At 39.1% G+C, this 72,089-nt stretch overlaps 3 protein-coding genes across 4 annotated transcripts; 2 read left to right on the forward strand and 1 right to left on the reverse strand.

The window, feature by feature from the left end:
• Nucleotides 1–5,403: 5,403 nt before the first annotated feature.
• slc1a2a (solute carrier family 1 member 2a) lies at nucleotides 5,404–16,368 on the forward strand. 2 transcript variants are annotated; one of them, XM_077229381.1, is made up of 12 exons: nucleotides 5,404–5,726; nucleotides 8,420–8,559; nucleotides 9,342–9,494; nucleotides 10,085–10,335; nucleotides 10,484–10,619; nucleotides 10,721–10,847; nucleotides 11,577–11,810; nucleotides 11,972–12,166; nucleotides 12,977–13,111; nucleotides 13,329–13,545; nucleotides 14,223–14,276; nucleotides 14,428–16,368. In XM_077229381.1, exons 2-11 carry the CDS (start codon nucleotides 8,430–8,432, stop codon nucleotides 14,238–14,240), a joined length of 1,596 nt encoding a protein of 531 aa, XP_077085496.1. In that variant the 5' UTR covers nucleotides 5,404–5,726; nucleotides 8,420–8,429; the 3' UTR covers nucleotides 14,241–14,276; nucleotides 14,428–16,368. The 2 variants fall into 2 exon arrangements, with proteins under 2 accessions (XP_077085496.1, XP_077085495.1); XM_077229380.1 differs by lacking the exon at nucleotides 14,223–14,276.
• A 150-nt stretch (nucleotides 16,369–16,518) lies between these two features.
• cd44a (CD44 molecule (IN blood group) a) lies at nucleotides 16,519–21,762 on the reverse strand. Its single transcript, XM_077229382.1, has 8 exons — nucleotides 21,020–21,762; nucleotides 19,468–19,633; nucleotides 19,195–19,334; nucleotides 19,046–19,111; nucleotides 18,162–18,539; nucleotides 17,531–17,584; nucleotides 17,362–17,440; nucleotides 16,519–17,260 (listed from the first exon to the last, which is right to left on the reverse strand). Exons 1-8 carry the CDS (start codon nucleotides 21,087–21,089, stop codon nucleotides 17,065–17,067), a joined length of 1,149 nt encoding a protein of 382 aa, XP_077085497.1. The 5' UTR covers nucleotides 21,090–21,762; the 3' UTR covers nucleotides 16,519–17,064.
• A 1,757-nt stretch (nucleotides 21,763–23,519) lies between these two features.
• Nucleotides 23,520–26,735, forward strand: apip (APAF1 interacting protein). The gene is made up of 7 exons (XM_077229384.1): nucleotides 23,520–23,700; nucleotides 23,794–23,894; nucleotides 24,511–24,559; nucleotides 24,666–24,783; nucleotides 24,857–24,992; nucleotides 25,188–25,355; nucleotides 25,439–26,735. Exons 1-7 carry the CDS (start codon nucleotides 23,647–23,649, stop codon nucleotides 25,536–25,538), a joined length of 726 nt encoding a protein of 241 aa, XP_077085499.1. The 5' UTR covers nucleotides 23,520–23,646; the 3' UTR covers nucleotides 25,539–26,735.
• The last annotated feature ends 45,354 nt before the right edge of the window (nucleotides 26,736–72,089 follow it).

The raw sequence follows: 72,089 nt of genomic DNA on the forward strand, positions 1-72,089 counted from the left end.
ACATTTTAAATTCAATATAGCCTATAAATCAATAGTCAATCAATGTCAAATTGTCAATACATTGCTTTCTATCTTGCATAATTAGTGCAGTTGTTTAGAGTTTTTAACTACACTGAGACTAGATCATCAGTTTCTTGTTTTATAAATGTGACTTTGATTGGGAGTGCCATCATTCACGTGCATGTATTGTACAGTATGTCTGGTCTCCACATATTTCTGCTTGAAAAATGCGAGTTTCATTTCGTGCACGCGCATATGAACGCACGATAACACACGCGACGCGGTTATGTTTTCCGAGCTGCAGTAAACAAACACCGTTGCACTTTGTCGTTTATCAAAAACAAACGTAATATTTTTTTTTATTTTACTCTCACTTTTGTCAGGCACAAAGTGATGCAAGAGATGCACTGCCTGCCCAGCTAGGTTAGCAAGACCGAAAAACATCAAACTTTGCTGACATCAAACTTAGAGAGGAGAGAACACAAGTTTACCTGATTGTTGTTCCCGCAATTCACTCTCATGGGTTTTTTCTTCTTCCTCTTTTCGTGACCAGAAGGATAGTTTCGCTTCATTTTGTCATGGATGTTGTACACATTAATTGACACGCTATGACACGAGATGGAGGCGGGGCCTTAAGTAATTTGTGGGGTCTTACGCACCGGTCGCGTGCAGCGCTACAGCCACGTAAACAGTTTGCCCTTCCCTTACTGACTTTCACTTTCGGTGCACGAATGGAAGTGAATGAGGCTTTGCGATTTAAAAAAAATAAAATAAAAAATGTATCTAGGCCTATGTGAAATTCTGCAGCCATTGTACGATTTTTTTTTTCTCGGAAGGGCAACTTGAGTCGAGAAGGGCATATGGGCAGTTGCCCGGGCAACCTGAGCAACCCCCCTGTGCACGTCCCTGGTCTTGTATACTTACTCAAAACCTTTTATTGCAGCATTTCGCTTTACAGTGAAGAGGGCTTCATTAGCCACTCTCCACTCAATCAGAACACGCGTGTGTTCATCAGCCCCTGCAACATCAACACAGGATTTAACATTAGTGATGAACCATGGTCAATCTATTAATGTTACATGGACAAGCTGAGGTACACTTGTTAACAGTAACTTAGCTTGCTATGTACAGTTACCCAACAAATATTTCATAATAACAACACAGGTAAAGGAGAAATAAGATCGTTGTAAAATAAAAAATAAAAGTTTTGTAACTATTTAGTGTTAAACAAAAAGTGTTTATAGTACTTACACTTGTAAACTCCCGCGTCTCCGGTTTCCGCCATTTTCAAATATAACGGCAACAACTCCTCTCCCGTGGCATCATGGGATAGTAAAGTGTCCATCGTATGCGCACTTCAGAATCTCGCCGGAAGTAGTAGGTCATCCGGGTACTTTTCGCCTACTATTTTTCGAATTCTATGAATTCGGACATACTACTCTGCTCGCGTACTGTTTTTCGCATACTATATAGAAGGGAAGTACGCGATTTCGGACGCAGCCTATGTCTCCATAGAAAGAACCAAGCAGTCTGCATTAATGTATAACAGTTTTGCCAGGGTCATGCAAATAACAACACATACAACCAAATAAATTGTTTCATTGTTTCATATAGTTAGGATCTCATTTACAGATTTTGCTGAATCTATTTTGCATAAACGTAGCTGGGGTGCTGGAGTACACTTTACAGAGTGTTTGACTCTTGCATTGTCAATACAAGATCTTGACCAAAAATGTATAGACCTCTTGATGGAAATAACATCACAACATTTATTTCCATCAAGAGGTCCATCTATTTTTTGTCAAGATCTTGTATGGACAGTTCCGAGCACTTTGTAAAGTCTTCTCATCTCCAGCACATCCCATCGACTTTCAAAGAATTTAAGGTCTGGACTCAAAGGTGCTAATTCATGTTCGAAAATGATTCTTCACTCTCCCTCCCAACCATTCTTTCACAATTTGAGCCTGATGAATCTTGACATTGTCATCTTGGAATATGGCCACGATATGTCTTACATTGTTGTTGTTTAAGAAATGAAAAGCTACACACTCCATCAATTAGGGTTAGAAGAACTGTTTTCAAACATATAACATGCTAGAAACACTATAATCACAGCAAAAATTATCATAAACTTAAATCCAAACAGACCTCTTTTTTTTTTCTTTTCTTTTTTGGCCGGGCAGTGAATAACACACTGGGAATATTCCACTGTGTGGTTCCTTTGGGTCTCAGATAGACTTTAACAATTCAATAATTTTGTGTACAATGCAAAGGTGTAGCATCATGATACTGGGCATCCCTGGGAGTTGTTCTCTGTTTTCCACACTCTTCTGTAATGTTGTGCATCTGAAAATAGAAATTGTAGAAGCTTGCTAATCTGTTACTACCTATAACCTGCAGGGAAGGATCCTGACCTTATGCTTGTGTGTGTGTGTGTGTGTGTGTGTGTGTGTGTGTGTGTGTGTGTGTGTGTGTGTGTGTGTGTGTGTGTGTGTGTGTGTGTGTGTGTGTGTGTGTGTGTGTGTGTGTGTGTGTGTGTGTGTGTGTGTGTGTGTGTGTGTGTGTGAGTGAGTGAGTGAGTGAGTGAGTGTGAGAGAGAGAGTTAGAGTGAAATGGGGGTTATAAAGCTGGGCAAGTCCAGGCAGAGCTATATGTTTATGTCTATGGTTTCTAGGTTTGTCTGTTTATCTAACATCTTTATTTCTAAAGATAATCTGAGGAACAATGAGGGTGATATTCTCCCTCATCCAAATATTCGACTTGAAAGTCTTTTATCTCCTTTGAAAGTGTGTGCCCCATACTTTTATGTACTTAGTTGACTCATACTTAGCAAATAGTATTTAAAAGCATTTGCTAAGAATTGTGAAAATGTGTGTTAAAGTTTTAAAGCCTTCCTCTCAGTAATGACAAACATTGCAGAATTTATTTACTCTGACTAAGAATCACATATGAAACTATTGCATAGTGGAAGGTTGTGGGAGTGGTTTTAATTAAATCCTACAAAAATGTGTTTAAGCTGAAAGACACCGAAATAAATAAATACAAGTATGGTCTCAAAAATAAACATTTTAAATGAATGACAAAGTCATTTACAATGAAAAATGTGTGCATAAGGCACTATAGGCAATGCTCAACAATTCTCCAATTATGGGTAGTTGTACTTCTCTCTCTCAGACTCTTTAATCATTTAGTGTGCTTAAACCCTGCCACTGCAAGCTTGTGTTCATTTGAAAATTCCACATCTCAAAAGCTATTCAACAACCAATACATATTACACAAGTCTCCACCCTACATTTTATTTCTTCTTCGATAATCATTTACATTCAGACACACAGCACAATAGGGAAGAAACAATCTGTCATGGCTTCTGTTTCATTGCAACTTTTTGAAATAGTCCTGTGGTGTCACAAAATTGTTGAAATTTTTTATTAAAATAGTATTCAGAGAAACATAGGATATCCAGGTGTGCCGTAATTGGGGGAAGATTAGCACGATCCTAAGGGCTCTGGTCAGACAGGCCCGTTCCTCAGCACCCAACAGCCCCAAAAGAGAAAAAATACGCTCCACAAAATACGCTGACTTGGAAGTCTGTCCGAAATCAGTATTGTAAGATACTTTCTGTGCAAATGCTGCCTGCAAAGTCATTGCCTGATAGAGCAGTGAGGCAACAAGTCAGCTGACGTTTTCGGACGCAGCCAGAATGTCAGCTACACCTGCACACACCCATATACTCCTGTAGCACTTGATCAGCTTTGAACTCCTTATAACATGTTTGGTACTTGTTCAATTATGTGAATTTATCTTGTAATTTACTTTGTGATTCATTCTCACTGTTGCATGATGCATGAGCAACACAGACCACTGACCTCAATGACGCTGGCAAGGCTGGTATGGGCCTGTCTGTTTTTCTTATGTGATCCACAATTTGCTCACATGTTGTAAGTGAGAAAAGGCGCATTTTAAGGTGGGTTCTGTATGTTTTGTTATACCTTCAAATATCCACATCAGGTGGACAGACGTCACACGTGTGATGCACCACATGCTTGTGTTACTTAATCCAGCTACATGACCATTGGGAACCATAGTAATTGTATAGTTAAACTTTACTGTTGAGCAGTGCCACTTGATCACTTCAAATAAAAAATTTAGGAAAAATCTGATTTTGGAAATCTGAAATTTGTCAATCATGTTCTAGATCAATTTCAGGTTCCTAGAGATGCATGCCACTGCACACCAGCACAAGACCACATAATCAAGGTCATTTAAAGTGTTAGATTTCCATAGCAATGTCATGTATAGGAATGTAAAATGTATGTTTGAAATAACACATGAGAGGCTTGTGTACATGCAGTACTTTCACCTGAGAATGTATGTGCGTGTGTGTGTGTGAACCATGTCTATGTATGAGGGATTACAGAGGTTTGGAACAGATTAGTTAATTATAGACACCTGTCTGCTAAGCATGGAGACTGGAGTCAGGTGGATGAGCTTGAAAAGTGTGCTGGACTGCATTCAGCATGGTGTAGCACAGGTGGGGGGTAGACCGCAGATGTGAGACCATGTGCCTGTGCACTTTCCTTGCATGTGGCCACACTCCAGAAAACAAGTGTTTCATCTGGTGGGACAGTAGGTAACCTGCAGATTCACTACAGACAGATAAAGCAGTGTCAGTATGTTTAACAAGGACAATATTTTAATATTTTCTGTATTTAGTCATCATTTTGTGACTGAAAAGGCAGGCCAGTTTTTGAGTATTTATAAGAATATTTATAAAAGCGTAAGGTTGCATTTTAATGTAATTAAAATGGAGCTTTTAATGATTTTAAACCTGAAATATCACTGAGAAGACCTCTGTTCTCATGCACTACTAATTGTTTGATTTTGTTAGGTGGATTTGACGGCGTCCTGCTTAGAGATCATGAGATGCCCCTGCCAATTTCTGTCATGTTAGGCCAGAGTCTGCACAACTGAAAGGTCATCACAGGTCAAGATTGGGATTTCCTAAAATAATGCAAAGTTAAGGTCATTATGTCCCCCTAGAAAGAACCAAACAGTCTGTATAAATGTATAACACAGTTTTGCCCTGGTTATATGCAAATAATCACACATACAACCAATTAACTTTTCGTTATCAGAGTCAGAATCTAGTTCACAGATTTTGAATGGCTTTATTTTGCAAATGTTATTGCCTGACAGCTCGCCTGAATCTGTATTTCTGCCATGTATCACTCTTTGATTCCGTTCATTCATTTCAGAGCTCATTAGAGAAGATCAGACCTGGGGAGTGAGATGGAGGGGTTGAAACGATGAGAGAGAGGACGAAGAGTCTCAAGCATATTACCTGCTACTTACACATAATCTGGGTGTTAGACTCCTCCTCCAAGTTGCCCCACGGAGCCCTGAGCAGCACCTCTTAGCCCATTTCACTAGTACTAATGGTGGGATAAGATCGATTCAAAGACAGAGGATTGTGCATGGAATCTCCTATCCGTCAATTTGATTGATCTTGAAAGGAAGAGTTGCTGATTGCATCAGAGCTATCACTTATTGCACTGCTATCCACCTGTTGCTTCGAGTTTTTGATTGACATTTCTAATGACCTGGACCGGATTTCCTGATGGATAAATTGTAGATTGCAGTATTTCATTCAAAGGAATTTGTATAGCCCATGGCTGTCTAGCAAACTGCTGCGAAACTCTTCCCTTTTAGTAACTGCACCACAACAGGTAAGATGGATGATGAAAAGTCTCTCGGGATCATCTTGCTTGTCCTTGCAATGTTGTTATTTTTATTTTACAACTTTTGAATAGCTTTACCCTGGTGAATTTTTGCTTAATGGTTACGGTCAGTCTGAAAAGCTTTTTTTTTTTTGCTAATCTTTTATAAGATTGTGTATGTTTCCAGCAAATAAAAATTAACAAAGTCAACAACGTCTGTAGGAAAAGCATGTACTATATATGCCTTGTTGCTATTGCCTTAAATTAACTGATTTCTAAAAAGATCCAAATGACAATCACTTAATCTCTAAATAACCTACAGACAAACTCTTTTTGTCGCTCACCTCAGACTTCATGTCAGTGAGAACCAGTGTTGGGGAAAGTTACTTTTAAAAGTAATGCATTACAATATTGCGTTACTCACCAAAAAAGTAACTAAGTACGTTACTTAGTTACTTTTTATGGAACGTAATGCGTTACATTACTTTTGCGTTACTTTTTCTCACCTGCATAGGCTTGTTTGTTTGTTTTTTAATAACAGCAAAAACAATCTATTTTTGCCAATTGTTAAGGCCCTTTCACATCAAAAGTTAAATGAATAAGCCTAAGGCTGAAGGAAATGCATATTTACTACTGTACAGTAGAGGGCGCCGCTCAAACAAACCTTTCAGCTGCTGCTGTTCTTGATTAAAAAACAATAGGATACAGGAGAAGGAAGTTCAACACTCTTATTTCTAAACCTAATCTAAAGTCATTTTTGCTTATTAGTATGGTTGAATTAGATCATTGTAGGTCAGCAGCAAAGACATTGGTTAATAAAGTGAGATTAAATACATAAAGTGTATTTGTGTAATTTAACATAGTTAATTATAAAACATTTGCACAAAATTCTGAGATTGCATTTGACTGTTTTTATTCATTTTGAGGAATACTGAATGTTTTTGTGCAAGTGAGATGAGTAAATGCATGTTCAATGCAAATGCACACAACACCTCACTTTATTTCTCTCAACATGGGGACAGGAGAGCTGTCAGTCAATAAATGTGAAAAAGTAACTAGCGTTACTTATTTGAAAAAGTAACTCATATATTTTGTTGTAAATTGAAAAAGTAATGCGTTACTTTACTTTTTACTTGAAAAAGTAATCTGATTACGTAACTCAAGTTACTTGTAATAAGTTACCCCCAACACTGGTGAGAACTAATATAGACACACACACACACACACACACACACACACACACACACACACACACACACACACACACACACACACACACACACACACACACACACACACACACACACACACACACACACACACACACACACACACACACACACACATATCCTTTACACACACAGTATGTTTTTTTGTTTGTTTTGTTGAATGCTATTCTCAGCACTAACAATTACCAATCAAATCTTTTGGAATTTTTTGAATAATTTAATCAATTTAAAGTAGTCAAATGCTATTATTTACAGTGTGAAACCAAAACTCACTCACGCATTGACTTTTGCTACATACTCTCAACTGTTGTGCAACGCAATTATTGCTGTGCTCGAATGGCTAAAATGAACCATTCTCCAGGCTTCTATCTCATTAGGACTGGAGCTGTGTGTATCAGACAGTCTTTGATTTCTTTGGCATCATTCAGTTTTTTAATCGTGTTCAGATGAGCCGGATTCCAGCTACTTTGAGAGTTCACAATGTACACAAACAGTAGAAGACATTTTATGTCATTAGAGTAGCTGTGTTTCTTTTCTGATTTGGTAGATGTTTTTTTTTGTTGCATGTGTATTAACAATTTTTCTTTGCATTTCCTTAAATCTTTCCATGCAGGTAATGATCATTGAATAGTACTGGTCCAAAGATAGCCTTTGAGATACATAACATATAGGACTGTCAATGGTCATCCTGTTGCAATATACTGTTGTTGCATGCATGCGCTTAAGTACTGCAAGCCTATGGTTATGTAACCAAACAAGGTTATCTCTGTTGGAGAGGAGAGCTGACTTCTTAAAGCCTTTTAATCCAGACCAGAGTAAAGCTAAACATCTCTCGTGACATGTGACATGACATGACCACCTGTAGTAGTTGGTATTCAGCTGGTAGACAACAGTAAAGGTGATGAAAGAATGACAGGCATGTTAGTCATATTCCTAGAAAACCCAGTACTGCTGATGTGATACCCTCACTTCCCAAAATCTTCAAATTCTCAAATTCCCCAAATCAGTGAAAAATGCCAATTATATAATTGTCCAAAATATGTCATAGTGCTTTTTTTATTACATTTTATTAGTGTGGTTATGGTTTTATATCAAACATTACCTGGACAGATAACATTACATTTGTATTTGCATTCCACTCTGTGGTTCATGGACATCGATTGGATCTGTACAATACGTGCAGTTGTAAGCTGTACAAAATGGAATGTAAGATACAAACGCAAGATATTACACAGCATTGCCATTCTGTGTCAATGTGTCTGCAGCACATGTCATACACAAACATATTTTGGTCCCACAAACTGACACCAACAACAATCTGTATCTATGACAATGAATACATTTTGCTTCAAGTGATAATTTCATGAAGGACTTGATTTCACAAGTTTAGCTCATACTGTGTACTAGAGCTTCTTGATTAGATCATTTATATTGACATACTTTACTGTCTGCTCCACTTCTTCCGTCTACCAGTGCCAACAAAATGCAGAAACAAGTGGAGATCAGAATGCATGAGAATCATTTGGACTCTCCTACAACACCTGAAGAGCCCATGTGTGGAGGCTTCTGTGACAAACTCATGAAGAACATGCTACTTACGCTCACAATCCTTGGCAAGTTACTTTAGCATTTTTGTTACTTTGACAATTTGCTAATGGAATAACACTTGTTACTATTTGTGGTCAAATATGCATGGATATGATCATTATAATTACCGGAAAGCTTTCACATGCAATATGGCCATGCAGCCATCCGTTTATTAGACTCAGTTTTTTTAATTAAAGCACTATGTTAAAACAATATTACTCCACGATACTAGTCAGACAATATTTTTAATAGATTATACTGAGTAATATTAAGCAACTACATGTACTTACTATAGGGTAAGGGTAGGATTAAGATTTGGTTGAGGGTTAGTTGCATGTACCTGTAATTATGCATAATTTACTGTTATTACTATGGTAAGTACATGTAACATATGTAACAAGAACACTGTAAAATAAAGTGTTACCTATTTCATTTATTGTTTGCTGTGCACACTCAATGTGTGTTAATTAAGGATTACAGACATCAATGTTTTAAAATGTAAACTATACAGCTATTCAAGCTATATATGTTACAGTTAGTATAATACATTATTCATTTAATTATTTTACATGTACTTTCTGATCATGGTCGAGCTTATTAATACTAACTTTGCCATGGTTTTGTTGTTGTTTGCATGTGACATGCATGTATCAAAGTGCACTCACTAATATAGTTGGCTGAGTGGGTTATCTAGGATAAATGAAATCTCAGAATCCTATTCAATGGTACTTTTATCAGAGTTATTTCTCATTGAAATGTCTAATTTCTGTACGCTGATGTTCACTGAGTTTCTCTGTGTCTACCTCAGGTGTGATAGCAGGTTCAGTAGCTGGTATGCTCCTGCGGTACATATCACCACTCCCCGCTGATGTCATTATGGTCATTGCCTTCCCGGGTGACATTCTCATGAGGATGTTAAAAATGGTGATTTTGCCTCTGATCATCTCAAGTTTGATCACAGGTACTGTTTGCTAAACACCTCCAACAATGGTATCATTGTAAAAAATAATACCTTTTTTTATTGCTATGTATATGCTGGTAAACCAGCATAAATATAGCTGCATCCACAATGCGATATTGATATATTGACCAATAATATGCGTATGGATCTCAAAGACCATCAGCAATGAATTCAGACACAGAAATAACCTGCATGCAATGACTTTGAAGTCAAAGTAATAACCACAATGTTACAGCTTTTATGATAGCTTTTACAATTTTAAATGGAATAGCTACAGAAATTGTGATTTTGAAATGGCTAAGCCATTTTTTGTCTTTTCAACTATTCCTTGGTAATTCAGTAAAAGATCAAATAAAAAAGCATGCCTATTAAATTTAGGGCAGATCAGTTTCAGTGGTTTATGAGTAGAACATGTTTAAACATGTTAGCAACAACAAAAAAAGTAAATAATAAATTCAAAACATTCCAAATTTGTTACTCATTCACTATTCACATAGAGAATGATTATAAAACTTAATCTGATAAACTTTTGCCTTTAACTTTTAGTATCAGTAGTATTTACTTTTTATTATTTATTATTTATTTTTTAGGATTAGCAGGGTTGGATGCCAAGTCCAGTGGGCGTTTGGGCACAAGGGCCATGGTGTACTACATGTCTACCACCGTCATCGCAGCCGTGCTTGGGGTGATCTTGGTGCTCCTCATCCACCCCGGTAACCCCAAACTGAAGGCAAACCTGGGCGAAGGGAAAAAGAATGATGAAGTGTCCAGTTTAGATGCCTTGTTTGATCTCATCAGAAATCTGTTTCCAGAAAATCTTGTTCAGGCTTGTTTCCAGCAGGTGTGTGCATCCAATGTGCTTTTGACTTCATATAATTTTACTTTTTTTAATACTATTTTTGTCAATCTTTCATCTTCTCATTAGTCTTTCATTAATATACAGTGACAGAATTATTAATAATAAACAGTTCTTCAATCTCTTTATGTAGATCCAGACTGTTACTAACAAAGTAGAAGTAGCTCCTCCTCCAGTTCCAACTCGATTTGGGCGAAATTCTACCAAGGGTGCAGCAAAATATGTGATCAAGAAGTCTCTTCAATTCAAGAGCGGCATGAATGTGTTAGGTATTAGATGGCTTTGATTCCGTGATATTGGCATGAAAGTGTCGTTTGTATATATAGTCATGTACTTCACATTAACATGGTGGCATTGTGTGTTTCTCTAGGTATCATTGGGTTCTTTGTGGCATTCGGCATTTGTATGGGAAAGATGGGAGAAAAAGCCAAGCTGATGCTCGATTTTTTCAACGTTCTCAACGAGATCGTTATGAAGCTTGTCGGCATGATCATGTGGTCAGCTTTTATGATTGTTAATGAGTAAAGTTTACATGATGTCCATTTTCTACCTTTAGTAGTCCATTTGTTGACTGATTTATTAACTGACATATATACATTTTATGCTCACCAAGGGTGCATTTATAGGATAAAAAAATACAGTAAAACAGTCATATTGTGAAACATTATTACAATTTAAAAGAACTGTTTTCTATTTTAATATATTTTAAAATGTAATTTATTGCTGTTATGGTAAAGCTGAATTTACAGCATTACTCCAGTCTTCAGTGTCACATGATCCTTCAGAAATCATTCTAATATGCTGCTCAAAACACATTTCTTATTATAATCAATGTCAAAAACAGTTGCTTAATATTTTTGTGGAAACCGTGATGCATTATTTAAAAAGATTGTTTGATTAAAAGAAAGTTAAAAACAGCATTTATTTGAAGCAGAATTGTTTTGCAACATAAAATAAATGTCTTTCATGCCACATTTGTTCAATAGTGCTTTAATAGTGTTTATTTTAATGCGTCCTTGCTGAATAAAAGTATTCATTTATTTTTGAGAAATCTTACTGACCATAAACCTTTGAACAGTAGTGTTAATGGTGGTGATTGAAACTGTTTAACTGCCTTTAACTCTATTGAACTGACTTTCTGTCTCAGTTTGTTTCCTGCCATTGTATTACTGATTAATCTGTTATGTAGGATCTTGACTTAGCTGCACGTCTCTGTCTTGTAACAGGTATTCCCCTGTTGGTATTGCGTGTCTGATCTGTGGGAAGATTATTTCAATTAATGATCTGGAGATGGTGGCCAGGCAGCTTGGAATGTACATGGTCACTGTCATCGTTGGACTTATCATTCACGGAGCAATTTTCCTTCCCTTAATATATTTTGTTATTGTTCGGAAAAACCCATATACATTCTTCATGGGAATTTTCCAGGCTTGGGTCACCGCTTTAGGAACAGCTTCTAGGTAAATTATATAACTTTTCCTCTAGTTGTGCCATGGTTTTACCTTTGAGAATTTTTAGACACATCGAGTTAAAGAAAGGGAAGGCTATTGTTTCATTTGGCATCTTCAGAAATTGAATATTGTACGAGTAAATCGGAAATCTTGATATGCCTCTCTTGTAGTGCTGGGACATTACCTGTCACTTTCCGCTGTCTGGAGGAAAATCTGGGCATTGACAAGAGAGTCACTCGATTTGTATTACCTGTTGGAGCAACGATCAACATGGACGGTACAGCACTTTATGAGGCAGTAGCGGCCATCTTTATTGCCCAGATGAATGGAATAGAACTTGATCCTGGTCAGATAGTGACAGTCAGGTAAGAACAAAAAACGTCTAGGCATGTAAATATGTGCTTTACACTAATATTCTTCACTGGTGGCTACATAAAATTAAATAAAAATTCAATCATGGTTTTCTCATCCTCATGTTGTTCCAAACCTGCTTACCGCCTTTTTGTCTGTGGAACAAAAACAGAAGATTCTTGCCATACAACATTCTTAGTGATCACGTCTGCAAGCTCTTAAAATTACAGAAGAATTATAAAGGTTGTCCATGTTATGTTACTTATATTATTTGGGTACATTCACATCATTAAGAATAATAGAACAATCTGATTTGTGAAACCAAGCAACTGGTTCATTGAAAAGAATCAGCTCAAAATAGTGATTCCTTTTATGAGTTGGACTGATCCGGTTCTCGAGAACTCTTTCTGGTCCTCTTTCTGAGAACTCGATCTGGTAACAGCGATTATCAGTAAATGAAGACTTAAATTTCAGTGTGTCTGTCATATAAAGCTATCATAGTGTTTTAGAAGGCTTGGGAATATGTACTGTAGTATGTTTTATAGCTTTACAGATGTGGTCACTATGACCTGTTGCTATATGAACAATAGCTGTTTGAAGATTCTTTGAACGTTCTCTTGAGTTCCACAGAAAAGAAAAATCACATGCAGAGTATCAGTTTGGATTGACATGATGGTGAATAAATATTGACAGAATTTTACTTTTTAGGAGAATTGTTCCTTTAGTGGTCTGCATTCTACTTGTTTGAAACAAATTAGAGCCAAGGGATGTATTATTCTTAAAGTTTGCAAATAATCAAATGAAAATGTATGTTTTGTTTGTAGCCTTACAGCGACTCTCGCTAGCGTAGGAGCAGCCAGTATTCCCAGTGCTGGTCTGGTGACGATGCTTCTTATCTTGACAGCCGTGGGACTACCGACTCAAGACATCAGTTTACTGGTAGCAGTCGACTGGTTACTGTAAGTTAAATCAATCTCTTTCCCTGCTGATTAAGTGGAACACAAATTTTAGCTCAAGGATTAGTTGTCAATCAAAAATGATCTCCAGTTCAATTTAGTGTCATGGCATGTTTAACCATTTGCTTTGCATGTTGATACAAGCCCTACTGGCATTTGGAGTGGTTTAACCTTGAGAGATGTGGTACCTTTCTTTGTTTCCCCCTGCTTTATCAAACAGGGATCGTTTCCGAACATCAGTCAATGTCGTTGGTGACTCGTACGGGGCGGGAATTGTGTACCACCTCTCCAAAGATGAGCTTGACCTATTTGATGCGCAGCAAAGGCCAGATGACTTTGAGATGGCCAAGACACAATCTTTTTTTGAGAATAACACTAACCACGGTGTATATACATCTCACAACTCCTATCAGCCGGTCCAGATAGATGACTGCAAGGTACATTTCACTCTCACAGACATAGAAACCTGTATGTAGATGCTTTTATTTCTTTCCCCGACATTGTATGTATCATTGTGAAATTTTTTTTTACACTTTTGTATTTTTTGATCATTCCTGATGTGAAGGCATAAGAAATGAAACAAAACAAAGGAATAAATAAATATGGTTTATTTATTTGTTCTGGTACTCAGTGAAATAGCAGTTTTTGTGCAGGCTTTGTATATCCTTATCAGTATTTGGATATGATCTATTTTGGCAATTATATAAGTGTGTACAGTTATGCATTTACATTTTTGTATTGTAATAATGCCAAGCTGCCTTTGGGGGTTCTCAACAAAAAATGAAAGTGATACAAAGCATTAATGCGCACCTCATTTTTACTATCTACATTTTGAGATGACAAAGGCTGCTATTTCATTCTTTCAAGCTGAATGTTTTTAAGCTTGACAGAAAAGTGATTGATTTCCATCAGTAAGAAAACTGCAGTGTTTGCCTCTTTTTCACAGTAGAAATTTTAACCCTGTGTTTCAAAAATGCATAGGTCTGTGTGGTAGCACACGTGGCACTTTTAGAAGATTAGCTTTGGGCAGAGATTCACTGCAATAAGGAAAACAATGCAAAGTTTGTATATACAAATTATTGTATTTCAAATGATTTTCTCTATCTGTATTCAGTCTTTCAGCATTCTGTAAGGAATCCTGCTGCAGCTAATTATTATCTGTCTTGTGGTGGGTACATTTCTGTGAATTTGGATATAAATTATACTGTTAAAATATCAGACTCTCTGCTCCAAACCATAAACAGTTTAGTTAGCACCGGTTAATGCATTTTGACTGTGCCTTGGTCCAACAGTTAGTTGTCCCTGATAATTGCTTTCAGGTAACCTTGGCCTCAAATGGTTCCCCTGCGGAGTTCTCACTTGTTGAGGAGGAACCATGGATACGCGAGTAACACAGCACACAGATCCAGCTCCGCCTTATCCTGAGTCCCACAAGTTTATCCTTTCTGATGAAAACCAAATGCTAATTTTATACATATACATAAACAATCAGAAGTTACCACAGAACTTTACATATGCACAAGCGTTGACTTTTGTATGACAATCTCAGTTAATTTGATTCACAAAGGGAAGAGAATGTAGCTCGAAAGTAGCTGGTGCTCGTAGTGGTTTAGCTGGTTCAGCCTCATACATTATTATTCACACTCAAGGATTTTGATAGTTCTAGGCCTTGGGTTTGGCGATCGATCTGAAACCTGCTGCCTTAAGGCTACCCCATAGAAGGATCACAATGGCTTGTCCAGCCTGGGACCCCAGACTGACCCTAGAGCACTACTAGTGGCAGGAGGAGAGAAGTGCAGTTTGTTTGCTGAAGATACCTTTGACTGGCTTGGCTTAGGTGGATTAACCCTTGCTGGCGGCACTCCAGATCAGCCTCTTATAAGAGCTTACCAATGTACTTAGAGGTTCTGAAATAGTGGTTTGCCTCTAAAGGCTGCCACTTATTTTTAGATGCCACCCGACGTAAATGCCACGTCAGCAATTACAGAGCGATTAGACATAAAGTATGACATTGGTTGATTGGCGTTATCTGAAAGGAATGGTGGCTTTAATATACTACATAGTGGACTACATGAGAAGATATTCAGATATTTATGCGTGTTTTTGTTTGAGGGAAGGGACTTGCATGTGTGTAGGTTTTGTACGTATCTGTGTGCTTTGTTAAGTTTTTGATTTATTTATGTATTTATTTGCTAAGTTGCAATCTTGCCTTGAAGACATCAACTGCAAACGGTGCAGCCAGAAGACTTTATGACATTAATATCAAACGCAATCCCATTGTCTTGCATCGTAGATCAATAATAGTGTTTGATTCTCTGAGGAGCCATTTTGGATACATAGATATTAAATCCAGTTGAATGGATTCTATATGTGCTGATAATAGAGGCTCTTATGTTGGTTGGTGCTCAGGTTGTCAGCATGTTAAGAGACGACAGAATTGAGATTTATAATTAAATCTGCACCATTTAATTTAGTAGTTTTTAATTACTATTAGAGCACCACAATAAACATTCCTCTTTTGCACCAGAATCTTAAAATGTCTCATTAAAGTGCCTCCTTGCACTTTCTGTAAATAAATAAATACACATATATATGCTGTCATATTTTAGATAAATTTTTCATGCAAACTTAAGTGTGGTGTTTATTTAATCTCTTTTTGTCTGTTGTTTTATAAAACAACTGCAATTCGTGTATTCACTTGAGTATATTATTTTACTTGGTAGATTAGAGTGTAACAGGTTGTCTTAGTTATCACTATGTACTGGATACGCCACTTGGAACAGGTGGTTGTGAAACACTGACTGATGAGTAAAAATGTATGTATGGAATGTAAGCACATTTTTCACTGTTATTTTGTCTCAAAATCTATGTATTGTTAAACATTTTGTTAGGGATAATGAAACTAGGGGGAAAAGTCTAATTACTAATAATTATACACCAGGCTTGGTACAGATTTGACAGCCCTATAGAGTGCAGAGAAAATAAAGTGCAACCTACAGTAGATACAGTATCTGTAATATAAATGTGTGCACTGTTGGAATATCTGTTTATGCAGGGCCTGACACGTCTAGAGGTACTGTGATGTATGGTATAAATGTGACTATCCTGCTCTTTTTATTTGTGCAACCCTGTTTGGTTACAAAGACATTGTATAACTTTGCCTACCAAACTGTCCACTTTTTAAATTAGTCTTTTTCCTCTATTTTTCTATTAAATACATATAACAAATTGTAAATAAAGGCAATGCTTCTTGTCTCAAAGTGTTTCTTGTTTTTCTTCAGTTTTCAATTCTTTAGGTAGTAGGTGTCAAATTTATTTTATTAAAATGTGTAAATATGCTTTTACTATATGTAAATTTGCCATATCATACATTTTATTGAAAGAAATGTGCTGTGAGAGCTGGCAAAATATGTCTTTATGGGCAATTTAATAAATGCAAAGATTTACAGTTGCCTCATTGCAATAAAAACTGGATATGGTATCTCTATTTATAAAAGACAGGGCAATGTCTAACAATCAAAAATGCATCATTTCTCACACAGTACATAGTACTTACAAACAGATGAAAACCAGTATAAAATGTTTTCTCACCATATCATTCTTAATCGTCAGTCAATAAGAGACAATAAGCACTTTCTATTATTGAAATAATACTTTAAAAAGGAAAAGAAATATGAAATGTAACAAAAAAAATTCTGAAGCAATAAAATGAAAGAAAATCACACTCTATTTTTTGGAGAAAAAAAATCATCAGTGCAAATAAAAGCAACAGCAGAGTATTCAAACCTACACAGTATCCACTATTTTTTTTTACCGGTAGTATTTAAAGATACTTTTTATTTGGCATACTGTGTATTATTATTATTATTATTATTATTTTGATCTATTTTGAGAGCTTTATTTAAAACTCAGGCTCTGGCAATGTTAGCCATTTCTCTCCATCAGCTTCATCTGTGTTACATTAAATACTCTTTCTCATGCTCATCCAGACAGGTAGCTGTAATGTCCTCTGTTTTATCATTCAGGGTCGTAACACTCATCAGTGCCACTATCTCCTGCTCTTTCTCTGACAGTGGCAGTGTTTCTGTTTTACTGTAGTCTTTGTTGTGCTCCTCAGTCGTGATGTTTGTGCTCTGTCTCGGTCCATACCACCTAAGTAAGGAGTTACATTGAGTAAACTAAAGCCAGGCTTCAATGTCTGATAATTGTAAAGAATTTACTGAAGAAGAAAAAAATCTTAGAAGTAAACTTACTTGTCTTTAGTGGCAATAGCAACAAGTATGCATATAATGGCTCCAATAACCACACAGAATGCAAATATTATCAACCAAGCTGTAGAGGAGAGAAACATTATTCTATTATGTCAGTTGAATAAAAAGTGAAGAAACTGATAGCATCTGCAGTGCTTTCACATCAACTTACTAGATGGTCCATCCGCTTGTCTGGCTTGTTTTGGATGAAGGATTCGAACTCGACCTGCATTGAAGATACATTTGTAATGAGACATGATAACTCAAAATATTATGTATTACAAAATTGACCAACATATATAAGCATCTAAGTTATGTACCACTTGATGATATTAAACATTAATGTCAATTAAAATGTAGCTTATTTATGTAACTATAATCAATGGCCAAACTATATGTGCAAAGATGGATCTAAATCCGTTGGAAGCCTGTTTCCAGGTAAAAAAAAAAATGGGTAACACTTTATTTGTGATGATCCCTTCTGAACATTCTGTTTACTTTAAGTGACTTTGTAACTACATGTCAACTAACTCTCATTAGAGTATTAGTGGACTGGTCCCCAACAGACATTCGACTGCCTATAAGTAACTTTGCAAGTATATGTCAACCTAACAGTCTACTAATATTCAACATGTAGGACATGTGGGTGATTGATTGATCTGTGGATTGATTGATTGATTGATTGATTGATTGATTGATTGATTGATTGATTGATTGATTGATTGATTGTTACTCTGAGGCAGAAACATGTTGGCTGAAAATATAAGAGGGCTATGTGGTGGGGATTTTGTGGGGACATTTACCTCCAGAACTGGTGTTCAAGTTTGAAGCCACTTTTGGAACCCCAACTGTATCTTGTGTGGATTTTGTGGTAATCGACCTTACTGTGAATTGACTAGGCTCAGGTGATGCTGATCCACTCCCCTCTGTATCAGGGAAAAAAACACTGGGGGCAACAGAGGATGAGCTCTTCTCAAAACTAGGCTTGTTTGCAGGGCCTTTAGTGTCCAAGGTAGGAACAGTAGAAGGTTTTATGTCCACATCAGGAAGAACTGTTCTGGGGACCTCCATGTCATCCAAAGGGGAAGTTTCTCTTTTTACTCTTCCCATTATCTCCTCCAAATCTACTAGAAAGCCCTCAGTCTTGACCTCCTTAAGAATGTCTTCATGTGGCTCTTCATCTTTGCAAGAAATCACATAAAATATTACTGCCAAAAAGCTTAAATATTTAAGTGATACATCAGTGTTTTGCATTGCTGTGCTTACACCAAAAACAAAATAAAAGATCGGAAGGTCAAGTTTTAATGTTAAACTACGCAGATACTTTGCTATGTTAGTACAGAGTGAATGGTCAAACAGCAAACAATAATGAACACGTATTTACATCCTAAGTATTCAAATCAAATCAGCAACTTTTTTGCTCCTCCTTCATTGCGGTACTACAGGTGCGTAAAAATGTCTGACGTCACAGAGATATGACTAATGTTCTGGATTAGGCGTGGTTGGATTATGAACAATGAAGTGTATGTCTGCTGCATGTCTTGCTTCTTCACAATACACACCCCTAAACTCAAAAGGTAAAGCTAATACACTAATTCTAAGCAATTTAAATCAAAATGTCTTCAATAAAGTACCGTGTGTCAAAATGTAAATCGAGGCAATGCATGGAATAAGAAATGGAACTTACTTTCTGTGGCCGTGATTCCATTGGTTCCTGAGTTACTTTTAACAGTATCTTCACAGTTTAATGAATCTTTGAGAGAAGGAAAATTAAAAGTCAACAAGATATATATTTTTATATTGTTTCTCAAGACACTCTATTCTCTTTACACTCACCTGATGGGTTAAAACAGTAAACATCAGAAAGATATTCTGCTGGTTTAGGGTGGAAGGTGACCTCCGTGGAACTGGATTCACAGTTTGGAGCATTAACGTGTGGGAGGAACGTGACATTTTGACCATAAATCCAGCCGTATCTAAACAAAGGTGTGGGGTTCATTAAAAAAAATTAAGTACTGCCATTAGGCAAAATCAAAAGAAGTGCGTTTATGTCTGAACATGTTATTTAGCTCTAGGCTAAGGCTATTGTTCTCAAAATGTTTTCTTTACCTGCATGTTCTCAAGCCTTTTTGGTAAGCTTCAATGATCTGTTCCTGTGTTGCCAGTTTGTAATCTAAACTCTGACACAATTCGACAGCCTTTTGGAAAGTCAGAGAGTAACAGCTGGTCCCCTCAACATGGAGAACACCAGCAAAGCTGCATCTGCCACTATGACCTGTCGAAAGAGAGACTAATGTAAATATTCAAAGGCAGAAATCTTAATTTATGTATTAATTGTTTTCCATGTATAATCACACTAATGACTAGCTTGTAAATGAGGGCCAAATGTAGGCTTTGTGTGTGATGGATGAGCAATTTAGCATTAGGTATCATTAGATGAATCTCTTAATGATTCATTGCATGTGCAGACATGAGCACATCTGTAACATCAAGACCATTTGTAAGCCTTCGACTTTGTAAAAGGACCTTTCGTTTTTGTTTCAAAATAGCATGTTTAGACCAGCAAGTGATTTTAAAGAAATTAACTACTGGAACAACTGATATAGGCCTATAGTGTGCAGAAGAGGGAATAAGTAGACACCAGGTATACTACTTGATGGTCCGAGATTGCTGTATGATCTTATAGGATTGCCAAAATCGCAGTCTGTAGCAGACAAGATCATTACAAATCACACTGGATCTAATAAATTGGGTACGACATGTATGTAGACTGTACGCTGATGACACATATTAAATCATAGGCTACGACGCAAGTTAGTATAGAAGTATAAAACGTCATCAGCATGCACTAGTGGTAAACAAATTGAGCACGATGAATTGTGCACTTTGGCAATTGTGGTTTTTATGTGCGCTGAAATAAAAGAGGAAGCGAGAGAGGAGAATATGTGGTTATGGCTAGGGAAAAGAGGCCAATTTTGTAAATGGAGCTTGAGGTAAGTAGTTTTAAGTTTTAGCGGCATGTCGCATTGATCAATACTCCATTTCATGTTGCATTTTTATTGGCTGGTCAGTAGACGTAGTTTGTAGCAGTAAACACTGTGAGACGATCACTGTCAGAAATGTATCGCAGGCTATCTTTGGTTGCAAGACCTTGACAACAGATGTCTCTGGACCTCACTGTACTACTTAGGACCAACGTTTAGGAGTCACGACCACAGAAATCACAACGATTGGTCATCTTTCGTCTGGGACAGCCCAAAATCATACAATGTGTACCGGGCATAAAAGAGGAGGAGATTAATAAACTCCTGAGTAAAGGAGATTATATTATTATATTGTATTATATGTAAAATAAACTTAACATGCCAGGGGCTGTATTACAGAAACATCATAACTCTGGAATCCTATTTTATCTTTAACCATAGCGGTATCAGTTGAAACATGTCAGATCTTAATTTCATTCCAAAGATATGAAGTTTCTGTAATACAACCCAAGACCTTTGTCCTGAACCATATCGCAAAATCTGAAATGTATCTACAAAGAATTTCGTCAATGCACTAAAATCGTAAATATATCTTTATCTTGCCTGTATACGTCTTGACCAAGACTATGCCAGAGGCACCTCTGAGATCAATAAGTAACACATTCGCCATCACTCACCCTGAACCGGGGCTGCCTGAAGTAGAGCTGGTGATCCAGTAGCTAGTACCACAAGTAACAAAGTCCACATGGTCCGTGCTGTGTCATGTGCTAGGTGAAGGGAAGTATACCTGTTTGTTGGCCCTGAACTGGTTTGGTTCTTTCAACACTTTGATTCTCCTTTGTAATTTTCTGAACCCTCTAGAAATGTGTCTCACCTCTTTTATATGCTCAGACTAAAGTAGGCTACTTGATGAGCAATGATGGGTGGTGCTATAAAGAACACACCCTCACTATTGTCTCTCACATTTCCTCTCTCTCTCTCTCTCGCTCTGCATCTGTGCAGCCAGCATTAACATACCAGACACCTTGAAACTCATGGAGTTTCATTGAGATCAATTGGTTTGTAAGTACATGTGTAGGCACTATTTTGTACTGCACTATTTGCAGTTTCTATGGTCTAAATAAATGTTCAAATTGTGTCTTCATTCATGTATATTTAAAAAACACCAACAAGTAATTACTGTAATACATTTCTGTAACTGCATCTATAATTACACAGTTGACCCTACATCTAATCCTGACCCTAACACAAACCTGTCCCTAACCTTACCTGTATTCCACATCAGCAGCAAGTGTTTTACAACATGAACAACATGATTTAAAATGTAATTACATAAAGGCATCTATATAAATTGGGACTAACTTAAATGCATGTCTGGAAGAATGTGTTGTGTTCTTCTTCTTCTCAAAATGAAAAGGCTGAGCAGTGGGAGTAAGAAGCTAGTTTGGCCTCATGTATTATGATGAGTCACTGCAAACATTACAGTGTGTGGCTGACTCAGGTGTGTGAAAAATCACCTCGCCCCATGTGTGCTGATACACGTTCACTTCCTGCTTCAAGTGTGTAAGAAAGTAAAAGGTGGCTCATAGGAGGTTATCACCAGCCAGACCTGCGGTTTTGGTTTTTCATGTTGGAACTTGTTGATCTTAAATGGAATTTAAGAACTACTATATATTTTTACAATATTTCCTTGACATTTTATCAATGAAGTTAATATGAATCAGCATGCGTTCTAAAGAAATTCTAAAGAAACTGGTGACAAAAAGGAGATAAAATATTTTTTTGTAATTCCAGGAAATGGAATAAATTGATTTTCTGTAACTGATTGATCATTTGAGAAGACAATGAGCTGCATAATTTTGCAAGTGGCCAATATCAAAATGACTGTGCCTAATAACTTGTGTGACAGATGGGGATCAATAGAGTTCAGTTTGTACAGTCATGTACAAAATCAGTCCTTTTCCTAGTATATTATTATACTATATTGTTATTCTAAACAAAATGGTCTTGAACGTGGAGCTAACATATAAACAGACAGTTCATTCTTTCTGATAATCTTTAAAAGCCCCCTATTTCATTATTATTCTACAGGTATTTACATTAGACAAATATGGACACAGACACACACACACACACACGTTTGTACAGCTATCTTTGTGGGAACATTTAACCCCTTTCCCAATCTCTAGCCCCTTACTCTAGCCTTGACCATTACAACTAAGTGCCTAACCCTAACCTTTACCCTAAAGCTAATGACCGTATCCCTAAAACCAGATCTTGACCCTCAAACAGGCATTTAAAGGGGTATCAGACAGTGAGGACCGATGTACTGAAGAAACATACCTATCAGATTCTGCTAATATATTTGCATTGAAGGGTTAGGTATGGATGGGTAGCTATGTGGACGTTGACAAAAAGCTTCAAACCACATGAATATGATACTGGTAGCATAATCTGGTCGGTATGCTATAGGCTATATAGCATTTTTCACTATTGATTTGTGCTACCTAGCTATCTGTTTTGATAGTCGGTAGCACAATCTGAGAGGGTAACACAAATCGGTTTAATGTCCTCACTTTACTCACTCCGATGGTCTAAAACTCAAACTGGTCATCATAAAGATAGTTGTAAACATATATAAGGACCACTTCTCATGTTACACAGAAAATTCAGCACTAGCCTATGGTACCTAGAAAATGCCATCCATCTATTTTAGCATCTGAGCAAACAAAATTCCTGCTTTGAAATGTAAATATAGGCTACAACTTTTTGAAAATTATAGACATTTATTTGCACACCCACAAGTTTATCTAATCCACCCCACACCCACACGCACACACAAAAAATAATGTAAAAAAATATTGCGTTGGAATATTGTTTTTAACCATAACTAAACACATTTTCATGCTAATATGAAGACGGATCACACCAAAACTACATGCAATAGGCTAAGACATTCCTACAACTGTAGATAGATACTGTAAAGTGCAGCCCTATGCAATGCTCATAACCTATACTTTAATTGTACTCTGTGGTACTTGAATACTAGACGGTGTTTCATAATTACTATGGTTTCAGATTGTCCGATAAAATAACTAAATTAAAATAACTGTGTTTTTAGACATTTACCGACGTCCCTGATTGGGAGTCTTTTATCTTTTAAAGTTCCGCACTTCCGTCTTCCGCTGTTGCGCAATAGTTTGATCACGCTGTTTTGGGCTTGCGCCTTAAACTAACAGAAATGTCGTAAATATCTTGAACTTATCAGAATTATCTTATACAGTCTTCTTTCAGTGTTTTAAGAATGTCGGCGGAAGTGAACACTGCACACGCGGAGAGCAACGGGAAGAAGATAGGGGTAAACTATAAATAATGTTCTTGTTCTTGTCAATATTATAGCATACTCGATATTGTTTACACCTCTTAACGAGACGACATATTATCGTTTAAGGATCAGGAACATCCTCGTGTTCTCATCCCAGAGCTGTGCAGACTATTCTATGAGTTGGGCTGGGTGACAGGAACCGGGGGAGGAATAAGCCTTCGGCATGGGTTAGTCAAGGCATCTTACAGCAACAGCAATAATAAAATACACGGTGTTCCGCAATATTCACTTGATATTTGGGTCAGACAGTGACGTAATACAAATGTCTACAGTAAAGAATGGGAAGGTATTAAAAATCTTAGAAACGGACTCCTTATATTCACGTATTATAGACTATACACGTTTTTGCCTTATATTTAATGACGAATAAACATGATTTGCGGTGTAAAATTATAACGTTTATTATCTTATTGACCTCGACACAGCCTTGGGGGTCTGCAGGGTCTCTATGAAATAATTTCCTGTTTTGTTTTGTTTCCCCCTTGTATGAATATTAGTTGGACCACATGACTTTGATTTGGCAGACAAAAGTTTTTTTTTCCTCCAAAATAAACAATCATAAAATATTATGCCAAACTGTCTAATAGTTTTTATTTTCAAAATGTCATTATTTAAATTTCTACATTATAATATCAGTGTGGTTGTATCACTGTGATGTTTTGGACTTAATGTCTGCCAAAAATATTAAAATTAATTGTAATTAATAAATTAACTCATGTACTCATGTAATTAATTATATATGGAATTCATTACACAGCATAAACTAATTATTTCTTCTCCCAGTGAGCACATTTATATAGCTCCCTCAGGTGTTCAGAAGGAGAGAATACAAGTAAGGCTTTTTTTATTCATGAGTCATATGCACCACACATCAGTAGCGTGTTGATGTGTATAAAGAAATAACGCAAGAAACTATAATTCCACTCCTGTGTTTGTAGCCTGAGGACTTGTTTGTGTGTGACATTGATGAGAAGGACATCAGTTGTCCACCTCCACAGAAGAAGCTAAAAAAAAGTCAATGCACACCCCTCTTCATGAACGCCTACATTATGAGAGGTACGTGTCCACACACAGTGTTTTGTTCCAGTTCTGTACTGTATTTGCAATGCATTGTCATTTTCTTTCACAGGAGCTCAGGCAGTTATCCATACACACTCAAAGTCTGCTGTCATGGCAACTCTCATGTTTCCTGGGAAGGAATTCTGCATCACACATCAAGAGATGATCAAGGGGATTCGAAAAGGAAACTCCAACACAAACTACAGGTTGTACATCCTGCCAAGATGCTTCACTAGTCACTGATCCCACTCATGCCATTTTTACATGAGTAAAATGTAAGGTGTTCTTGTCAAATAATACTAAATCTCAGAAAAAGAACAGTTGTGATGTTAAGATATTAATAGGTGTGAACATCTAATATCCTGCTTTTACTTTGCTGTTTGTATGTGTTTTGGCCCCAGGTATGATGAATCTCTAGTTGTTCCAATTATTGAGAACACCCCAGAGGAGAAAGACTTGAAAGAGCGCATGGCCCGAGCCATGGACATGTACCCCGATTCCTGCGCTGTTCTCGTCCGCAGACACGGAGTCTACGTCTGGGGAGAGACCTGGGAAAAAGCAAAGACAATGTAAGCTACGAAATGAAATGCACACCTAATTTTGTGTATGTATACAATATTTATTTATCTTTTAAAACTGTATTATTTTTCAGGTGTGAATGTTATGACTACTTATTTGACATAGCTGTTCAGATGAAACAGTGTGGCCTGGACCCTTCTGCTCTTCCCACTGAAGATAAAGGCATTGTTTAACACATTTGACTTTGTACAATTAACCACTGTTACCATCATTCGACAAATCCTCATTGCAAATCGCACTGTTTTGAAAATGTACAGTTCAGCATTTGCCATGTAAGATTTATTTTACAAAGAAAGTTAAATGTCAATTACCTGCAAACAGAATGAAATGTAAGAATGCAGATTAGAATGGCTAACATTCTGAAGCTAATGAGTGTCATTCTTTTTGTTTGGGTATTTTGATGCTTAGTAACAATGGCCTCATAATGTCATAATTAACATTAATCTTGACAGCTGTTTGTATAATGATATACATTGATAGCTAGTTATAAATACACAGTAAAAACATGTAATTGTGTTTTTTTATTCTTGTATTATTTTACACTGGATACCACGGAAGAGGATTAGGACCAAGCAATAATAAAATAAAATAAAAACATCTCGAGATTAAAGTCATTATAATGTGAAATTAAACTCGTTAAATTTCGAGAGAAAAAACTCAAAATACAATCTTGAGAATAAACTCATCACATTTCGAGAATAAAGTCGTTGTGTTTCGAGAAAAAACTTGTTAAATTTCGAGAAAAAAAACTCGAAATACAATCTTGAGAATTGGTTGTATTTCTGTATTGGTTGTATTTAAGAATTCTAAAGGTTGTATTTCCACTTTTTTCTCGAAATTTAACGAGTTTAATTTCGCATTATAATGACTTTAATCTCGAGATGGTTTTATTTTTTTATTATTGCTTGGCCCTAATCCTCTTCCGTAGGGTCCACTCAAATGCTTATGCTTTTATGTTTATATACACTTACCATTCAACGTTTGGGGTAAGATTTTTTAAGTAGGTTTTTTAAATAAGTTTTTCATTAAGGCTGCATTTATTTGATTAGAAATACAGTTATATTGTAAAACATTATTACAATTTAAAGTAACGGTGGCCCATTTTGATACATTTTAGAATGTAGTGTATTTCTGTAATGGAAAAGCTGAATTTTCAGCATCATGACTCCAGTCTTCATTGTCACATGATCCTTCAGAAATCATTCTAATATGCTGATATCCTGCTCAAAATGATGAAAGCAGTTGTGCCGCTTAATATTTTTGTGGAAACTGTGATACATTAATTTCAGAATTCTTAAATGAATAGAAAGTTCAAAAGAATACCATTTTTAAAAACAATGTAATATATAAATAAAAACAAATTACATACACCTTTTTGTCACAATTTAATGCATCCTTGTTAGTGCTGTCAGATCGATAAATTGCATCTAACAAATGTTTTTGTTAATATAATATGTGTATATTATATTTATACATTAAATATTTATATATATATATATATATATATATATATATAGAAATGTGTGTGTGGGTGTGTGTGTGTGTAGAGTGTACACACACACAGAAATAGAATTTGTATACACACACATATAATGAAAATAAAAACTTTTATGTTAGATGTGATTTATCATGATTAATCGATTTGACAGCACTAATCCATACTAAACACAGAAGTTTGAACAGTAATGTGTGTAGGCTATACATACAGGTATATGGTCTGTATAAACCATAGCATTATGTCTGTTGGGTAATATTGCCAGGAGATGGCAGTGTTGTCTCTGGCCTTTTTGTACTTTGCAAGAATTCTTGTGGAAGTGCCCTTTGTAACTTCAAACATGTTTGTATTTAGCTGTTTTTAGTACGTCTGCATTTAACAGCTTGAGTGTCAGTGAAATATGAAAACAAGTGTGTTGTACCAGAGTCAGGACTCAGAGAAAGACTCTATCAAATGCTGTTTAAGGGAATCCATGTAGCCATTTTTTTTTGCTGCCATCCATTTTATACTGCTTCTGCCTGCCCATCCATTTGAATGAACATTATTCTCAAAGGCCCTGTAATTTGCAAGCTACCCGCACCTGCTGGAAGCAAACAGGGCTGGTCTGAACTGAGCTTGGGTGATTCAAACCCCCTCAGTGGCTGGTTTTATCATTCCTCCATATGCTGCAGCAGTTCATCTCTGAGGGAATGCCTCTTGTTGTAGAGCAGGTTTCATCAGTCATATACTGTATGAGCTTATTCAGTGCAATCAAAATATGATCAAATCTGATGCACCCTTCTTTCAAAACTGCTGCAGACCATCACTGGCACGGATCTAAATGCAACTGATGCGGTGAAAGAATATCCATAATCTTTAGTGATCCCAAAAATACAGTATGACAATCTTATTTCATTGCAGTGTCCTGTAAAATTGACACTAGGTCATTAAAGATATATAATAAACTGATAATACAGTTTAAGCAATTAGACCCTATTATTTGTAGAATCTAAATGTGTATGTGATTGTGTACTACAAACCTTCTATATGAATAAAGTGTGTTCCCTATCGATATGGTTCATTCGTATTGCATCACTATGGGGAAAAAAAAAATTTTCTCCGATTGTTAAAGCCTTTATTAAATAATGCAGTGAAACTGCCTAAGCCATTAGAGTTTCCGGAATCTACGCGAGTCTATTGGCTGAGCAGTGACAACTTCACGAACCTATGGCGTCACAGCGTATCTGCGCGAACCAATCGTGCACCTGAAGCAGCCTGTCTTCCGAACTTATTCAGCCACTAGCCACCAGGGCCAAGGCTTGGGAAGCCATCCCAGGACGGTCGAACTGGGTTCTAAACATAGTAAAAACAAGGTTACAATTAGCTCGTAATTAATTCGCTTATTCAGCCCCTGGCCACCAGGGCCAAGGCTTGGGAAGCCATCCCTGCCATCTCTGAATACTATCTCTGAGACTAGAACCCTGTCCATGAGACGCCACTACGCCCTTAAATGGTCTGTTTTCTCCGACTGGTGTACAGTCTGGAATGAAGACCCAACTTCCTGTGACGTACCACTGGTACTGTCTTTTCTAAAAGAGCACCCCTTCTACGCTCAAAGTCGACATGGCAACCATAGCAGCATACCGCGCTCCTGTGGCCAGCAAGTCTATAGGCAGGAATAACCTGGTATATTTTCTGAAAAGGGCTAGGAGGCTCATCCCGCTGGGACCTGTCGACGGTCCTTAGGGCCCTCAAAGGACCTCCCTTCGAGCTGTTACAGTCTGCGGAATTAAGACCACTTTCGCTTAAGGCCACCCTCCTACTACCATTAGCATCGGTGAAGCGAGTGGGTGATTTGCAAGTGCTCTTCGTTAGCGCATCTTGCCTTGAGTTTGGGCCTAACGACTGCAAAGTCATCCCTCAAACCTAGACATGGCTATGTGCCTAAGGTGCCCTCTACTCCATTCAAGGCACAGGTCATTTCGCTGACTGCTCATCCTGTTTCGGAAGACGAGCGAGAGTTACACTTACTCTGCCCCATTCGGGCTCTTAGAGTATATATTAATAATAATAATTTGTTACATTTATATAGCGCTTTTCTGGGTACTCAAAGCGCTTTACATGGAAGGGGGGATCTCCTCAACCACCACCAATGTGTAGCATCCACCTGGATGATGCGACGGCAGCCATATTGCGCCAGAACGCTCACCACACACCAGCTTACTGGTGGAGAGGAGACAGTGATGAAGCCATTCAGTATATGGGGATGATTAAGAGGCCATGATGGACAGAGGCCACTGGGCAAATTTGGCCAGGATGCCAGGGTTAAACCCCTACTCTTTTTCAAAGGACATCCTGGGATTTTTAATGACCACAGAGAGTCAGGACCTCGGTTTAACGTCTCATCCGAAGGACGGTGCTCTTTGACAGTATAGTTTCCCCGTCACTATACTGGGGCGTTAGCATATTGAGCACTCTGCCCAGTTCAGACAGTCAGAGCAGCTCTTTGTGTGCAAGAATAATAGCACGAGAATAATAGCAAAACAGAGAGCAAAGAAGTCAAAACGGTACAGATAGAAGGCTGCTGTTATATTACGTCATCTTACATGAGTGTTCCTTGGCAAATATTTAAATATTAACATGAGTGGAGTGGAATAAAGAAAGTGTTTAATTCAATTCAATTCAATTCAAATTTATTTGTATAGCGCTTTTCACAATACACATTGTCTCAAAGCAGCTTTACAGAAAGTGCATTTCGGAAATGTACATAGAAAAATACAGTTAGTTAATCAAGTAGTAATTTATGGCATAACATATCGCCGGCTTTGAGTCGTCTCTTCACAGGCATCGAATCGTCTCTTCACAGGCGTTGGGGCATCTGAAGTCTCCGTGAGAGGCTGGATACAAACTGGAGCTGATGAACGCTATTTACCTCGGGACTAGCGTCCCGAGATAACAGCAGAAAGGCAGATGGGAAATAATTAGCATAGCTGATGTTCACAATGTTAATGCACTCGAACTGATTCAGCAGTAGTATTAAAGGTTAAGCATTAAGTGAATGCTTGGTTAAAGAGATGCGTCTTTAATCTAGTTTTAAACTGGGACAGCGAGTCTGAGTCTCGAACAATATCAGGAAGGCTATTCCAGAGTTTAGGAGCTAAATGTGAGAACGCCCTCCCTCCTTTAGTGGACTTAGATATCCTAGGAATGACCAGAAGCCTCGAATTTAGTGATCTTAAAGAGCGCGATGGATTGTATGGCGATAGAAGGTCTGTTAAATACACAGGAGCTAAACCATTTAGGGCTTTATAGGTTAGTAGGAATACTTTGTAATTGATACGTAACTTAATAGGTAACCAGTGTAGAGATGATAAAATAGGTGTTATATGATCATATTTTCTTGATCTAGTAAGAACTCTAGCGGCTGCATTTTGGACTAACTGTAGCTTGTTTATTGAGGATGCAGGACAACCAGCTAATAAAGCATTACAGTAATCTAGTCTCGAGGTCATGAATGCATGAACTAACTTTTCTACATCAGAAACAGATAGCATGTTACGTAGCTTAGCAATGTTTCTAAGGTGGAAAAAGACTGTTCTTGTAATATATGAAATATGATTTTCGAAAGTCAAGTTGGGGTCTAGTATAACACCCAGGTCTTTTACTGTAGTGGATAAAGTAACAGGACATCCTTCTAAATTAAAGTTGTATTGTAAGGGATTTTGTGGGAAGTTTTTTGGACTAATAAGTAGTACCTCCGTTTTATCTGAATTTAATAGCAGGAAATTACATGTCATCCAGCATTTAATATCATTTAGACACTCTGTCAATTTAGATAAGTTAGTGTTTTCATCTGGTCGTGATGAGATATATAATTGATTGTCATCAGCATAACAGTGGAAATTAATTCCATGTTTTCTTATAATATTACCAAGTGGCAGCATGTATATTGAGAATAGCAGAGGGCCTAACACCGATTCTTGCGGCACTCCATAGTCTACTGACGTTATCTTTGATTTTTCCCCATTTAAACAGACAAACTGGTAACGGTCTGATAAGTACGATCTAAACCAGCTTAATGCCTGTCCCTGAACACCAGTGTAGTTTTGTAGTCGATCCAAGAGTATTTTATGATCTATAGTGTCGAACGCAGCGCTGAGATGGAGTAGAACTAGTATTGAGATACAGCCTTGGTCAGAAGCTAAAAGGAAATCATTTGTCATTTTAACTAGCGCAGTTTCTGTGCTATGATGCGGTCTGAAGCCCGACTTGAAGCCAAGCCCGACTGGAATTTTTCATAGATATCATTTTCTTGCAAGAAAGAGCAAAATTGAGCAGACATAACTTTTTCTAGTATTTTAGACATAAATGGAAGATTTGAGATGGGTCTGTAATTTGCTAAGTTATTTGGATCTAATTGTGGTTTCTTAATGAGAGGTTTTATTACTGCCAGCTTGAATATTTTTGGAACATGACCTAAAAATAAAGATGAGTTAATAATATTAAGAAGAGGCTCTTCCGGTACAGGTAACACTTCTTTCAGTAGTTTAGTGGGTATTGGATCTAATAAACATGTTGTTGGTTTAGATGCAATGATAAGTTTATTTAGCTCTTCCTGCCCCATAGTTGTAAAGCGGTGTAGTTGTTCTAGAGGGGCCATAATTGAGGCTGAATCATAAGACATCATAGAGGATTGTATATTTACAATTGTGTTTCGGATGCTTTCTATTTTCTCATTGAAGTAATTCATAAAATCATTACTACTATATTGTAACAGAATATTTTGCTCTGGTGATGTTTGTTTATTTGTTAGTCTAGCCACGGTGTTGAATAAAAACCTTGGATTATTTTGGTTATTTTCTATTAGTTTGCGGAGATGCTCAGCCCTGGCTGCTTTTAGAGCCTTTTTATAACGTGACATACTGTCTTTCCACGCGATTCTAAAGACCTCTAAATTAGTTTGTTTCCATATACGCTCTAAGTTACGAGTTTCTCTCTTGATTGCATGCGTAGCATTGTTGTACCATGGTGCTTTAGTTTTCTCTCTAACCTTTTTTAATCTAATTGGTGCAACAATATCTAGTGTACTAGAGAACATGGTGCTCAAACTGCTAGTCATTTCCTCTAGTTCATCTGTTTGTTTGGGTGCACTGAGCAGCTGAGATAGATCAGGTAAGCTTTTTGAGAATCTATCTATAGTGGTTGGAAGGATTGTTCTGCCTGGTCGATAACGTGGCGCAACATGACAAATTTCAGCAGTACGTATTACGCAAGATACCATGTAATGATCAGTGAGATCGTCACTTTGCGTTATAATATTTATATCAGTTGGATTGGTTCCATATGATATAATTAAATCTAGTGTATGATTTAGACGATGAGTGGGACCACTGACGTTTTGCGTGACCCCAAAGGAGTTTAATAAATCTGTAAACGCAGCCCCTAACGCATCATTTGTATTATCTACGTGTATGTTAAAGTCTCCAACAATTATTGCTTTATCGACATTGACCAATAGATCTGAAAGAAAGTATGCAAACTCTTTTAGGAAGTCAGCATAGGGCCCTGGAGGTCTATATAGGGAAGCCAAGGCTAGAGATAATATGGATTTGTTTCTTACATCTAAGAGCGTAACATTTAGCACAAGTACTTCAAACGAATTAAACCTGTGACCTGTTTTCTGAGTAACATTAAGAATATCTCTATAGATTGTTGCAACACCGCCGCCACGACCGATCAGACGGGGCTCATGCTTATAACAGTATCCTGGTGGAGTAGACTCATTTAGACCGAAATAATCATTTGGTTTAAGCCAGGTTTCAGTAAGGCAAAGTACATCGAAACTATTATCTGTGACCATTTCATTTACAATGACCGCCTTAGGTGTGAGCGATCTAATGTTTAGAAGACCTAGCTTTAGAAATTGTTTTTGTTCACTGATATTTAGATTTTCTGGTTTAATTACAATAAGATTTTTGCTAGATCCTACAGTAGATTTATTGTTTGGCCTCACTAAGCGAGGAATAGACACAGTTTCTATATAATGTTCTACACTACTTATATCAATTAAGTTGGGACAGCAAAGACTGTGATTTGGACTTTGACTTACTAGTCATATGGTGTGTAACGTCTTGGAGATGTTGTCCGACAGAACAGCCGCTCCGATTCTGCTGGGGTGCAGGCCATCAGCACGGTAGAGCCTAGGTCGCTCCCAGAACAGATTCCAATTATTTACAAAGAGCAGTTTCTGTTCATTACACCATGACATTAACCATTCATTTAGAGCAAATAATCTACTGAACCTTTCTTGTCCTAGTCGGTACGTGGGAAGTGGTCCAGACACGAGGATCGTTGCTTCAGGCGATGTGCTGCGAACCGTCTCGATCAGGCTTCTGTAGTCCTTCTTCAGAACCTCCGTCTGCCGCAGCCTGATGTCGTTCGTTCCCGCGTGTAGCACCACAGCTCCGACGTGCTCGTCACCGTTCAGGATCTCGGGAATCTGTGTAGCGACATCAAGAACACGAGCACCAGGAAAGCAGTGAGTGCGCACCTTACGCTTACCTGAGGTAGCACGGACATGACGGACCATGGAAGGATTGATATTCAAAACGGTAAGCATGCTCTGTTTTGTTTATGGTTTGTTTAACCTTATCTGCAGCCTTCAGCGTCGGTTTCTCTTTTTGAATGTCGAATATAGATTAATATATCTGCAGATATAGACAGTTGTCCATTCACACGCAGGCGCAGAACGCGCATTCTAGCTAACAGTCGGCAGTAGTTCTCTCGGTGTGTTCAAGTACAGCTTTTTACCCCGACGCGAGGCGACAATACAGTCGGCTTTCATCAGCGCTAGTTTGTCGGCGTCGGCTTGGTGTGTTCCTGCCTTAAGACACTTAATATAAGGGCCTTGAGTGCAGTAGGGCTAAGTAAGGGCAAGGTAATCACCCGACTAGAAAAAGGGGCTTAGACTATGGGTCGGAACCTTGTGGGAGATAACAGTATCATTGTTTGGAAACTTGAGATCGATCCTCTAGTCTAGTTCATTCTTTTTTATTTTGGTTTGTGAACAATACCTCACCAAATATTAGGCCTATGTGTAACACTCCTATCATGTAATCGCAAAAAGCATTATGCTTTGTTACCCTTGATAAGAAACAAAGTTTCAGTTTAAATTTCTGTCAATTATATCACAACACCAAACAAATTATTTTGACACTTTTGTGGTTTGACAGATTGTGGCAGTGTGGAGAGTAAACCTATCATCTCTTCCCCTTTAGGTTACTCTTAGTTATAGGCAAAGCACAAAATAAACATTAAAAAACAACAGAAGGTATGGTGAAAGATACATACAACTTACTGAAATGCTTAATCTCATGCAATCATGTTTCAACCGTGGAAAGATAATAATGCTACAATTACATTTACCTCAGGACAGCCATCTGCAATTTAAATGCTGTATACCCTACAATATATATAACCTAACGTTTTTATTGTGATGTTGATTATTAAAAATAAATTTGTTGAATTGAATTGTTTAGGCTCTGTTGTTATTTTATCCTGTAATATTACAGTAATAAACAAAGTAAGATGGTTTACTATATTGTAATTTACAACATTATTTAGGATCAGCATTATTCTGTCATCATTTACTCAACCTCAAGTTGTTCCAAACCTGTATGAATTTCTTTCTTCTGATGAACACACAAGCAGAGATTGTCGGTAACCAAACAGTTAATGGGCCCCAGGCCCATTGACATCCATAGTATGGAGAGAAAAAAATACAAAGGAAGTCAATGTTTGGTTACCCATATTCTTCAAAATTTCTTATTTTGTGTTCAGCAGATGAAAGAAATTCACACAGGTTTGGGACAACTTGAGGGTTAGTAAATGACGAGAGAATTTTAATTTTAATGTAAATGTGTCAACCTAACGGTTTAGTTAGATTAGGTTTAAAAGGCTAGTTCACCAAAAATTGAAAATTCTGTCATTAATTACTCACCCTCATGTCGTTCTAAATCAGTAAGACATTTGTTCACCTTCGGATAACAAATGAAGATCTTTTTAGAAAAATCTGAGAGCTTTCTGTCCCTCCATAAACAGCTACGCAACTGACACGTTGATGCTTCAAAAAGTTCATAAAGAGATTGTAAAACTAATCCATATGAATTAAGCAGTTTAGTCCAAATTTTCTGAAGAGACTTGATCGCTTTATATGATGAAAAGATTGTAGGATTTGAGGGCGAACCAAACACAAATGAATCTTCCAGGTGATTCGTTCAAACATAATTCCACACAGAACTCAACACTCCAGACCCCCAAATCACCAGTCTAATCTAGGGCCATAAATGGAGTGGGCTCCAGCCAGTCCCAGCTAAGAACTTTATGACCATGAAAGCTTCAAAGAGATGGGCCCAACTAAAGGAAGAACGTTGTCAACGTTAGATAGTTAGGAAAAGACTGATTGGTTCAGAGATGGCACGGCTCGGGACCCACCAAGATAACGGCAGAGGTTGTTTGATCCCAAGACAAAGGATTTAAAACAGACCTCCTTCTTCTTAAGGACCTCTGAACGACCCCAGGGGTGAAATGTCTTAAAACCACAGAGACTGATACTTCACATATAAAAATATATAAAGTCATTCCAAAACAATTCTTGATGGACTTATAATCAAACATTGTTCATCTACATAATCCTATATTGAATCTACAACCTCTATATGTGTCTATTATTCTTAGATCACATACAAGTCATGTAACTATTATATGTTTGAATGAAAGGTTTTCTTGTTTCCTATCAGTATGATCCTATGTTCTTAATTCAGAAGATGGCTTGATTGAAATCTGTGTAAAATGTTTTGTGTTCTTGAAATAGGAATCATTTCTAAACTGTACCCTCTGGACTCTGGAGAGTGAAGTGATCCCAGATAATGCATGATTTACGATGAGAGGTGAAGAGAATGCCACCTCTCAAATAAAGACAGTGCCGAATTGGTCCGAACTCATCCAGAAGGCTGGACAAACATTTGAGTTTAAAATCTTAGGACCCGAACAAAGCCAGAGTTGAGTTGTTCGCTAGAGTAGATTTACAGAAGTCAGTGAGAAGCCATGACGGGGTAACCGGACAGATGAGTAACCAATAGAACCCAAATCAAGATCAGAAGAACATGTGTTAAGAACAGCTTCATTCAAGCCATCTAACTACTCTCGTCTCAATTTTCTTTCTCTTTCTAAGCTTTCTTTTCTTTTCTTTTCTGTTTAGAGTCTCAGATCTAAGTTAAGTTTTGCTGCAAAGTTTCGGTTAAACGATTCGACTGCAAAGCCCATTTCCAACTTCAAACACTTTCCATCCATCCGCCAACACACCACGAGAATGAAACTTATTGGTTCTTGCGGAAACTCAAACCTGCTGCGTAACACATGAGAATTAACTTCGTTGGTTCTTGCGGAAGCTCAAACATCCTGTGTAACACACGTGAATGAACCTCATTGGTTCTCACAAATCAAGTGAACATGCTTGAGCTTCCGCTTACCACAACTGATGTGTGATTTGATACATGTTTATATGTGAATAAAAGCCTAAATTCAATCTGTTCATCATATAAAGTGATCGAGTCTATTTATATGGATTAGTTTGTATGATCCATTTATGAACTTTTTGAAGCGTCAAGGTGGTAGTTGCGTAGCTGTCAATGGCGGGACAGAAGGCTCTAAGATTTAATCAAAAAAGATCTTCATTTGTGTTCTGAAGATGAACAAAATCTCACGGGTTTGGAACGACACAAGTAATTAATGAAAGAATTTTCATTTTTGTGTAAAAAATTGACATGTACCTGAATTAATACTGAATAAAAAAATTGTATGAAAATTGAACCATGGTTGCTACTGTTTTACTATAGTAAAACCATGGTTAATTTCCATAAATCATATCTGATTATCTAGAGCTTGTGAATCAGAATCAAATCAAATTGTGAAATCTCCATCATTACCCAGCCCTAGTATTTTTCAACTTTGTTTTGCTATTTAAGACAAACATCTATTCCAAACATATGGATCAAAGCAAAAAAAAAAAATTGGTTTGATTCTAACTGCATAGGTCCAGAGATGAAGGAAAAGGTTGGGCACTTGTTGAAAACAGCGGGTTCGTATAGCAGGCAATCAGGGGTCAAGCGTAATTTGCTGTCTTTGTGCGTAGCTCCCACTGAGCACCATCTATCAAGATGGACAACTAATTCTCTCTCTTTCTCTTTCTCTCTCTCTAAGGGAAAATTGCAGTGTTCAATGAATCCAAGAGAGAGGAATGTGGCTAATGACCTGAATAAGGAGGTTATGAGACCACCGAATCTGTTTATCAAAAGGCTGAAAATGTCTGCCGTGGGCTGAATTACCCAATCAATTACCTCATCACCCAGCTCTATAAAACTCTCACGGATACCTCAGTCATTGTCAAGCCTCCAACAGGAACAGACCCAAACCCAGTCACTAAGAAACTCTCCGTGTCATTCAGCAGCAAGTAATGTAACGTATACTTACCTTTAGTATACTAACCTGTCTATCCATGTTCTGATGTCCTCAGGATCCACGCTACGGTCCCTGCCCGGCCCTGAACCCATGTATCCTTCCTGAATATCGTTCGCCTATGGATAACCTGAAAGAAAGAAAGCAAGTATCACAGAACTGAGTTAGTTTGATGTAAAGCACACTGAAGAGGACCTGCTCACCTGAAAGTCTACACGTCAGAGTATCCTCCTTCTATTCACCTTTGAGCACGCACCTTGTATGTGACGAAATAAAGTTTATGTTCATTCACTTACCTCTGTCTCCGAGCCTGTATCCTGACACTCAGCTTAATTTATTTTATACTTGAATACTTGCAGTACAACTAGAATAGAATCAGTCTAGAATCAGATATTAAAGTGAATGAAAATATTTTGGTTATAACGGGATATTGTTACCACACTGTAAAAAAGGGAATTGTTCAGAAGTTTAAAAAAATCAAGCCAAACTGATACATAGATATATCTCAGTTTTACATTTACATTTAATCATTTAGCATGATGCTTTTATCAGAAGCGACTTACAAATGAGGAGAACAAGCAGTTAAACCAAAACCAATAAAAGGGCAATGATATGAAAGTGCTGTGACCAGTTAATCTAACACGTAGCAATTTTTTTTTATAGTTGTCATGATATAATAAGAATATAATATAACATACAGTATAATAGTCCTAATATTGTCCCTTTACAACTTTATTTAACCAACAATTTGATTGTTTGCTAAATTCCTAATGTCTTGTTCAGCCAAAATATCCCTTTTATGCATGGTTTTAAATTACTCTTAATATGAAGTGAACTTTTTTTTAACTCTGAAGAAGAGAAAATCATGCAAAGCAAAGACATTATTTACAATAGTTTTTTTTAGATATGCATAGAGCTCAATACTCAAACACACAGACATAAATCACTGTGACAATCAAAAACATCAAGTAAAAAGATGAGCTCGACATCAACACATCACAAATAACAAACAGTGACAACAACAGTATAAATGAAGTCAGCAAACAGCAAAAACAATAATAACAGTAACCAAATAATTAATTAATGCTGCAATGCATGCTGGGAGCTCCCTGAACAATTATTTAGTTTTATGTAGATTTAAGGCAATTCACTTTTCTGTGACTCAATAAGCCTTGTGTCCTGGATAAAATATCCTATTTTTTTTCAGTTTTACATCAACACTTTCTGTAAAACTAATTTTGAGCCACACCGAAAAGTTTTGAAATGGGTCACACAAGGTGGGCAATGAATATACAGCAGGATATTTGATATTTTCAGATATTTTAGTTTGTAATGAAGGTCTGATGTGGTCATCTCCTGCTTGGCTAAAAGAAAGGAATCTGGTGGAATGGGCAAGGGTGCCGGGATACATTAAGGGGGTAATCACGATGCTTTTTCGGCTACGCTTCGTCTATGCCTAGCTGTGGAAAATCGGGGTGTTCAGCTCTCACTGAGCTGCGTCTTTAAAGACATCGATCATCCCAGATCCCTTTCACAGCTTTGCTTGTTTTGCACACATGCTCATTTGCAGATTGATTCAGGCCCCATCGATTCAAAGCCTTGAATCAACCAGCTATGTCCCCACAATTACAAGAGTGACATCTTTTATCCCTCGCCAACACTGAAGTAAAACACAAACTAGAGCACTGATGATTAAAGCTGTGAGACAAGTGGGCATGTGTGAATTAGCTGTCTGAAATTATTTGATTTCTTTTGATTCATGTTTTTATTTATTTTAGAAGTGTATTAGCAAATAAGCTGATAAAGGTGAGAGATATTTTGAGGGAAAACCTGTCATCTATATTTCAGTGAGATTTCGATTCCATGAGGTGTGTCTCAGAGCAGTCAAATTGCAGGTAACAATGCTTACATTACTCTAGTGGCAGGCATCCATAGCAACAGAGATATGCAGCTGAGTGAACAATGCACAATACTTCAGTTTAATATTCCTAAAGTACTCTGTAAACAGTACCTGAACACATAGGGCCTCAACCAACCATAAATTTTGAGATGGACAAGTCCCTCCTTATCGGATATGGCCAAATGATCCCCCCTAGTATTTGAGATTATTAAGGGTGCTGTTTGTTTTTAGGAAGACAAAAAGTTTGTTAGTAGCTAAGCTTTTAATATTTGACAACTGTTTTATGTCAGTAATGTCCAGTCATGCAAACTATTCATGTTTTTTTTTTGTCAAATTTGTGATAGCATCTCCCCCCAACCAATATATAGCAATTTTTATACATAATATTTTTATTTAATATTACTTCAAGCTTTGCAAATGATTGTGAGAGTTTTTTCCCTCTATAATCTAAATTTGATCTCCATTTGTCTGACGAGTCACTGCATAAAACCATGCAACGTGACGCTTTGCCTTATGTCAAGATGATCCAAATTGGTTCATCCAATTAGCGAAATGGCTAATAAATGATGTTTTAAAAGGATAGTGTACCCAAAATGAACATTCATCATTGTCAAAACCATTTTTCTCCTCTTTATGTTGTTCCAAAGCTCTGACTTTCTTTTTTCTGTGAAAATATATTATTGAAAAAAAATAAAAAATAAGCCAGAACCTTCCAATGACAATTTCTAAACCAAACAAAAACCTATATATATATATATATATATATATATATATATATACACACACTCACACACACACATGTATTTTTACGTGTGTGTTCATGTCTGTTATTATTCAACATTCCAATTAATTAAAAAAAGATACATGATTTGACAAATAAACTAGGTCTTATGATGAACATTCTCTCTCTCTCTCTCTCTCTCTCTCTCTCTCTCTCTCTCTCTCTCTCTCTCTCTCTCTCTCTCTCTCTCTCTCTCTCTCTCTCTCTCTCTCTCTCATTCTCTCTCTCCTAACTCAGCCTCTTTTTTTCATCCTCCTGTCCTTTCCTTGCCCACTGCTCCTCTCTCCACTCCCTTTGTATTTCTTTGAAATTGCTGGCTATTGCTGGGAGATTCCTATCAGAACAGGTTTTGAACCGAGGGGAGACACAGAGCACTTGTAGAATAACAATGAGGCCATGGCTCTGGCTCTTATATTATCTTATTGAAAGAGTCCCCAGGTATTGTGTTGCCATTGCTGTATTTAGCATATGTCAGCATGAATATTATTCTTTTGATTTTGAAGCCATTAATAATGGCCATGGAAAGGTTAGTCCATCAGAGAAGAGGCAATACGTAACATTCAGGAGTCTCAGATGTTTCAATTTGGTGTGAGGAGGATAACATCTTTAAACTCTGAAATTGATGGGGGGTGGGGGGTTGTCTGCATAGCTCGGTATTTCACAAATTCAGTGAAAGTATTTTATTATCTTTAGTTTTAGTCAATAAATTGTCATTGCATCATGCATAACTGCAGGGAGTTGTGTTCACACAGTAGACTGTTATGCAGCACAAGCGAGTTCCTGGTGCTTAGATACACCACTCTCATTTTGCAGAGACTTTTTCCAGACACAAAAATAAACCAGGATTGAAATAAACCCAGTGTTACATAACATCAGACAAATAACTCTTGCAGTCTCTCAGTCTGTGCCTGCTTTCCAATTTGTTGTTCATGATGTTCTGTTAGTTTTGCTACTCGCTTCTTAACAAGGACGCAGGTGCCTTGACGGAAATTCAATTTGATACTATTAATGAGATGATTCCCTCTGTATGAAAACGCAGAAGTGCTTTGGGGATTTTTTGTGTGTGTAGGTTTTGTCTCTATTAATGAAACATTATGCACACCACAGAGTTTCTCTGCCATGCTAGGCTAGAAGTGGACATTGCTTTCCAAGGAAAGGTCCATGAAGGACCCTAAAGTGGGCATCTCTTAGCCAAAACCGTTAGAGAAGAAGGACTATCTAGAAGTGTAAGCCAACAGCAAGTGCTCCTGCATAAATCACATTCTTTAGACTTTAAGCCTTCCAGTTAGTGAGCGCCTGTGTGATTTGTCTCCCATTAAGCTTAGTTTCAGGCTTAATTCTGGAATTTAGAAGGTTTTAAAGGTAATAATGTATTGATCTGAAGACTGCATACTGATGTTTTCAGTTTCAGAAACTTCAAGACGTCTTCTATGAAGAAAACTCGAGAATTGATTTACAGTCATACTTTTCATAACACTCCTTTACTGCTAATTATGGGATTGTGACAGCATTCCACAGTCAAATCATTACTGAACCATTGGATTATCGAGAGAACTCCGTAGCGTAGAGATGAAGGTATTGTGACTTTCCTAGTAATGACAGTGTTTGCCAAGTATAGTCATTGCCTGCGGCAAACTGCACCAGAAGGTTGTGAAGACTCATTGAGTGATAGGAGGGTGACGTCAATTTGTGAGTCTTTTGGGAGCTATTCTCCTGAGCTTCTTATTTTTAACATTCCATATAGTGCCATAAGTCTTCTGACGGCTCGGTTTGTTCTTATTTCGAGAGGGATAGGTATCATGTGTGAGGAGTCAGGCGACAGAGAGATTGGTTCCCTTTTGATAAGCAGATAAAATGCTGTTGTCGACATTGCTGGTCCCTTTTATCTGCCACACAAGACTTTTCTCACTTATACGATCTTTGCAGTGAATAGAAGGATATATGGTCCTACATGCTGCAATTTGCTGAGTCTTAATCAGACTAAACAGAGATGCCTTGGGAAGTCATTACCCTTCTATTATTTGAAAGGACATGAAGGAATGGCTACATGGGCAAAGCTCCTGCAGAGCCCTTGTAAATCAGACAATCCATAGAGGAAGTGTCACAGGAGCATTGAAATACTCTGCCTGTCATTAGCCTTTGACCACGTGGCCACATATTTGCTTAAAAACCACTCTGGGCCATTATATCTCACAGCTCTTCAAAAACACTCTTACATCCTAAATGCAAGATGATGCTTAGATTCAAACAAATTGAGATGAAATTGATTGTTAAAGATGAAATGGGTCTCCTCTGTGTTTGTTCCAGTCAGAAATGCTCTGATCAGTATGGCATCTCAGGCTACGTTTACACATAGCGGGGTTATTTAGAGAAACGAATACCCTCGAGAATCCTCAGAATCGACAAGAGAGAACCTAAAACCCTGTTTCTCCCAGTTGACACGGCAACACATAACCGGTGTTTTCAGAAATCTCCACTTTGGCCGGAGTTTTTAGAAATAATCGTTTTCTGTGATAAAAACGGGGTTTTTGTGTAAATAAACTGCCCAAGAGAGAAATAAATTGAAAAGCAAATACTGAACAACATGATATTGTCCTTGAAGTCAATGTCTGTTTTTTTCATAACATATCATGCATGTTTAAGATGATGGCTAGATGATGAAGGAGCTGACTCAGCAGTTAAATTAAATGGGCAATTACATTTCATTGTTGGCACTAGCATTTTGAGCATAAAAAGGAGTTCAAGGGATACTTAACCAAAAATTCTCTCATCATTTATTCACACTCATGCCATCAGAAGTGGTGGTCCTCTGTTTTTTCCACTTAATTTCTCTAACTTTGGAAAGCGCGTATGTCAGGCTTCACAACGCTATGGTAAACCTGTTGGCTGGAAGCGATGGTTTACAGTTTAAAAATAATTTTTCTTACACACATCTATTGCTTCACTTCAGAAGACATTGATTTATCAACTAAGGGTCGTATGGATTGCTTTCATGTTCTTTTTGTGGTTTATGAAGTGTCAACTTTGGGGGTCACAGACACTTGTATTATATATCCTCAACGAGATTTATTATTTTTCTTAATATCTTTGTGTTTATCTGAAGAAATAAAGCCATATACTGTACATCTGGGCCACCATAAGGGTGAGTGAATGGTGAGAGAATTTTCATTATCCCTTTAAATATCCAAAAGGATGACTTCCTTGACTTTGGTTCCAGCCCAAGAGACGATTCGTTACATGTGCTTTCATAGGTTTAAAAAGAGAGCACAAACGAAAATAAACATGTCTGCTCAAGATGAATTACAAGCCCAGATCATTTTTCCCCTCGAGCCCCCTGAGATAGCGCTTGCTGACAGTATAAAGGAGTTTTTGTACTTATTGTTATTGTTATGTCCACTTTATGTGTAGTTATTTTTTGTTTTTGCTTACCATGGGACTCATTCTTATAATCTTAACCAGATATTGCCAGAGCAAATATATTTTTCTGCTGTATGCTTTAATGCTTCTTATCACAAAAAAAAAACAAAAAATGAAATCCAAGTTGTGATTTGCTGTTAGCGAGATAAAGGGTATTCTAATGCCATTTAGCTGAATTATATATGGAGAAACAAGGTTGAGTCTGTAGTTGTATATTGTTGATTCATGATGCAACTTGGCACATAGATTTCCGCGGATGGTGCTTGGAATTGTCCTACCTGCCGTCATCTGCTTCTGACTAGGGTTCTTATAGCCCATAAAGCTGAAGAGGAGCAAACACACATAATCAATCACATAAATCTATTTCCTTATCTTGATGAGCATTACTTTTCAATCTGTTGTAAATAATGATTCTCAGAGGCACGTTTAAAAAGTCGTGATCCAAATGAAAACAAAGGAGCAGCTTACATTGAAAGTGAAATGAATAAAAATGACTGCTCCATATGCATTTGCTATCTCAGCTTGCTAAACACCCTGAATGATAATAAACACAGTCTCTCATTTGGCTAATGACAGGCATATTGTTCTTGACACTGGCACATTAATATTGACTGTTCCATCTTTATTGTATTTTGAACCCTAGCTCCTCTTTCACGGTGAGCTCGACCAGCGTCTCACGATTGCAATGGTTGGGTAGCTTTCTCTGTAGGAGGGGAAATGAGGACAGTTTGTCATTATCAGAGCAGGCTTGAGAGGAATTTAATCACAACTGCACATTCAGCAAGTCTCTGACATTATTGAAAAAAATAAATGTTTTAAAAAAAGAAAGCAAGAGAAAAATTAATACAGAGAAGCTGACAGATCACTCTCATTAATCAGAAAGCAGTGTGCCATCCTCCAAATGCATGCTGTGCACGCTGCAGGTTCACACGTCTGTACTGCTGTTAGTGTCCTTCCCATTCAGAGAGGTGAGACCAGCCACATGAAAATAGCTTGTGGATTTAGGACTGGTGCCATCCTTGGACTTGTGACATATTCTCTGTTTCAGATAATGAATTGGATTCAATTTGTTCCAATTTGTAGAGAACAGATCAAAAGGTGCAGAGTAAGTAGAAGTATTCATAAATAAGAATGGAGTCATGAGAGGAAATGTGTTTAGAGGGATGATATGTGACTCAGAGACATAGATAAGCAGTTTAATCCCTTATAATCATTTAACAGCAGTGATTTAATAATATTTGACTTTTTTCGGGATTCGATATCTGGCAATTGCCTGGACTAAAGTTTGCTATCAAACTGGGACAAATCCTTCCTTGTAGGAATGATGGAGGATATTTCTAATGCCAATAATTCAATCTTGAAATATTATGCTTCCACACCTCTTTCTTTTGCCAGAGAATATGAGATACTGAAGAACAGCCCAGAGACAGCTGAATAAAAGCAGTCTTTTTTTGTTTAATCATTGTCTTGCTCTTAGTTTGAAGTCAGCATTAAATAGTCCAACAATCCATTACATGCCAGAAAAGTGATGTTCATAAGGTCAAAGAAATATTTTTCCAACATGAAATTCATATGGAGGTTATGTTATGTTTTAATTTTTTATGGTTCTTAAGGTGTTTTGAGTTCAGGGGATAAATACTGGTCGTAATTGCTGTCCCTTCACAACAGATTTTTTTGACAGATGGTCTAACTCTACAGGTTCTTTATTTTTGGTTCCATTATCTATCCATCTATCTATCTATCTATCTGTCTATCTGTCTGTCTGTCTGTCTGTGTGTGTGTGTGTGTGTGTGTGTGTGTGTGTGTGTGTGTGTGTGTGTGTGTGTGTGTGTGTGTGTGTGTGTGTGTGTGTGTGTGTGTGTGTGTGTGTGTGTGTGTGTGTGTGTGTGTGTGTGTAAAGATGCCGTAAAGCATTAGTTATTGGGTTAACTGCTCCTCCTGGTGCTTCTCTCAGAGGACTCACTAATCTCACTATCTGCTGTGGGAAGACAGCTCTAAAGATGTACCATCCACTCACTCCTAATATTCACAGAGCTTCTCCTCCATTGTGCTTCCATCTCAGATATATGACTGAGGTGAATCAGGAAGACCATGTGCTGTGGTCTCACAGGATCCACTGGTGCATAACATTGTTGATTGGCTGGTTTTAAACAGGAAAATCTCTTGCAGAGGAGGAAGAAAAATAAGTCTCTAGCGTGTGTTTTGTTACACTTGTGAATGTGAATTAATGTCATTTGTTGATGAAGGGACAGTGAACCTAGGATGACAAGCCTTGCAAATTCTTTTTGCACAATTTTTAGGAACATGAAGGACCTGGTTTAATATTAATGGTTTAGGATTTGGGCTACCTGCATAAAAACAGCTCAGACTCTCTAATTATAGCTGACATGGTTCCTCTGCTCATAATACACATGCGTGTTCACCACACACACACTCCTCCTTCATGAATATTCATTCCTGTGATATTATCATACTCTGAGCGGTGACTCATTGTGCTTCACATCTGACTGACATGAACAAGATTGAAAGTGAGGGTCCTCATGAATATTCATATAGCCCTAACAAAAAAGTAATTATGCATAATGTCAGAGGGAGTATTTCGTAAATATGAATGTAAAATGAAGGGAAAAAACGCAACCATATTAACTTCAATTTGCTTCTCTAATGGTGGAGCACATTTAGCCCTGAAATAACCTCATAACAAAAATATTTATAATGTAGGGTATGGACTAATCAGACACACACTAATTATTCATTATATACAAAGGTTTATGAAACTCCAAAACTAACAGCCCAAATGAACGAACACAAGGGCAGAAACAGTGTCATATTACAGGGCATGATAAGGAGATTTTACGACCTCCGAGGAATGTGGCCACATGCACAAGAGAGAGATACAATGGGAACACAGAAACCCTCTTTAAAACAGAGTTTGCTGCATTAATCATAGACTAACTGATCTATAAATGAACATGCATAAAACTGTGATGACTATTGTGACTATTATGTGACTGTGTGACTATTATGTATGGTATGTACCCTGGTATACCACCAACTAACGATCAATGTAACCTCACCTGTATCATGCCTCCTACTTAATTAATCCTCATTTAATGACTCACACTTTGATCTACATCACCTTTTTCTAAAATGCAGTGCGGATGTGTTATAGCTATCTGAGCATTAATGAAGGTATAACCATGCTTGAGACAAAGACTCGTAAATCAACTTAGAGCCACTTTCCCTCTCAGACATGTCACCGATCTTATTGGTCGAGTTCAACCCTTGGGGGTGGAACCTTTCCAGCCTTTATTAGAGACAGTCCACATGTGACCTCCCTCTCTTAGTTCTTTCACCCAGCCGCAACACTGTTCTGGTGATATTGGGGAACCCCCTCCCCTCCACGGGGGCCCCAGGGCCCAGCAGGCCTCGATCCAACCAGATATGGGCTTAGGCATGAGAGAGAAGACTCTCTCACAAAGAACCAAGGACAATCTCAGGAGTTTTGGAACAAAGACTCCAACCAACAACGACTCCAATCACCCACTCTTCCGACTTCCTGGGTGCTTGGCGTGGCACAGGGCCCCAGGCCTTGACCAAACCAGCCATGCATTCCTGGAGAAAGAGAACTCTCAACCAACTTCCACTTGACATTGCCGGAACCATCAACGACTTCAATTTTCAACAACTTCAAGAATTGTTCCCACTACAAATGCAAGTATTCAATTCAATGAAATGTGAAAATGAAATTCTGATTGTTCTTCTCACAGTCCCTTTTTCCGGTTTCCAATTTAATCCTATCACTAACCTATTTCTGTATTTCTGTATATATGTGTGTTTAGTTTATTTATGTTTATGATTTAGTTAATAAAACTTATGCAGTTTATGTATATGGTTCTGATTTGCTTGCAATACGAAATCCCTTTACGGTTTTTGTTCTTGCTACATGCTCAAAACGCTGTACATGCTAAGAAATAATAATTCTTCTGTGGCCAGGGAAGATACCCTTTTCTTAGAATAAATTAATAATCAAAAGAGTTCGTTGGACGAACTGATTAATTGATTGTAATATTAATTTAGACATGTCAAGTTAATCCAATTAACTGACCCAAATATTCACAATAAATCATAAGTTATTATTGATTATTAATATTTCATATAGCTAAGTTCCTTACAATAAACACGATTATAAATATATAATCATGTGTCATGATAATCTATGATATAATCATCACACACACACACACACACACACTTATTTGGACAAGAGCAGGGCTAAGAAAAAGCAGTTGCCATGCTTACACATCAGACAGTATGGCAATATCTGCAGTGCAGCATCTACCGTGCTGAATTACATTTACAGCAACAGTGTCTGACATGGAACATGGTGAGAGTAGGAAATAACAGTGTTCCATCAAAGCTATATCTTTGGGGTGCTTAAAAAGCATGTGCCTTGCAGAGACACAAATCCTGGCAAAAATTTAGACAGCTTCTGCCCTCCTTTGCTCTTTTGTTCACTTTCTATCTCCTTGTGTCTTTACTCCGCTCCAAATCTATTATTCATTCAAGCAAGTTTTTCAGCTGTTATGATTAAATCCATTATCCGATACCCTGAACAAACTTTTCAGTTTTGCCTGCAGTGTTTTCTATGAACTCGCACTTTTTCATTCATTATGGATTGAATTGGAATATTCTTAAGGACAAACCACTACAGATTTCTCCTATTTAGATGACGCTTAAACGTCTTCATCTATCATATTGCTATCTGTGTATTTAAATTCCATTTGATTACATAAATGTGTCTCCAGAAAACCGACATAAATCTGATCTACTATTCATGTGCAATATGCAAATGTTCAACCGTGTTGATGCAATAGCGGTCAGTAGAATTTTGCTGCACTTGATGTGGCTCATTAAAACTTAAAACAGCAGGCGGCTAAAATTGTTTATCATGATTGCTCGCTCACATGTGGAATATAAGACTCCCCCACTTCCATATATGCTGAATTAGTCTTTTTGGAAGAAGTTAAGTTTATGCCCGTGCTTCAAGTTTATGATGACGTGATTCAACCAGTATCATTCCTCCAATAAAAACGCATGAAGTTACCAAGTGTAAATACCACTTCAGAAATAATATACGGATGCCAAATACACTTTTAGAAACAATTAAAGTGTAAATCACATGCACATATTTAATCACCAAATCATGACAAGTGAAGAAAAGCAGTTGTCCTTGTACATTTCTATTTACCACAGTGAAGAAATTTTTTTTTTTAAAAGTTACTTACTTAATAATTCCATTGTGTAAAATGTACTTAAGTAAAATCTACTTAACTAAGTTAAGGTAAATTAACAAAGAAAATACTTAACTTTAATTTGGTCAGTTAAAGTTTGTTGAGTAATTTCTACAGTTATCGTCAGAATTATTGGCACCCCTGGTAAATATGATCAAAGATAAATCTGCATTGTTTATCCTTTTAATCTTCCAATCAAAAATATAACCTTTCATTGAAGTAAAAGAGTTGTGAATGTGTGTGTGTTGGGGGGTTGTGGGGGATGGGGAATCATAATTAATGAATGCTTTTATCCAAAACACGTTGGACATAATTATTGTCACTAAAAATAGTTTTTGCAACCTCCTTTTGTTAAGATAACAGCTCTGAGTCTTCTTCTATAATGCCTGATGAGTTTGGAGAACAACTGACAAGAGATCAGAGATCATTCCTCCATACAGAATCTCTCCAGATCCTGCAGATTCCCAGATCCATGTTGGCGCTTCTTCTCTTCAGTTCAGCCCCCTCATTTTATATACGGTTCAGGCCAGGGAACCTTGGCGGAAGCTTTGTTTTGTGCTCAGTGTGTCAGGCGTTGTGCAGGATGCGGAAGACAAGGACGAAAGGAACTCGATTTAGATGCAATTTAGAACACTAACGAGGAGCGGGGAACTGGCAACGGGACTGAACCAAAAACACAAAGAATGGGGGAAACACTGGACATACATGTGACAGAAGCCCCCCCCCTCCTGCAAGGCGCGACCTCGCGCCGTACAACACCAATAGGGTGGGGGGGGCGGGCGCCCTGGATGCTGATGAGGGCGTGGCCATTCTGCTGTGGGGCGGAGCAGACGAACCCTCGGACGTCCAGGGCAGAGGTGTTGGACCTTCGGGCATCCAGGGTGGAGCAGGCAGTGGGCGTGACCACGGCGGAGCAGTCGGACCTTCGGGTGACCGTGGCGGTGAGGAACCCTTCGGGCGGCCGTGGCGGAGAGGACCCTTCGAGTGGCCGTGGCGGTGAGGACCCTTCGGGCGGCCACGGTGGTGGAGACCCTTCTGGTGGCCGTGGGTCCTTGGTCGCCCACGGGGAGGGTCTTTGCCCCCCCCAAAAAAAAAAATTAATGGGGAGAGTGACTGGGTCAGGACAATGTTCAGGACTGGACGGAACCAGTGGTGACGGAGTCTTTGAACTGGACGGAACCAGCGGTGAAAGTGTCTCTGGGCTGGACGGAACCAGCGGTGAAAGGGCCTCTGGGCTGGACGGAACCAGTGGTGAAAGGGCCTCTGGGCTGGACGGAACCAGCGGTGAAAGGGTCTCTAGGCTGGAAGGCGTCAGCGGCGAGGGCTCTGGGCTGCACGGCGTCAGCGGCGAGGGCTCTGGGCTGCACGGCTTTAGCGGCGTCAGCGGCGAGGGCTCTGGCCTGCACGGCGTCAGCGGCGTCAGCGGCGAGGGCTCTGGGCTGCACGGCTTTAGCGGCGTCAGCGGCGAGGGCTCTGTCCAGCAGTTAATGGGGAGAGTGACTGGGTCAGGACAATGTTCAGGACTGGACGGAACCAGTGGTGACGGAGTCTTTGAACTGGACGGAACCAGCGGTGAAAGGGTCTCTGGGCTGCACGGCGTCAGCGGCGAGGGCTCTGGGCTGCACGGCGTCAGCGGCGAGGGCTCTGGGCTGCCGGGCGTCAGCGGCGAGGACTCTGGGCTGCACGGCGTCAGCGGCGAGGGCTCTGGGCTGCACGGCGTCAGCGGCTAGGGCTCTGGGCTGCACGGCGTTAGCGGAGATATAATCTCGACCCTTTTGAAGTTCCAGTCGTGTCTGACAACTAAATATGCTGGAGTTTTTGTTTTGGGATGAGCAAGGCGGATTCTTCTTGAAATCTCCCAAACAACATGTGGTTATGTAGGGGTTGTTTTTTTAAAATATTGTTTAGGTTTTCGACCCAAGACTCAACTAATCTTTGCAATTCTCCATCTGTTATCTTTGGAGAGTCTTTGGCCACTCAAACTCTCCTTCTCGAGTCCTTCACACGTCCTCTTCCTGACAGATTCGTAACATCTTTAGTTGATTGGAACAATAAAATAGTGAAAGATAGAAAAATTAAAATTCTGTCATTAATTACTCACCCTCATGTTGTTACAAACCCTTAAGACCTTTGTTCATCTTCAGAACACAAATTAAGATATTTTTGATGAAATCCGATGGCTCAGGGGGAGCTCCATTGACAGCTATTTAATTAACACTTTGAAGCCCCCAAAATCATTTTATGACCACACAAATGCGTCGTGGTGCTCTCGTGAACGCTTGTCGGAGACTGATACAGAAGAGAAGAAGTTCATAAATATAAGGATTATGTTTGTTTTTGAATCTGTTTTCCGATTTTATTAATGTGTGAGTTTCACAATGTTCTTTGTGTTCAGTTTCTAGCCACTCCTCCTTCATTAGTTCCTCCCTAGCCTGTTTGTTACTATGGTTTCTGTCATTGAATTAATTTGCCCCAGCTGTGCCTTGTTTCCCTAATCTGTTCTCTGTGTATTTAAGCCCTCTGTTTCTCCCTACTCCTTGTCTGGTATCTTTTACTTGATGTGTGGTGATATTTTTTAATTAAAGTCTTTCCTTGGATCTCCTTTGTTGTGCGCGGTATTTCCACCACCTCACCCTCTGTTTCTCTCTACTCCTTGTCTGGTATCTTTTACTTGATGTGTGGTGATATTTTTGAATTAAAGTCTTTCCTTGGATCTCCTTTGTCGTGCGCGGTATTTCCACCACCTCACCCTACCTGGCTTTCACAGCTGTTGGTAATCACTGTTGATTGTCCTGATGTGTTTAAACACAGTTAAATTGATTGTTACATTTATTGTCTGTATGCACTGAGGATGGTCATTTGACCGAAAGCTTGGCGATTAAATTTGCTTAAAGGATTTAAGTGTGCGGACAATTTATTTATTTTTTGAGATCTTGAGTCTTGTTTGTCTGGCACCTTGATGATCATGAGTGCGGTGTAACTCCTTCAAATCACCACCTCACCTGTAACAATAAAGGTGAATTTTTTTTATTTTTTTTGGGCGCTCAAAAAGTATTCTCTGCACTTCATATAATTAAGGTTGAACCACATAGACTATTTTAAAAACGTCTTTCCTACTTTTTTGGGGCTTCAAAGTGTTAATTAAAGGTGGGGTATGTGATTTGGAAAACGACCGGCAGATTTTGAAAATATACAATTCAAATGGTCCTACCTTCTTTCCTCCAACGCTGCCCCTGACTCCACCCATTCGAAGAACATGGACACGCAATCATGTATGAGCGAAAACTCAGATGCGCAAGAGATTGTAATGACGTTTTACTACTGATCTTGGAACCGGCTTTACTGACGAGATGTGCATGCGTCACGAGCTTTGAGTATGCGCACGAAGGGGGTCAAGCGCGCTGGGGGGAGGGGGGTATGGTACGACTGTTTGATTGACGAACTTACTGTCCAATGATTCTAGGTGGTCTTGGAAATGATTGGCTGGAGTTTTTCGAGTCCTGCCCGTTCCACAGATGATTAAATTGCTTAATTTTCATTTCAGTGCTTCTAACTCAGTGGCCCTAAGTGGGTTAAGGATAGGATTTCAAGTTATTTTGAAAAAATGGACAAAAAAGATAATCACATACCCCACCTTTAAATTGCTGTCAATGGAGCCCCCCTTGAGCCATCAGTTTTCATCAAAAATATCTTAATTTGTGTTCCGAAGATGAATGAAGGTCGTACGGGGTTGTAACGACATGAGGGTGAGTAATTAATGACAGAATTTTCATTTTTGGGTGAACTGTCCCTTTAATTATTGCCCTGATGGTGGAAATGGAAATTGTCGATGCTTTAGCTATTTTCCCACAGCCACTTTCAATTATGTGAAGCTCAACAATCTTGTGCTGCACATCAGAACTATATTATTTGGTTTTAATCAATGTGATGGATGATTAAGGGAATTTGGCCTTTGTGTTTCCTCATATTTATACTCCTTTGAAACAAGAAGTCATGGCTAGACAATTTCATGTTCCTATTCATCCTGGTCTGCTAAAAATAATAATAATTATATATATATATATATATATATATATATATATATATATATATATATATATATATATATATATATATATATATATATATATATATATATATATATATATATATATATATATGTATGTGTGTGTGTGTGTATAAACACACACATACAATAGGACATTTTGCGATTATTTTACTCATAATAAATTCTAGGGTTGCCAATAATTTGTGGCCAACGTGTTTTGGAGAAAACATTTATTTCATAATGGGATTTATTCCCCCACTTTCAATTATTTTACTTCAATGAAAGGTTAGATTTTTGAGATTAGATTTTTTTAATGAAAGATCTGAGGATAAACCATGGAGATCTATTTTTATAGCCATCTTTCATCATATTTACCAGGGGTGCCAATAATTCTGACCACAACTGCATACTTGAAGTTTACTTCGCAATACTCTATTTAAAGTAGATTTTGCTCAAACAAAATACTGTAACACTGAATTTATCATATTTTTTAATTTTATGATTTACTTAGAAACATCCAAGTAAAAAATACAGTAAATATTGTGAAGAGTAACATCTACAAAATAGAAGTAATGAGGTACCCATGCATCCGACACAGAGACCTCACTTGGTACAACATAACTCAATAAAAGTAACATTCGCTGAATCATTTTTGAGTATGAATGTCATTTTGAGTAGAAAATGAACTCCAGATTAAAACGTTTTTATTTTTTTGGTCAAATTTTGTTTGTCACAAAACAGCAAGTTACTAAACCTAACAACAAAAGCAATGATAAAACACTTAATTTATGTTACTTTAAATGACTAATTTATGCTTTAATTTCTTCTAGCTTAAATTTAGTACTAATACGGAATTTCATTTGTTTTTTAAATTGTTGCCTGAACTAACTTAAGGTAAATTACTTTTTATTTTATTTTTATTGTTTATCTGTAGTATTTACTTCACCTTAGAGTAATTTTTAACAGTGCTAATTAATGGCTCAATATTATATTATGAGCATCAGGCTGGTTAAAAGCATCTTGACAGGCCAAATCGTCTAATATGTATTCATGTAAATCCAAAATCAAGCCAGAGTTTAATGAAAATGTTTGCTAAGGGAGATGCTGGCAAACTGGAACAGATAACAAAGGCTGTTTTAAAATAACTGTACAAAGGGAAGCCAGGAACAATAGCTGGGTGGCCTAAAGATTACTGAACATGTATCTAACAAGAAACCAATTTATACTGCAACCAGAAACTCCACTACTTTCTTTTGTCAACAAAATGTAGTCCAGGCTTTCTGCACTGTAAATACCAGGATAAAGAGAATCCGAGTTTAAAGGGTATCATTATACAAACAACAGGTTCTTTAATTGTAAACAGCTGTAAAGTGAATCTTTTCAATACTCAATATTTCAATACGTGAGCTCTCAGCAGCACTCTTATCAAGTGAAAAACAGGAAGGAATGTTTTACAGATTTATTTTCATAATTCTATAGGTACAATTTTCCTTTTTAATGGAATCAAAAACTAGCCACTGCCCATATGCACATGACATTAGAACACTTCAGGAATCAAAGCCAATGATGACATCAAAAAGCTCCCAGTTGGCGAATGTTCCTCTCATTACATTGTTGTAAAAGCTCGTCACTCTCAGACATGCATCAAAGCATTTGTTCTCAATACTCTCTCCACTGTCCCTCCCTTTTTTTTAAATTATCGGTTAATGAGACAAATGTTTTGTCAGATATACTTGTGGTAAATTATAACATGTGGAGTAGTGCACAAGGGACTGTCCTAGACCGCATGATACCTGCTTAACCCCAAGAAAGACAGGCTGTGCTCCTTTCTGTTGGCTTGCTGAGTGGATTAGTCCTCAGACAAGCTCCTAAAATTAGACCTCTGCCCAGTCTATCAGCCGTTGGATAAACAGGCTTATTTTTGTTTGGCAACATAATCCAAATCATAGCTTTAATTAATGTAAAATGATTGCAGCTTTAGCAGAGGTTAGGTTCTGCAAATGGGCAGCATGGTACACATAGTAGCTTTACATACCTAAACTACATGTTTATCTTTAATTGTTAATATTGTACGTAGGGGTGTTGAAACATCTCGGTATTGACTACAAACGTCATACTTAAAAATTAAAAATAATGAAGTATGAAATAAAGTAGATAATAATCTAGTAAAAAATCATCTAGTTTCCTTTTTTTAAAGAAACAAAAGATTGTTCCAAATGTAAGACTTGGTTTTCCCGCTAAGACAAAAGCTGGGATCAAACACCCTGCAACAAAAAAAAAAAAATATATAATAATCTGGTGAGAAGATTTTAGAGTGCGTCCGAATTACACGCCATAAAGTGCGTAGCAGTTATATTCTTTTTGGAGTATAAATGCCACGAGAAATAACATTCGTTGTATAGATACGCACTTTCATGAGATCGGGCTCGTTTGGTATCATTTTAAATGGTAATCATTTTAAAGCGATTGTCAGGGTTCTGTCACCTCAGTCAAGTGTGTTTCTTGTTTTTTTCAAGTATTGAGTGCATAACTGAACATAATTATTTGAAGGTTGACTTTTTTTTGTATTAAAAACACTTATTTTATTGGTCGGATGAAATATGCTAATTTTTTTAGATAGGAATTTTGGGTTTTCATGAGCTGTATGCCAAAATCATCAGTATAAAACAATAAAAGACCTGAAATATTTCAGTTGGTGTGCAATGAATCTAAAATATATGAAAGTTTAATTTTTATCATTACATTATGGAAAATAATGAACTTTATCACAATATGCTAATTTTGTGAGAAGGACCTGTATTTCATCAGAAACGATCTTAAAACAGGGCTTTAAGTGTAAAATACCGAACTTGTCCTTTAAGGCACGAGTAGACTTACAGTGACAATATGGCTACGTAGCCTACATCAAACACGTTTTGCTATTAATGGCAGCCTATACCACACCATTGATGTGCACCATAGACTGTAAAAAAAGATGTGATCTTAGCCATTACTGTATGCCATTTACGTCAGATGGAGCTATTTCAGGCCCTGTAGAGATTTAATGAAATGCCCATACTTTTTTATTTTGCTACTTCATTTTGAATTTACACATTTCCCATATTGGTGTTATTGCTACTATTTGTGTTATTGACCTTTCAGTAGCCTAATAAAAAAAAGACTTAAGATTATATTTTTGTATTTTCAAAATACTAATTACTTGTATTTTATTTAAATACATTTTTCACATCAGTATTTTAAATTTTATTTTGTTACATTTCATGAGCCAGTATTTGTATTTTGTAACAAAATAGTTTTTGATGTATTTGTGCCCACCTCTGTTCACAACGTACCTATTCATAGATGCCACCTACCTTTTCATAGATGCCACCTACGTCACCAGAAATAGAACGCCGCCATATTGACAACCGATCTCGCCCGGTGGCCGCCCAAACTGCCCATTTGAATGAGAGAGAAAGACAGAGATACATGGATACAATTTTAATTTTAGGCTCCGATCCTTATTTGTTACCCCCAGTTTTCTTTTGTCCTTTATTATCTGCCCCAGACTTGCCCCAATTTGCCTTCAATGATATATATATGTGGTAATGTATATGATTTGGTGCACATGCATGGTCACATGACCAGTTCATGTGACCTACAGCTAATCAGGAAGTGATAAAAGGCTTGCTAGTCTCAGGGGAGGGTCTTTTACTTCCCACTGAGCACACTTTGCAGGGTGACATGTGTGATGTGATCCGGGTGGCGTGTACGAGCCGACCTAACCTTCTTATCCTGAGGAGAGTAACACTGCTTTCCCCAACCAATGAATTTCCGGGCTAATTTTAATTATGCTGTTGGTATTTTAAATGTTTTTTTTTAACGAAACACTTGTAATAAACTTTATTTACTTTTGTATAACACATGCCTCTTGTTCCTGTTCGGGGGTAAATCAGAGTTCACAACATACAACCTGATATACTAAGGGTTCAAAAGGGTTCCTCCTGCCCTTACCAGGAGGTGGCGTAGTCAGGTAAAAAAAGGTGTTCTTTCAACCCTATTAGACACTACATTTTGGCGCAGTCGGCAGGGTTTACTTTTTAAAAAAAGGGGCATGAATTTATCTATGTATTTTGGTTTATTTTAAATTTTTGCTGGAATAGAAACAGTGGCTGGAGCTGGACTACCGGAAAAAGGCTGTTGGACTGCTGAGATAAACCTGCGATCGGGACTAAAGGCTAGTGACGACAAGTTCATCTCATTGCTTGTTTTTTGTTTATTGTATTTTTTTTCCCTTTGTTTCTCATTTTAAAGTCGTCAACTAAGCTGTCAAAATGAGTGTGGATCAGGAAATGGAGGAACTCTTGGCTCTGCGTGAGGCGGTATAGAGGTTACGGGTGGCTAATGAGCAACTCAATCAAGGAAGAGGCGCCAGCTCAGATATAGGTACTATTTCTGCTAGTACTAATGCTGATGGCCAGTCTCTCGGGGATAATTTGGCTTCACCAAATTTGCTTGTAACACAAGCAGAACGTTTTATCTATATTCAGAGAGCGAGAGAAAATGCCCCCATTTCTCAGGTTCTAAATCTGACCTATCAATTTATGATTGGATAGAAAATGTAGAATCATGTTTGAGAGACAGGCAGACGACTGCCCGAGAAAAGGCCCTCTTCCTTTATGATCATTTGGAGGGTGAGGCAAAAGTAGAGATCAGATTTCGTTCATTGGCAGAGCGGGAGGATCCAGATTTTTTTTTAACAATTTTGAAAGAGCTTTATGGTTCCTCTGTTTCATTTGTTAGCCTGCAAAACAGTTCTTTGATCGCAAACAGAAAGATGGAGAGTCTTTAAAAGAATTATCTCTTTCCCTGTGTGCATTAATGGAAAATGTTCAGCGTGCTTATCCCGATAGATTGACTGACCCAGTCAAAAATTATGCTGGTTAGAGACCTGTTTGTTGAACATGTGCATGATGTATCATTGCGGCGAGAGTTGAAGAGCATTATAAGACAACGCCCATCCATTTCTTTCTTAGCCCTGCGACAGGAAGCTATTAGGTGGGTGGAGGAGGGTGAGGGACCCCTTAGGCAAACTCGAGTTGGACTTCATCGTTGTGGGGTTGATGTGAATGTAGAGGGGGTCTGTCATGTAGTGGGGGCTGGAAAGGGATCAGAGCTCCTTGTTTTGCAAGAACAATTTAACAAACAACAGTTGCAAATTGAAAGCATCATAAAGAGTCTATCTTAGATGGAATCTGCATTTGACAAGGCTGCTTCTCGTTCCTGTAACCCCAATTATCAGTTTAGAAGGTTTACCCATTTGCCTCCGTTGCCGGAAGCCTGGACATGTCCTCCGCTAGTGTCGCCAGGGGCCGAGGCAACGAGCATCCAGTGTGCCCAGTGTCCAGCCAGAATCAAACTCTGCTCCAGCGACCATGGGACCTTCAGGTACGAGCTCTGTGGAAAATGCAAATGGTGGTAATGTAAGTAATTGTGAGAAAATGAATGAGAGTAATTTTAGGCTGTTTTAACCCCTGTTGCAAACATTTCACAACCCCTCATAGGAAGATGTCCTGTGTTAGAGGTGGGGATGGTGGTGTGGGGGTCAAGTGTTTGTTGGATACGGGTTCGATGGGAACTACCATTACCGAGTCATTTTTTTAAAGAAGTGTTCCAGTGCTGGGGTACTCCAAGACTTAGATCATGTGGGTGGCTGGCCTTAAAGGCAGAAAATGGGTTGGATATTCCGTATGTGGGATACCTAGAGTTGGACATCCAAGTGCTAGGTAGAAAGATTCCAGGTCGGGGGGTTTTAGTTGTGAAAGATACCCCCTGTGCATTGCAGCAACACACTGTTCCCGGATTATTGGGGATGAATGTAATCAGAGAATGCTACAAAGAGCTGTTTGCAGAACAAGGGGGTGCCTAATTTTCCTCTTTGTCTGCTACGCAGGCAGAAGCAGGTTGGGAGCCAGCTCTCCGCCATTGTCACAGGCTGGAGGTTGGCCCATGTGTTCCGGAGGGTCGTGTCCGCGTTTTTGAAAGAACTGGGGAGTTTATTCCAGCTGGGTCGGTAAAGTTTGTAAAGGTTACCTGCCCAAAAGTCCCACACATTCCGCCCACCACCATGCTCTTGGAGCCCGGTGGTTCAGATCTTGCTCCAGGCCTGTTGCTATCTCCCTCTCTTGTGACCATCGACAATGGCTTGGCTTATGTACCTGTGGTTAATGTGGGAGCCACTGGGGCTACAGTTCACTCAAAACAAGTGCTGGGAATGTTGCATCCAGTTGGGGGGATAGTGGAACAACAGCTGAGTTTTGAGATAGGGAGTGAAGAGGTTGCCCAGGTGACTGTAAACAGCGTACAGGCTGCAGGAGGCCCACTTGTTACCATCTCTGACACCATTGCAGCTTTGAGATGGCCAGGGCTTTTACCTGCAGAAGAAAAACAGGCAAAAGAGTTATTGGAGAGGTATAATCATGTCTTTGCTAAACATGAGGGGGATATAGGGTGCACAGATGAGATTGTACATGAGATACCACTTCTTGATGAGGCCCCAGTCCGTCAAAGGTATAGGCGAATACCCCCTACACAGTGGCAGGCAGTGAAAGATCACATTCAGCAGCTCCTTAATAGTAAAGTGATTAGGGAGAGCAGCAGCCCTTTCGCGTCGCCGATTGTCTTGTTACCCAAGAAGACAGGAGAGCTAAGGATGTGTGTTGACTATCGGTTACTCAACGCTAAAACGAGGAAGGATGCTTATCCATTACCCCGCATCGAAGAGTCTTCGGACGCCCTTTCTGGTGCTCAGTGGTTCTCTACACTTGACTTGGTAAGTGGCTATAATCAAGTCCCTGTAGCTGAAGGAGACAAAGCGAAGACAGCCTTTTGTACCCCATTTGGCCTCTTTGAATTTGAGAGAATGCCATTTGGCTTATGCAATGCTCCTGGGACCTTTCAGAGGCTCATGGAAAGGATATTTGGTGATCAAAGCTTCAAGTCAGTCCTCTTATATTTGGATGTCATGTCATTGGATGTCTTTTCCTCCTCCATTGAGCAACATTTGCAAAGGCTGGAGATGGTTCTCAGCCGCTTCCAACAGAAGGGTCTGAATGCCAAACTAAGCAAATGTCATTTCTTTAGGAAGGAGGTGCAGTACCTTGGGCACCGTGTATCCAGTGAAGGAGTGGCCACTGATCCGGAGAAGATCTCCGCTGTGGAGAACTGGAGGCAACCTCAGGATGTTACAGAAGTCAGATAATTTCTTGGCTTCTGTAGTTATTACCGCCGCTTTGTAAAGGGTTTTGCACAGTTAGCACAGTTGTGGCTGATGTGATCAAAGTAGCCAAACAAAGCAGAACAAGGCCAGCTGTAGTCCTACCCAGTATGTGGACTGAGATGTGTGAGCAAAGTTTCAGTGATCTTAAGAAGATGCTAACAAGTACACCCATCTTAGATTTTGGTGATTTCACCAAGCCGTTTGTCTTAGAGGTTGATGCTAGTCATCAGGGGTTAGGGGCAGTTATTTCACAAGACCAGCAGGGCAAGTTAAAGCCAGTTGCCTATGCTAGCCGTTCATTGCGAGGTTCTGAGCGTAACATGGAAAATTATAGCTCTATGAAACTGGAGTTCTTGGCACTGAAGTGGGCAATATCAGAGAAAATTTGCTAGGTAACAAGAGCACAGTGTACACTGACAATAACCCCTTAAGTCACTTTCAGAGCCTCAAACTGGGTGCAACTGAACAACGATGGGCAGCCCAACTAGCGGCTTTTGACTTCACTGTACATTATCGACCAGGAAAGAATAATGGTAATGCTGATTCTCTCTCCCGCCAGTACAGTGACCAGGCAGAACACGAGGAGCCTGGCCAGGAGTACTCTAGACACTTGCGATGCCCCTAACAGATGTGAGCTGGTGACACAGCAGCAAATTGGGGCCTTTCCGAGTCGATCAGTGGCTCAACTGTCAACCCTGCAGAGCGCTGATCCAACTCTAAGGGTCTTTCTTTCTGGAGGGTGGGAAAGCCACCAAACAAAGAACAGCGTTTGCATCTCCCAGAGGATGTCCATCGTCTACTTCGGCAGTGGGATCGCATCCTGGAAAAAGACGGCTTGCTGTATAGACGTGCCACTGCTCCTCATGGTGAGTCATACACTCAACTGCTTCTGCCCACATGCCTTCATCAGGAAATTCTAAACAGCCTTCATGACCAACATGGACACCAGGGTGTGCGGCGGACCACCGATCTGGCGAGGCAAAGATGTTACTGGACAGGGATGGGGGCAGAAATAGAAAAGTACTGTCAAAACTGCCAGCGTTGTGTACTGTCCAAAGCTGTCCAACCTAAGGTAAAGACTTACCAGGGCGCCCTTCTTGCCATTGACTTCACTCCTTTTGAACCTGCAACGGACCGGAGGGAGAATGTGTTGGTCATGACTGATGTCTTTTCTAAATACACACAGGCCGTGCCAACCAAGGACCAAAGTGCTGTCACAGTGGCGAAGATCCTGGTTGACAGCTGGTTTAACCGGTTTGGGGTGCCCAGAAGGATACACTCTGATCAGGGGAGAAATTTTGAGAGCGCCCCTATCCGGCAACTTTGCCAGCTATATGGGATTGAGAAATCCAGGACCACAGCATACCATCCAAAAGGAAATGGCCAATGTGAGAGATTTAACAGGACACTTCATGACCTGTATGGTGTAGCATCTCTCCCCCCTGAGAGGAAGCGTGTATGGCCAAAGTGTATCTCTCAGCTGGTCTGGGCATATACCACCTCCACACATTGATCTACTAGTCATTTCCCCTATTTCTTAATGTTTGGGGTTACACCCCATCTCGCGGTGGACTTTCTCTTGGGGGCACTTGCGTCTGAAGAAACGACCATCTCTTGTGACGAGTGGATCCAGCAGCACCAGGAACGGCTACAGGTAGCACGAAATCTGACCCGGAGAAACCTAGAAGAGGCAGCAGAGTACCGCCAGCAACATCATAACCAACATGCATGCGACCTTGGTTTTAGAGAAGGACAGTTGGTCTACTTGAAGGATCATCATAGTCAAGGTCGTCGCAAGATCCAGGACATTTGGTCTCCAGTCCTTTATCAAGTGGTTAGAGTGCCAACAGAACCTGGTGGGTCATATACCATTACAATAGCTGATGGCACTGGCAATGTGAGACGGGTGAATAGGATTGAGATGAGGGCAGCACAGCTTGAAACTCTGCCATCCGCAGCAGTGGTACCTACGCCTCTCATACCATCTAGCCCTCAAGACAGTAACATCGATAGTAGCGAAGATGAGGATACCCTGGCATGGTTGGTAAGAGAACCGCTCCGTCAGCCGGCTGCTGTAACTCCGCAGGACGTTCAAGAGCTCATCCCCAATAGAACATGGGTCCCCGAGGACCGGATTGTGGGGCTCCTGAGGATGATCCTGCCATATTTCTTGGCAGGCAGGAGACGTCAGCCCTTCGGTGAACAAACTGGGCTACTGCTGGGAAAAATTCCTAACCCACACAATCTGCCCAGGTCCACAGTGGCAAGTAACAATATGGTGGTGGAAAGGGCTGCTGCTCCCCTGAGGCCTGAGGTAGCAAGTAATTCCCAGTTTAGGCCATGGTTGTGAGTGAGTTGAGTGTCGGGACGACGACACTTTTTTGGGGGGGGGGGGGGGGGGGTGGATGTGGTAATGTAGGTGATTTGGTGCACATGCATAGTCACATGACCAGGTCATGTGACCTATAGCTAATCAGGAAGTGATAAAAGGCTTGCTAGTCTCAGGGGAGGGTCTTTTACTTCCCACTGAGCACACTTTGCAGGGTGACAGCCAGACCTGAGTTTCCCGTCCTCCCTGAAGGGAACTTGAAAAGATTGATGGTAATGCCTTGCAGTATTGAGATCTGTATGGTGTAGCATTGAATGGTGTCAGCTAATTTTGTTTGGTTTTCACTCATGTGACTGCTTGTTTGTCAAGTCATCCCCATTTATATAGCGCTTTTAACAATGTTGATTGTTTCAAAGCAGCTTTACAGAGATAAACATATAATTTAAGGTAACAGAGATTGGTTTGGTTTCATAGTGGTTCTTGAAAAATGTTTTTTCCAGCTAAAGTTAGTTTTGATTGATTCACTTCCGTCTAAATGATCATTTGTTATTAAATTAGGGGCCGCTAAGACGACACCGTTCTCTCTAAACAGACTTTAACGTGAACCTGTGATAGACGCTGAGGTTTGTGTGATGCTTGCTATGTTAATAGCATTTGCTCAATCTGTAGTTTGTTCTGTGTAGTAAAGGTTATTTGTATGTTTCAGTCCACAGCTGACGTAGCCACAAATTCAGCTGCTGTGGTTGTAGGGACCTGGAGATACGCATCGAAATGGTTTTTATTTAAATTATATATTATTTAGCATCAACAAATCAGCCTAAATACATTGATTCATTTCAACAAACTAATTTATATAGGTTAAATCGGGTAAAATTGCAGTTTACCTCTTTTTAAAATGAAATTACTTTAGCAATGTAAAATTTAAAAGCTTGTCTCAATGTGGAAAACAATTCACTTTCATTTTGTAATTGAAATATTCTTCATTAGCTTCATTGGCTAAAATGTCTTCAGCTCAAAGTTCAGGAAAGCTCAGTACAGGACATTGTTTAACATCAGCACTGGAGCAGACCCCGTGTGTTTTACATATTTTAAGAGAGCCCTGCTGCCATAACATGGTCTTCAGACAGCATCGGCTATTGTGCTACACTGAAATGTAGTGCTTCTGCAAGCGACAACTGTACTGCCCTAAAAAATCCGTTTCAAGACATCTTGATACACAGTCAAACTTGGAAGTCACTGGAAGTCACTGTAATGTGGATTCAGAGGCAGCACACACACAATCCATCTTTGCATGGCTTTTATATCTGTGTTGTCTTCATTGCTGAAGTCTGTCTATTGCAGCTGTGCTCTTGCTGTTTTGGTACTGTGAAACTCTCCAGTCTGCCAAAGCTATGACTTCAAGCTGGCTCTTAACACAATTGTCATCTCCAAGACAAAAGGTTCTTGTCTCAGCCATGAGATGCAGTCACATCATAATTCAGTCACAGAGGCGCAGCTGCATCCACAACCTGATCTGAGCTTTCAACAACTTGTGTCCTTTAGAGGCGGATGTGTTCTATCTTAGCTCTCCTCTTTTCTATTCAAGACCACCATATTGCCAGTCCTCGGCGGGTTACATATTTCCACTTTCATTCTTTTACCATTATTGTTGCTCTATTTTCCATTCTTATGTGACTTATTCATGTGGCTAGCAAATCAGTTCGCACATTCTGCATTTTGGTTTATATTTTGTTATATACAGTTTATCCAAATACTGAAAAATGAAAAAAAAAAAAAAAAAAACTATATATAAACACACACACGTCAGGACAACACAGATGTTGGATGACAATGAACCCAATCTCAGGGAGTCTATTGCAGGCTTGTTAACTGATACAGATGAGTAAACAGATAAACAATAGTACTGGAAATGACTTGAGGAATAACAAGGTGTTTTTGCAGGAGAGTCAGCGGGAGGAAGATAACAATGAGGGAGAAAACCACAATGAAGATCAATGATGGAGATAAAGGTAGGTACTCTACAGATAAGTGCAGAGTCTGTGCAGGCTTTTTGGAAACAGAGATGAGACCAAACACTGAGGGTGACCAGAGTGAGTATTTGTGCAGTCCGTGATTGCAGGTGAAATGAGGAACGGGTGTGGGCGTTTAATAGTCCAGAGAGAGAATTGCGTGTCAGTGAAGAGGGAGAGTGCGGTGTAGGTGTGACAATACCAGAATTTGTGTAAAATTGAGGAAATTATGTGTTATTGTTTTCTCATCATACTGTAGAAAGGGTCCAATTGGTGGAAATCCTTGTGTGTCACAATTTAAAGAAATTTAAAATTTTTGCTGTAACAGGAAGGACTATGTGGAAAAATTTGGGACACAGCTCAATAATATGTGTTTTTGGCAATAATTAAAATATTTATTTCTTAATAAAATTAATTAAATATCAATTTAGAAGATAAATATCAAATGTTTGAGTTTTAATTGTTAGATACAGTCAAGGGACAGTCCAAAATCAAAACCAAGCTCACTGGCAAAATGTGCCTTTGGCAACATTTCTGCAAAAAGATATACATTTCATGACATTTTCAAAGTAACATGTTCAGTGAGTGGAGATAAAAGCACATTCAGCTTTATGCGAAACAGATTAAATTAATCTGCCAGCGTTTTATTACGTTGGTTGTTAAACGTATTGAAATTCTAAAACCTTAATGCTCTATGGCATTTGAAAATAACATACCACCTACACTAAACTTTACCGTAAACCTAACCAATAGTGTTAACCAAGAAAACATTAGACAAAAAGCATTTGTTGAAGCATTCATGTCATTTTAGCTAGATTCCACAAGTCTTTCAGCTCTTTTATCATAACTCGTGGTTCAAGGTGCTCAGTGTGGTGCTGTACCAGGTGAGCTACTGAGCAAGTTTACAACATCAGAAAAGCCATAAATATGGAGCCGGTTATGTGATTCTAATGACATAATGTATTAGTTCCTGCATAGTAGTTATGTATCGTGCAAGGAACCATGCAAAATGACTCTTTATTAATCAATAATCTGTCCTTGTAATTATACTTTGTGAGAAAATGAAAAAAAAATATTGGTGTTTTATTGCCACTATCGGTCATTTCAGCTAGAAACTGCGGTGATTTGTATGTATAGGTACGTTTTTGGAGTTTGGCAAAAATGTAGGTAGAGTCACGTTTTTCCATTGACCCTATGTTCCCAAAATTGTTGTGTTTAAAACTTTTTATCCTAGGTTAATTTTGTCACATAATGGTTTATCAAACATAGCTGATGAGTCTCACTACAAAAAATACCCAACCAAAACCAAATCAATCCAATTTTACTGTATTTATGCAAATTCGCAACTTGCCTTTAATGGTAAACACCAACTGACTAGTGGCAGCCATTCATCGCTCAGTTTGAATCTTGATTCAATTATCAGGTGAGGGGTCCTGATGGCTCCTCCAGTGCCTTATTTAGAAGTTGTATCCCTGCTTTAGGGTAAGGAAACAGAGAAAAAGTGAGAGACTCATCTCTGTTTCCCCACTACAGAGACATGTTCTCTTTTGACCAAATGCCTGTTTTTCTCTGCTACATGCAATGGAATTCCTTACTTAACCATATAAGAGAGAGTTTTTGTTTTCTTGCAAACGGTTATTTACTGTATTCAAATGAGTGTTTTTTTTGTTTTGTTTTTTGCCATTGTAGCATTTATGCAGCATTCATGAACATAGATAGATAAGAAATAGACAAGACTATACAAACAAATGGTGAAGTGGTGAAACTATGGTGGATGGTGTGCATAAAAAATAATGCAGTGAGCATTAATATAAAACAGATGGGGAGTGTTAGAGGTCATTGACTGAATGTTTTGTCCCCTGTAAAGCTGCTTTTATACATAATTTATCCTACATCCTACATTTTTCTGTTCTGCTTGTCAAACAAGTTGTCATAAATATTTCATACTGGTCTGTTCTCTATCCAAAACTAAGAGATATATCAATAGTGATGTTACTCTTGAAAAAGTAACTGAGTAATTGTCTGGCATATTCTCAATTGGTTTTCAGTACTAATTATTTCTGCTTGAAGAATGGAGCTCCAGAGGATAAGCACAAGCACAACAAGCAAATGTTGGTGAAAAACAAAAAATGTCTGCATTTATAATACTGCAAGCAGGGCTGCAATCACTCAGCTAAACCCATTTGTGCTTTATAAACAGGGCTTGTAATGGGATATGAGCTGAGATAGTGCAAACATGTTGCATAAATCTTATGAACCAGGGATTTTGTGCAACATCTTGTCTCAGGGGTGATTTGACTCTAATGTTTGACTTCTCTTAAAGTGCAGTTTTGTCCAAATGAAAATCCAATTGCTTAAATATAACAGGTCCTAAGTGCCATGTGGGGCTAAATGTAATCTAGGGTGTAAAGATGCATTGTGTGTCAACATGCATCTGAGTAAGCCCTCTGACATGCTGTCGATTGCATGCTGTCAAAAGATTATCTATCTGTCAAGGTGGAGCCAAGGTCAAGACAGCAAACATGTTCACAGGAGGTTGAACAAACAAGACCAGACCGAGGGGACTTTTCTTGATTGGTTTGCATGTGAAGAAAAAGAGTGTTGTCCATCTGTTACATACAGATCTTCGTTTGGTAACTTCTTTTCACACTCTTGTGTCTCTGAACAACAGCCAGAGGAGTTGGATGGGTTAGCTGTGAATAGATTTACTTACAAAGTTCAATTTAACCTTTTACTATTTAAATAGTATGGGGGTGAGTAAATTATCAGCAAAAGTTTTTTCAAAAGTGAACTAATCCTTTAACGTTATCTTACTAGCTATTTATAACTTATAGAAAGAGTGCAATGTTATAAAGTTACATGTATTGCAAAATACATAATGATTTGAGGACCAAGTGTGTAGTCAAAGTATGGGCAGGCCATAGTCAATGTAAAGCATATTGTTGATGTTTCGTCCCTATTAGTGAATGTTCCATAACTGTTTATAATCCGCCGTCATCGGTGGTCCTGCTTACTAGCCTGCGCGTTCACGGCAGGCTCCGCTGTGGGGGAGGAGCTGTGGAGGGAGGGCTGTAGCGTAGCAGAGAGCAAGGGGGTTGGCCTGTAAGTTGTGCTTGTTCAAATTTTCAGGCTTAGTCAACATTTTCTCAAAACTCCCTACTGCAACTTTAAGTGCAATTTATCATGGCTAGGTCCATGGTCCTGCAAGTATTTCATCCTCCACCTCATGTGTCGGCAGAAAAGGAGAGGTTCCTTGCTCTGCCAGTCAGAGTTCCGAGTATTACCTACAGTAGGTCCTCTTCTTGGAGGAGGTCGGACCTACTGTAGTGTGTTTTGGATCACCTATTAGGGGCTCCCGGCTATACAAACCATAAGTAGGCCTACAAGGTGCGGAATTTGCCTTCACCATTGGCCGTTAGGGCTCATTCTACTAGAGGCATGGCGTCCTCTAGGGCCCTCCTTTCGGGAGTTCCCATCAAGGAGATCTGTGAGGCAGCCGGTTGGGCTACCCCACACACTTTTGTTAGGTTATATAGTCTGCACCTCCCTAGTACGCCTGGCACACATGTGCTCTCGTCCTAGCTGAGTGCCTGAATCAGTTTCACTCCGGGGCAGGCCTGTTTTCGGTGCGTGGCCTAGTGGGCATTCGTTCCCCAAAGTGTCGATTCTCGACGCAGTGTTGAGTTCCCTCGAAAGGGAACGTCTCGGGTAATGACTATAACCCTTGTTCCCTGAGAAGGGAACGAGACACTGCGTCGTCCTGCCACGCCCCTCGAGGCCTTAGAGCGTCTTGCTTCACCGCGGAGCTGATGTGTGTGTGTGTCAGCGTCACTTTTATGCATCCGGTTATGCCGTCACATGTTACGTCACGACGCAACACCAATCAGGATTGGATTAGTTTCATTCTAACTTCAGAGGCGCACGCTAAGTGAGCGTCCCAAAAGTGTCGATTCTCGACGCAGTGTCTCGTTCCCTTCTCAGGGAACAAGGGTTATAGTCATAACCCGAGACGTTTTCCTTGTTTATTAGTCTCCCCAGGTGTTTCTGATTACCCATGCCCCCTAGTTATCTTGTTAAACTTGTTTGCCTGTGTATTTAGCCCTGTGTCTATTTCAGCCTTTGTGAGTCCTTAACTTTGTTTGTTGGTTGTTCTGTTCCCTAGTCCTGTTACTTAGTCTAAGTCTGTAATTTGTGTAGCGTCTGGACCAATCACACACATACAAATCATTCATTACATTTGATGAATAGTCCAGCAAACTCACTCTCCCAACAAATATCTATGATTCCCCCGAAACTAACATCACAATGAAGCTAACACCACTGGCAGAACTCAGTGTCCTGTTACACTGATAAGACTTTACAACCCCAAAAAAGGAATGTGCAGAGGGCTGCGACTCTTACTGAATTTTTACTGAGAAGGAGAAATAAACCCTGTTAATCCAGAGGGTGTGACATCTTCATGTTTTAAAATTCTCTGAACACAAGATCAGCTCGCTCTTAGCCCTCTCTTAGCTCACTTAGCTTCTCTTAGCTCTCTTAGCTCCCTCTCTTACTCTCTCTTGGTCCTTCCTGAGAAGTCCTCATGTGAAGATGATGCTAAACTATAAGTTTTCTAAGGCCCCCAAGCTTGTTGCTAGGCTGCGGCCTTGTCTTTCCATTCACCAAAAATCCTCTGACTCCAACTGGTTCTTTCTCAGGACAACATCAGCAAAGATCAACTGGAGCCTCAACAAATTATATCAGGACAGTTTAATTCAAATGGGCGAGACATGCAAGTATCAAACTTAGTCTCATTATTTGATACATTAAGGCGAGACACGGCAGGCAAAAACATCATTTTTTTTTCACTGGTCAATTTTGAGATTTTGTCTTCTTTCAGACTTGTGCTGAAAAAAGCCCAAAATGCACATTTAGGTTTTTATTTTTGCGTGTGTAGATTTTGCATTAATTCAATAAAAGTTTGCGTTCTAAATCATCCCACTGCTCCGCGATCGCTGTCTGCACCCTGTCATCACACACCGTTAGAAAGCTCTCTCTCCTTCGCAATGCTGTCGGATCCAAATATGGTAATTTCCTGTTTATCAGCAACCAATCATGAAAGTAAAACGGGCGATTTAACTCAATGCGCAATCTCGTTGGCTGATGCCAATTTCTGACAACGTGATTTGTTCAGAATCGTCACGTGACGCGCTCTGATACATCATATACTTTACACTATACTTTTACACACTATATATACACAAAACAATTACATTACACAACACATTTCAGTTCCCTTTCAAGGGAACTCGAGCTGCGTTTGAGACGCGGTGGGAACGCTCTGCGTGATTACATCGTGAAGCACGTGTAAAATCAGTCCAATGGAAGCCCGCTACGACATAGGTGACGTCATAGACCAGGAAACTATAAAGCAACCCTGAAATCAGACCGCGATAGCTTCTGCACCTTCAGCAAGCGCTCTCTTTGCCCAGGAAGGAGCCCGCTCTGCGGCTTCTCCTTCCCAGGCTGAGGCACCAATATTACGGCTATCCAGTTCTGAGGATCTGGATGTCGGTAGTATGGGGGATATTGAGTGTTCGCCAGCTCATACCCCTGCTGATGAGGAGCTTATGGAGGTTTTATCTCGTGCTGTTACTAAATTAAATATTGAGTGGCCAGCCGATGATTTCGATGTTGAATCTAGAAAGATTCTTTTAGATGAAAGTTATTTACCATCTAGATCACGACCTCCTCGTCGGGAACTCCCGTTTTTTCCCGATCTCCACACCGAGGTTTCGAGATCGTGGATTAAACCGGCGTCTTTCAGAGTGCATAACCCACAAACTAAGAATTATAGTAAAGTTCAAGGGATTGATCATTATGGTTATTTGACTATGCCTCGTGCTGAAGACACACTAGCGAGCTATCTCTCCCCTGAGTCGTCTTCTTCTCTGAAAGCCCCGACGTTCCCACCAAACCATTAAAAAATACATCTTTGTTGGTGGGTAAAGCGTATTCGGCAGCAGGCCGCAGCATGTTTGCACACTATGTCGATTCTCCAAGCGTACCAGGCTGACCTGCTGAAGGACATAGACGATAGTGAGGAAGTTAGTGCTGACGCAATTCGAGAATTGCGTCGCACGACAGATTTATCTCTCCGAGCCACCAAGGAGACGGCCAAGTCTGTGGGCCGCTCTATGGCAGCCTTGGTGGCCACGGAACGCCATTTATGGTTAAATTTGTCAGAAATAAAGGATAAACATAGATCTGTTCTTCTGGACGCACCGCTGTCACCTACAAGTCTGTTCAGCGACGCTATAGATTGTGTCGTCGATAGGTTTCAAGAAAATAAGAAACAAGCGGCTGTGTTTCAGAGGTTTCTTCCTCGTCGGTCTATTGTCCCCGAGGCTGCTCGTAGTATAAAGTCTGAGCAGCCTCGTCCGTCTACGAGCTCCGCTCACAGAGTTCAACAAAAACAGAGCGTCGCCGCTCGGGCACCTCCTCAATCTACGGTTCCTGAGTGGCGCTCGCAGCCCAGACCTGTTAGGGGTAGACAAGATCTGAGGACTGTTATCTCTAGGAGAGCTTGGGCTAAGAAGAAGTCCTGACGCCAAGGCTATCAGGCTTCTGAGGGTGGTCCCCTCCAGGGAGGAACGGTTCCGAAGAACCGTCCCTCCTTGGCACCCTCCGGGGGGCGACTCTCCGAGGAGAGCCGCAGCGCTGCCACTTCGGTTGTTCCCTGCCGGTTCGCCGCTTCAGGGCGCCGAGGTGTCAGCGTCCCCGTGCAATCCTCTGAGGAGGGTTGTAGAACGGTTAGTTCGGTTGTTCCCTGCTGGTTCGCCGCTTCAGGGCGCCGAAATGATTGTTCAATCAAATCCAGAGGCCAGTCTCGAGAGACTGGTTCCCTTATCGGAATTTCTGGCAGCGTGGAAACTTCTGCCAAATATTTCTCTATGGGTCCTGCACATAATAGAAAAGGGTTACAGAATTCAGTTCGGTTCTCGTCCGCCCAGATTTCAAGGAGTCCTCCCCACGGTGGTGGACTCACATCAGGCTCTGGTAATGGAGCAAGAAGTACTGACACTTATTCGAAAGGGAGCTATAGAAAGGGTTTCTCCTCCCAGCAGAGAGTCAGCGTTTTACAGCCGTTACTTCATTGTTCCAAAGAAGGATGGAGGGCTGCGTCCTATTCTAGACCTGTGCCAGTTAAACAGCAGGGTTCAGAAACTCAAGTTCAGAATGCTTACACTCAAACAGATTGTATCACAGATTCAGTCCGAGGACTCGTTTGTCACAATAGACTTGAAGGACGCGTACTTCCATGTATCTATCCATCCTCATCACAGGAGGTTCCTGAGGTTCGCTTTCGGGGGCGAAGCATACCAATATCGGGTTCTTCCATTTGGCCTAGGTTTATCACCCCGCACTTTTACAAAATGCGTGGATGCAGCTCTGGCTCCGTTGAGACTCCAGGGCATCCGCGTATTAAATTGTATCGACGATTGGTTGATTTTAGCTCAGTCAGAGCAGGTGGCAGTTCAGCATCGAGATGCTGTTCTGTCCCACATAAAGAGTTTGGGGTTGCGGCTAAACACCAAAAAGAGTGTGCTCCTCCCTGCTCAGAGGACCACTTTTCTAGGTGTAATTTGGGATTCGACCACAATGCAGGCACGCCTGTCTCCTGCTCGTATTTCTGCGATTCTCACAGCCGCAAAGAATG

Source organism: Siphateles boraxobius, unplaced genomic scaffold (assembly GCF_051911475.1).
Source record: "Siphateles boraxobius isolate OS27281-9 unplaced genomic scaffold, OSU_SipBor_1 130, whole genome shotgun sequence".
NCBI lineage: Eukaryota > Metazoa > Chordata > Actinopteri > Cypriniformes > Leuciscidae > Siphateles > Siphateles boraxobius.

Bases quoted from the DNA above. Each gene is read 5' to 3' on its own strand.
- slc1a2a (XM_077229380.1), top strand. From the start codon at position 8,430: ATGCAGAAACAAGTGGAGATCAGAATGCATGAGAATCATTTGGACTCT. The intron at 9,495-10,084 runs GTACTGTTTGCT...TTTATTTTTTAG, and splicing joins CATCTCAAGTTTGATCACAG to GATTAGCAGGGTTGGATGCC. The intron at 13,112-13,328 runs GTAAGTTAAATC...TTTATCAAACAG, and splicing joins GTAGCAGTCGACTGGTTACT to GGATCGTTTCCGAACATCAG.
- cd44a (XM_077229382.1), bottom strand. From the start codon at position 21,089: ATGTGGACTTTGTTACTTGTGGTACTAGCTACTGGATCACCAGCTCTA. The intron at 18,540-19,045 runs GTAAGTTCCATT...TTTCTTGCAAAG, and splicing joins TGGAATCACGGCCACAGAAA to ATGAAGAGCCACATGAAGAC. The intron at 17,585-18,161 runs GTAAATGTCCCC...TCTTCAATGCAG, and splicing joins CTTGAACACCAGTTCTGGAG to GTCGAGTTCGAATCCTTCAT.
- apip (XM_077229384.1), top strand. From the start codon at position 23,647: ATGTCGGCGGAAGTGAACACTGCACACGCGGAGAGCAACGGGAAGAAG. The intron at 24,560-24,665 runs GTAAGGCTTTTT...CTGTGTTTGTAG, and splicing joins TTCAGAAGGAGAGAATACAA to CCTGAGGACTTGTTTGTGTG. The intron at 24,993-25,187 runs GTTGTACATCCT...TTTTGGCCCCAG, and splicing joins AACTCCAACACAAACTACAG to GTATGATGAATCTCTAGTTG.